General features: G+C 41.1%; 2 protein-coding genes across 2 annotated transcripts in view; one reads left to right on the forward strand and one right to left on the reverse strand.

The window, feature by feature from the left end:
• pomgnt2 (protein O-linked mannose N-acetylglucosaminyltransferase 2 (beta 1,4-)) overlaps positions 1 to 1680 on the reverse strand; it is a 3484-nt gene extending 1804 nt beyond the window's left edge. The window contains exon 1 of the mRNA XM_061049579.1: positions 1 to 1680. This exon is cut by the window's left edge and continues 1804 nt beyond it. Coding sequence (XP_060905562.1) covers positions 1 to 875 — 875 coding nt within the window. The 5' untranslated portion in view covers positions 876 to 1680.
• A 15680-nt stretch (positions 1681 to 17360) lies between these two features.
• Positions 17361 to 60661, forward strand: snrka (SNF related kinase a). The gene is made up of 9 exons (XM_061049588.1): positions 17361 to 17601; positions 18846 to 19559; positions 38794 to 38935; positions 47506 to 47718; positions 49902 to 50036; positions 55181 to 55379; positions 55764 to 55867; positions 56054 to 57238; positions 57284 to 60661. Exons 2-8 carry the CDS (start codon positions 18971 to 18973, stop codon positions 57234 to 57236), a joined length of 2565 nt encoding a protein of 854 aa, XP_060905571.1. The 5' UTR covers positions 17361 to 17601; positions 18846 to 18970; the 3' UTR covers positions 57237 to 57238; positions 57284 to 60661.
• The last annotated feature ends 287 nt before the right edge of the window (positions 60662 to 60948 follow it).

The raw sequence follows: 60948 nt of genomic DNA on the forward strand, positions 1-60948 counted from the left end.
TCAACGTCCTCCGCCCTCGTGATGTTCATTTTCTCCATGAGAGCCACGGCAAACTGACGGATCTCATTTCCCGACACCAGCATGTTGGCTTTGGGCCCCTGTGGCTGGACGAAACCATACTGGTACCAGGTGGTCATCTTGGACAGACCGATGTAAGACTTAGTGAAACACATGAGTTTGCCAAAGTTCCTCAGCTGTTCTTTGAGGAGAGGCTGCTTGCTGCTGAGAAGTCGGTACAGGTCGAAGTGTGGACCTTCACCCCAGCCCTCCATGAAAACCAAACGCGCCTCATCATCCAAGTCTGAATACTGTTTCATCGTATAGAAAGCTGGGATCAGGTCGTCATGGAACACGTGCATTAGGTTGTCGGGATTAAACCGGTTAAGAATCAGTGTTACATCTGGTACGAACACAGGCTTAGGCATATACTTTAAAGTAGCAGCTGGGAGTTCTAAGAAGTTGAAGTATTGGGTGTTGTGGTCCTCTACTGAAGACAAGTCCAGCAGAGCGGGTTGGAAGCGCCTCGACCCCAAGTTAGGCAGCATGACAGAGGAGTTGGAGTGGAAGAACACAAATTCCTCGGCCTCTGAGCTGTAGCAGAGGTAGTCAAAACGGCAGATGCGGTCGGTGTGCATCTTCCCAGTGCAGACCATGTTGGTGCCGTGTTTCTGAAGAGCCTGCAGGGCCACATGGTAGTCAATGCGGGCCTGGGAGACTTCCTGAGACTGCCGCGTCATGTGAAGCTCTTCCTCCAGCAGGGCAGCGTGCTCGCTCAGCTTGGAGTACTTCCACAGGAGCGCCGCCACCACGGAGACCAGCAGCCCGTTGAGGAGCGCGCCCACGCTCATCCTGCAGCCTGCCACCGAAGCGCGCATCACTGCTGAAGCCCAGGGGCCGCCTCCCGACTCCGACTGGCCTCCGACCTCAGGCGGAGGCGACGAGACATCCACCACCGGGGCGACAACTTTGGAGAGGGAGAAGGGGAAGCGAAAGAGGGAGGAGTGTGTGGGTTGATCATGAAGGGAATGGGGAAGGACAGGAAAGACAAGAAAATACAAAATGACATGAGTAGAAGAAAATAAGCAATCATTAAGTTGACCTCCAAACAAAACAAATATCTAAAGATATCATATTACAAGCACAAGAAAAAAATAGCACTGATATACTTAACAAATCAATAGTGAAGCCTATGATACTGCAGTCCTCTTTAAGCAAGCAACACAATGCAGCGATACCTCAGAGCAGGTTTCAGCTCTCACCTTTGGGAATAGTGACTGTTTGCCTCAGCAAGCAAAAGAGACATTTTCCTAACCTTACATCTCCCATCACCCTCCCTGGATATGCCGAGACAAATTGCACTGAGAGGAGGCGCACAGACAGGAGCAACAGTATTGCTCTCAAACTCATCTGCATACCGAGAGAACAAGTGAGTCATTGAGGGACTCTAAATCAACCAACTGTTAACGGCCAGCAGCTGCCTGCAAACACAGGACAACTAGCATGCTAAATACCCACCAGGGGGCTAGCTCGCTCTCTCTCTCTCTCTCTCACCTTGCAGCTGAAGTTTCATGTAAATTAATTACTTGACAACTACATGAGGTGTGTTCACATTCCTACATGAAACTACACGCTGAGTGGAGGGAGAGGGGATTATCTGTCCGTGTTTGTGACGAAATGGGATTTAGGAAGCCGGTCTTTGTAACTGGCCTTCTGGCAAAAAAATAAATAAAATCGAAACCAACACATACACTACGCTGCACATATTCACACAAGAGACACTGCAACACCACACACAAAGTCGCACCCGGCTGTAAATCATCAATGAACTTTCTTTATTTCTGAGTCATTAGTGGATCAGTAATGGGGGTGTGCAGTAAACTGGTTTCAGTACGGTCACCAGTATTACGTTCTGCCACGACACTGTCATCACCGTTTGGTCACAGAGCACACAGGAGGCAACACTCATTGCTCAGCCTACCAGAACACGTTGGAGGATGAATAAAAGTAACATTAAACAATGATTTGTGACGGTTCACAAATCAGCTCCGATGAGTCCGCCGGTCTCCTGCATGTTTCACTCCTGCACTCTGAACAGAGCCATGTGGTGTCACATGACGGCTCCACCTGCTCCTAGAGTCAGTGCTCCAGAGTGTCGGTGTTTACAATGAGAGCCAATTACGGAACAACAATCAGGCTGACTTGCATTCGCCCCTCTACGCGTTTCAGCACATAATGTGAAGGCGGTTGTGCTCGTCTGCAGAGCGTCTCTTTCTTTTTTTTTCCGTCTGGGGCTTTGACACAGGCTATGTGCTGGAATGGATTTCCATCTCCATTGCAACAGGTCTACCTGCTTAAATGTTTGTATTTATTCCGAGATTATTAAAAGAAGTGGACTGTGGCTCTGACTCGTAGTAAAAGGAGCGCTGTAAAGACTAAAACTGCTCATTACAGCCAAACCTTTCACAACAAAAGTCCCCCACTTTTCAAGCAGTTGAGAAGCTTTTATTAAGATGGGAAAGTTTCTTTTGCAGCAGATTAACAACTCTGCAGGATAGAAACAACATTTAAAAACCACACAGATTCAGTCAGAAGCTACTGAGAACTAAACACTTCAGTGACTTAAATGAAATGAGTTAGATATTCCAACCGATTGATTGGCCGGCCGATAATATCGCCCACCTCTTCAGTAATATTCCACATTCTACTAATCAAACTTTTCTCTAACATACTCTTTACTTTAATTTTAACTTGTTATATGTTCCATTTTAATCGAAATAGCCATCATAAATGATTAACTCTTCTGTTATTTTGCTACATAGTTGTTGTGCCTGTACTATCCAATGGCGACATGGTCACTCTCTGTGATCAAACCAAGTGGCAACGTCCAGTGTTGAAAAAAATGAAGCCAATGTGGAAGTGCAAAAAAAAATTCCAGATCTGCGTGGTTTCACTTGAGGCTGCCTCCAAAAGTGCCAGAAGTCCTTTCAACACCCAAATCCATTTTTACAGCAAAATAATCCTGTTTACAGATATAATTCTTGCTATTGTCACACTACAAAAAAAACATACTTTTCTTGGTAAGATGTTTGCAAAATCGAGCTCAAGAGAAAGAAGTGACTCTTGATAAACAGCTAAAACAAACAGCAAGGGAAACATGTATTGTACATGCAAATAAATGCACTTTACTCAGAGAAAAAGTACATTTGGGTGAGGAAGATAAGAGAGAAAACATTTGTCCTCGATTCCTCAAAAATCAGTTGCTGCATTTCAAGCAAATTTACAAGCTGATATTATTTTCCATGACAAAATGTCCCAGACAGCGGATGTGAATCAAAGCAACACAGACACCATGTACTGGAGTATCGCCTTGATGCTGACGCAGCACGCGGAGTAAAGTGAAATGAAGTGTGAGGAAGAGGAAACTGCCACTGAGACTAACATTAGGTCTGCATCCTGCATGCTCCTTCAGTCCACAAGGACAAGGGCGGCGCGAGGTCAACACTGCCAGCAGCACTGCTCAAATCCTCTCACTGCACACACTGGATCCCACGGGGGACATATGTGAATGCCCTCTGCAATTTGCCTGAGCCGAGCAAGCGAAAGATTCGAAATGTCAAAGCCGTCGCGTGACACCGCGGTACGCACAAAACACCCTCATTAGCATCCACCTCATTTAACGCGTTCCAAACAGAGACCTGGACACACGGAGCGGTTTTCTGGTACTGGCCAGATTGTTTAAATAAGCAGGTTAAAATGGAGCTGAAGGAGCGAACACAGTGTCTTATTTCCTGTGTGTGTGTGTGTGTGTGTGTGTGTGTGTGTGTGTGTGTGTGTGTGTGTGTGTGTGTGTGTGTGTGTGTGTGTGTGCACTCGTTTAAGCTGACCTTGAAGACAAGTGGCTTTTGTATCTCGTCAGCAGTGTGAAGAAGCGAGCCAAGATACTCACTGGGAATAAAAATGTTCAAATTAAGAAAAGGTCACAGCAGTTCCAAAAATAATCAAATGTGAGATGAGATCCATCTACTGAGCTATGCTAACACTGGGGAATGGTCTCACATCCATATCCAATTTCCAAGTGTGTATCCAGTCAAGTAACTAGCTGCTACTGTGACCAGATCTCCCGATCCTGATGCCTCTCCAATCCTGAGCTTCCACATCAGGTCTGATACCCGTCTGCTGAACCTGGGTGTGACACAAAGGAGTGGAAGAAGTCTCTTTGTTTCATACGTGGCAGTGCAATTTGTCACACGTTGTAAACCCACTGACCGAGGGGAAAAAATGGCACTGCAGCCGAGTGCTAAAATGACAACAAATGACTATGGCTAGTCAAAAAACAAAAGATTTTAGCCTGTCAAAGGATCATGTTAGCGATCTATGGGGCTAAAGAAAATATGCTTTGCGATGCTTCTGGGGGATATCATTTTATAAAACGTCATACACTGCACCTGGTCAGGATCACAATTTATTGATCATTTTAATATTTATATCCCTGTGGACCTTCGTAATTAGTGTCAATAACTTTGAATGCTGTATGAATGGTTATTTTATCTTTTTAAACAAAAGATGAGGAAGAGAACCCCCTCAGGGTTTTTCCTGCATTCAAAAACTGGATACTGCCGCTTCTGCCACCGCCTGATTTAGTACCGCCACCGGCCCACTGTCAAAGACCGATTGGTGTTTTCATAGATAACACAGTGGTCCAAGTACAGCACCTGGTGAATTTGTCATTTCTAACTGCACAGTCGTAATTTTACTTTACTCTGGAACAGTGGTTGCTGGTGCATGTCCTTTGTCACTGCCATTACAAGTAATCAGGTTAGCGCTCAAGTAATCAGGTTAACTGATGAAAATAGATTAAGACTGGAAATGAGAGAACATGTTTGTCCAGTAATGTAGAACTCACATTTACATGCAGCAGTAAATCGGATTACTCCAGTATCAAAGCAATAAAGCATAACTCAGCAAGGCAGCGTATTTCAAGAGAACTTTTAAATGACTGGCTGTGTGGGCTCTATAATGAGAGACAACTCACTTTTGTGGCAGAATTTTACAAAAGGCTCTGACACCAGAGACATAGAGGTCACATATTATACCCTTTTCAGCTAATTTAAATAAATCTCAGAGGTCCCCAAAACCTGTCTGTGAAGTTTCTAGTTAAAAATCCACTGTGATCCTGTATCGTATCATGCCTATAAACCCCTCTATTTCAGCCCTGCTCAGAACAGGCTGTTTCTGTGTCTGTAGCTTTAAATATGTAAATGAGCTGTGTCAGACATCGACCCTCTGGAAGGGGATTGTTTACGGTGAGAAGGCAGACTCAGAGGGCAGAACAAACACCTAGCTGTGGGAGTGTCACCCACTTGGGGGGAGGGGTTACTGCCCTTTGTGATGTCATGAAGGGAAAATCTCCAAACGGCCTGTTTGAGCTCAATTTTATTTATTTTAAGAAGAGCGGAGAGGACAGACTGTTATCATAATTGGACGGTTTGTAGAAAGACTAGAGTTAGAAAAATATAGCTTAGAGTATTTTGCATAATACGTGACCTTTTATGTATTAAAGTTTGATTCAAACTCATTATTTAGTGAGGAGTAAGGTCCGAACTATAGGAGTCAGTACTTCTATATACAGAGTTTGGTCTGAGATTAATTTTGCATTTTCAGCACTAAAAGAACTTCTCGTTTTCTGGGATTACTTTTCAACAAAGACACGCTCAGTCAGTTATGTCCTGCAGATGATGAATGCCTCTCACTGTTTTAGAGTTTGGATAAATGAGCTCTTCAAACAATAAACTAATGGCAGTCAACGAAAAAGGGTTTAGTCATTTTACCAACTTACTCAAACAGTCCAACAAAATTGCTTAATTTGTATGGCTGTCAGGGCCGCTTATGTGCTCCTCATTTGATTTCTAAGGCTCTACAGCAGACTAACCTGCAGCTTATTTCCTCAATCTCTAAAGGGAGCCATCATCTACAAGGAAAAAAAACGTCTTGGTGCTGCTGAACTGCAAATTATTCTCTGTGTTCGTTACTTTAAGAAGGCCCTTTCACATTGCTTGTGGTTGTATGATGTAAAACTGATTATTAGAGCTTTAAAATGCTTAATTTAATAATACACTTACAGCTTGTTTAATGATGAACATTTCTGTTCTAAAATGAATTATCTTAGATCAGGATCCAGATGTATTAGGCTCAGCAGTGGAACAGCCGTGTGATCCAGTAACAACAGCATGCTCAGCCCTTTGTTAGCCTAGTTACATCAACTTTTGACTTTGTACTGACTATCATTCGTTACAGGCTAATAATTACAAGAGATTTAATACATGCAAGGGCTCTGGGGTCTTGAAGGTTGATTTCAGTATGATGAAATTTATGCACCAGCTTTGAAACAAAATTCCTCAACATTTAAATAAAAAATTCAAAACCAGAGCTGAGCACAGTCCCAGTGCACAACGCTGTGCGGCACACAGAGCAGATCAGAGCACCGCCAAAGGCCAATAGGCAAGTTGGAAAGGAAGCAACCCAACAGACCATCAGCACCTCTGCAGAAGGATAGCACTTACCAACAAAACCCTTGAGGCAGAACGCCTACCTGTATGATGTTTACCCTTCACATGGCTGAAAGCATGCAAAAAAAAAAACAGCACCGGAAATAGTTCCAAAGCCGCCATGTTAAGGAGCATCCCAAAGCCCCTACTGCTCGGAGGAGAGAGGATACACGGGAGCAGACTCCACGATAGTCTTTTTGCCAGCCCTTTTATCGGATTTCACTCAATATCGAGTGTCCGCTCGAGGCTGGCTCCAGGAACACCGGAAGTCACATACACACCACAGGCAAAAAAAGCCATTTTTTACAGCATTCAAAGCATGTTTACAGCTCAGCTCCAGCTCCCAGCCTGTCGTTAGGCTGACTGAAAGTTAGGCTGAGACAGGATTTCCAGCATGGCGGCTGCTGCAGATGAGCCTCCAGAAACCCCCTGCCGTAACAGACGGCTGACGTCCATCAGGCTTCGTCCATTACAGTCTATGGAAACAACTGCATGAATTGACTTCAACCTCACTTCTACACAAAATAATTGTGAGAAAATCGTTTTGTTAATCAAATATACTTACTGTTTGGAAGTCAAGTGTGTTATTTACGCACTTAGGGTTAGGATTTAGTAAACATCTCTCGAGTGGTAGCTCTACTTTAAGTCCACTGACCTGTAACTGTCGTGTTCCTTCACCCATTTAATTCCTCATCATCTTGAATAAAAATCTGTTTAAGACCACCGCAGCCACCTGGTATACTGTCTGTCAGTCACTGCTCTCTCAGCGCTGCTTCACATTGAAGCTCCAGCTTTCCAGCTTCCCCTGTGTTACTGGTTTAGCATATCTGTTTGCTCTGGAGATGATAAGCACCCCAATGATGTGGTGGAAGGCGGCGCAGGGCAGCCCAGAGAGTCTAATGCATTTTAATGAGAATCCTGGAAAGCCGAACGCTGAGGGAGGGGAGTGGTGGCGTTTGTGCTGTGGCGGTGGCAACTCATTCAGACCCCCAGTGTTCATCATTCTCTGTCCTCCACTCTTCGGGGTTGATCTCCCTTCTTTCTCTTTCGAATCACCTTGCAGAGCCCCGACATGCCTGGTCAATAGAAAGAACCAAGCAAGAAAATAAAGACGTCATCGGTCCCTTTTTCTTCCTTCCCACTTCCTGCTTTTATTTTCTTTCAGCCTAGCCACTTGATTGCTGCTCTCCTCTGGCTGTTACGACGTGTCCTTATTCTTTGTCATCTTTATTCCTGGACCAAATGTGGCCTGTCAGTTTGGATCAAGCTGCCTGGAGCTCAGTGTGGCACTTTGGAGAATTAATGGCCCAGCAGCCATTATCGTGCAATACAAAGACAAGTCTCATGCCCTCTCTCTGACTTAGCATCTCTTTCTCAAACATGTTTGGACAGACAGTTACACACACATGCAAAGTTCTGTTAGCAGTGCAATGCCATCCAGTCTTGCAGAGGGAAACAAGGCTGTCTGCTCTGTAATGAGTGGCAGTGAGTGTGAGAAAATGCCCCTGGTCCGTGTTAAACATACCGCATGTCGGACTACTCGCCTGTTCCAAAGTGAGACTGATTACTCGCCTGATTGATAGCCCGCTGCTTAATAACTTTTCGCCCTCCTCTATATCATTCACGGACAGCGGCCTACTATGCCTCCTGAAACACGGCAGAAATAAGACCCAGATTGTTCCCTTACACCGACTGCCGTCTCTTCTCCCAAGGGACTCAGGAGAAACAGAGGCTGATGTGGACAACACAGACTGTGTGTGTGTCTGTGTGTGTGTGTGTGTGTGTGTGTGTGTGTGTGTGTGTGTGTGTGTGTGGAAGTGACAGAAAGACAAAGAAGAACAAAGTGAGAAGGACGTCCTTTAAAAACACCACAGCCCCGCACTTCAGCACTCCTCGTGACAACAGGCAATATTCCAGAGAGGGACGGAAATAGAATACCAAAGGTTGGATGTTCATACTAAAGCTCTTCACAGCTGCTGCATCCCATCCAGTTTTGGAAACGTTGGGAACCTGGGAAATTGCTGAGCACGCTCTGGTGAATAACTAGGAATGTAACAATCCCTGCGATACAATCACAAACATGGACAATTTAAATCAATTTGACAAAAATTTAAACATTACAATATTTGTTCTTGTTCATCAAAATCTGAAGCAGTAGCATTTATCAATGTCATTGTTTTATGACACCTTACATCAGCTGTACAATGTTAGCTTCAGCTAGCAGCAGCTTCACAGACTGACGGGATTTTTTTTTATGTGCAGTGCAATGACAAATAGAGTCTTTAGATAATTCCTTCTTCAGAGTCTCGACTGTGTGAACCTTTTTCTGAGCTAGTGAGGAATTCAATCTGGAATATGGAATTTTACAGTTTCCAGGTTAAGAATCAAATATGAAATCACCCATCTTTCTTTACTACATCTTTACACCATGTGCATTAAGGTTGTTTTTTTTTTGCACTGGCACTACAATCTCATTTTCAAAGCGCTTCTCACTGGTGCTAACTGTTGCTAGGAAACGAAAGTACTTTTGTTTCTCTCTGTAGTGTCCTTTAGCTCTGTTTTGAGCTATGTCTGCTTTTTATTTCCTTTATACAAATACATGTTATGCAGTAAACATGACTAATGTAAAAGGGTCCATGTCCTGGTATAAGCAGTAGCTCTAGATCTGGAAATGGTACCCTTGAAAATACGAGTCAGACTAGTTTTACTGTTTCATTGTTGTTGACAAAGTTGATACCTTCTTGGTGGCGATCGGTCAGTGACATTGACAAGCGGAGCAGTGTTCCAAAAGTTGAACTACTTTCAAATGTGATGCAGCGACAAAAAAAAAAACCCCAAGCTGGAGCCAAGGGAGATTTAGTGCTTAGAGCGCTGAAACACTGGTGTGCAGGCCCTTAGCCTTACCAGGAAATAAACGTTCATGAAATGACTTTTAGAGTTCAAAATGGAAAATGATCATTGCTTACCAGCTGAAAATCACACAACTCCAGCATCCCTTATACAAAGAGGCACGATACAGACATCTATCAGCACAAGGCATGTGTGTGAGTGCCAGAGGGGTCAAATATGGACATCTAATTAAAAGATTAAACTACAACCACTTGTTGCAGTCATGAAGGAATACACAAGGCCCAGACTGACAACAGCATGTTATTAGACGGACCTCTTTTAGTTCCCCTTTGAGGTCATTGTTCCAGATATCCTGCTTTGCATTTTTCCAACACTGGCAGAAGATTTACTGTACGTGTACATCAGCTCCTTCAAGAGCCGCTGCCTTCAGAACATTGTATTATTGTCTGTAGAGACATGTGCACCTTTGTATAGGTTGATACTTATGTAATGGAGTGAGTGAATTCATCCACAGTGACACTGTTGAAAAGCCAAGTCGGTTCTGCTCAGCAGTCAGTGAATGTGGGAATAAATGAAAATCAGTTATTTTAGACGACTGCGAGTGTATTCTCCTCTCTAAAAATGCGAGGGTATTCACAGAGGGTTTATCCAGACTCTTCTTTTTCCTGCATAAGTCAGCATTTCAGTTTTGTGAAAAGTTGCAAAAAGAATGGCTTTGAATTGTTCCCAAAGAAAAGAGCGGAGATGCAGATTAAAGTGAGAGCATAATGGGGGAGAGCAACACGAGACCCTGCTGCACTTCTACGCACATCGCAGACATGAGAGAGGGCGGGGGGGGGGGGACAACAGACATCAACACGTGTCGAATCACACGTGGTGATAAAAACAAGACGTGATAAAATCTCACATCAACATCAACTTACAGCGACGACTTCCTTTATCTCAGAACGGATCAGAATGGTCTGAAGACCAGTACAGATGGCTGCCAACATTTCGTACATTCAGAGTGGTCAGAAGATACTCGGGGCAAGCGTCCCCTCCCATCCTCTGCTCATTGTTTACAGTCAGACTGCAGACACAGGGATGGAGTTGAGAGAATTAGGGATGGGGAGTGTTAACTTGTATTGGTATTGATACCATTATCCTTAATGATCAGAGTCTTTATCGATACCATTATTGACAATTTTCTATAACTTGGCGGTAAGACGAGAATAGCTACTGATTAGAAAATAATTTATTTGCTTTTCAAAATCTTGGCATCACTCGTTTTAACGACACGGTTATTGGAGCTCCTGTTTGGAAGTTATTGCAGGTCGTACCTCTTTTATATCGCTAAGAAAACTAAATAAAAGTCTCCTCCAAGATGTATTCTTTCAAGTTTCTCGCTACATCGCAATCATAATTTTCTCGACGTTACATTTGAACCATACACTGTAAATATTAACGGACGAAGTCTGCGTGACGTCAGTCATCCGTTACTGCAGGGGGCTCGTCTGCAGCAGCCGCCATGCTGGAAATGCTGTCTCAGTCTAACTTTCAGTCAACCTAACGACAGGCTGAGAGCTGCAGCTGAGGCGGGTTTTAAGCCTCTTGACAAACTTTACATCGCGCCCACCTGTCAATCATGTCAGCTACTCGCCTGACTATGGATAACACATATAGTTCATAAAATCTAAACTGAGCCGTTGTAAACGTGTTTATTTATGCTTTACAACAGGCTTTTTGCCAGTCATGTGTATGTGGCTTCTGGTGTTCCTGGAGCCAGCTTCAAAGACACTCTAGGAATTGCAGGATTTTTGGCACTTCTGCATTGGCTTCAATGTTCAAGACCGGAGGTTGCCGCTTGATTTGAACACATCGAACTAGCTTTTTTTTCCGGCTGATTGCGTCACAGATTTCAACATCGGATTTCTATTTTCTAACTAACAGAACTTGCAACAAAGTTTGCATCAGCTCCCCACGGCTGCTTTGGGTGGACGAGGAGGATGACTGTCCCGCAGCAGTATCAGCTGAATTTGATCAGGGGGTTTTTTTCAACCCATGAAGACAGCCAATTGCATTTTGGTGTCATTTGATGCATAATGTTGACGTGCTTGGCTATGGCTTGCAAGAACTTATTTGGTTGATTACATTTCCTTTTCTCCTTTACTTTATTAGACAACCAATGCATGTTTGTACACCGGTGAGTTAATTTAATGAAGTGACTTGGCTAGATTTACACTTTATCTTACAGGACTCATCGCGACTTATTTAGTCCCTCAAATAAAAAAACATGGCTGAATGAATGAAAGGCGCTTGCTCTGAATGATCGATGACTTGAGGTCAGCTTTAACATGTCAAATTGTTAAGCACTTCATCACCACACCTGCAGTACAAAACACATCAATATCAATGGTAGTTTTTTCTAAATGTATTCTATCATATAACTAAATGAAGGAACACACGAGGCACATGTGGTCTGCAGGATCTGAGAATTAAAAATGCAATGCGTGATAACATTGTGCAATAACACTACAGAGATTGGAGCTTTCACTTTCTGTGTCATTCTGCTGTTCTGTATGTTTTACAGAATCTCTTCTGAACCCAATTAAATGAATACATTTTCCACACTCTTATTTAGTGATTCAGGATGTCTCCTGTGACGTGTTTAATTTTGGTCAGTGTGTATTTTAGTGTGCAACTACAACCAGGTTCATCATGAAGGTTAGACTGTGCTCAGTCAGACGATGTTTTCTGCACATGTTACATCTGCTCCATTAGTTTATAGTCACGTCTCACCTCTTTTAAACTCTTTTAAAAATGTATGATTGTGATGTATTTTCTGTTTTCTGAAGTTTACCTTTATTGTTGTTCTCTTTATGATTTGTGTGTAATGTTGCAATATCTGTTGGTCTGTCCGTACTGTGCCGCTCTTTCTGTTTTTACCTATTGTACAGTGTCTTTGAGTTTTTGAAAAGCGCTTATAATTAAAATGTATTATTATTATTATTGTCAAGTCAAATCTATTCAATCACAGGGTTGTAATGATACTTGCATTTTAAACTTCATGATACCAGTAAAAAGCTCAGATATTGAAATCTGTTTTCGACAAAAAAAGAAGAACCTGGCACCCAATGCTGGGTCATTTTTCATTTTTTCACTCCTGCACACTATTTAAATTGGCACATGTTGTTTGTGCAATTTTAAACAGGGATCGCTCTCTATCGGTTAAACATAAGCCTGATGATCTAGTGTTCCTAAAGCTTTGGTACTTTGGTACTTTGGTAAGCTTTGGTGTAGGGCACTGGGTTATTTCAGCTGTCTATTCACTCTGTTGACAAATATCATTAATTCAGTCTTTAACTAAACTGTAGCCTTTATTTTATAGTGTGTGATGTTAACAGTAGCAGTCAGATGTCATTCTATGTTTTCTACACACAGAGATTGAGCTCAAAGTGTCAGTCAGCTGGACTCACTCATCTGTGAGATACACCGACGACTGCAAAGGCAAATCCCTGTGATAGTTAGACAGAATTACAACGATACAACCTACAAAAACAAACATAAAAAAACAGTATAATATTTCTTACCTCAGATCTCAGTGAAAATGTTGCTTTATGTCTCTGGAGACAGTAGAAAAGGTTAGCTCATTTAGGCAGCATCAGTGTGTCTCAGTTCTGTGTGCCAGCCTTTTTTTTTTTGCAGAGACGGTCATGAACGGGAAGACAAGACATGTAGTGGGAATGAAAAAGCAGAACCCTGTGACGGATACCGAGACTATTTCACAAAAACAACGGCGTGTTCAGTCATTACATTCTCCAACACTACGCCGGGGCTTTTTTTTTTTTTTGTTGGTGTTGTTTACCAGCTAGCCTAGCTCCTTAGAAAGGCAGAGACAGAGAGCAGCTGCCTGGATACCGACTCGACTCCGCTGTGTCGAGTCTCCGCCTACCTCCGAGGGAAATCCCGCGCTCAGATCTCGCGATGACACTCGACCTCTCTCATTGTAACATTTGCCTTTGATTATTATTACATCTTGAGCCTATTCACTTATTCAGACTTTTTTTTTTTTTTTTTTTTTTTTTTTAATTAAAGTAATCTTGATAAGTCCATTTCACATAGGCCAGTGGGTCTTCAACCTTTTCTGCTGGGCATTTGAAATATTTGTAAGATATTTGCAAAAAGTGGAGAATAGCAACTTCAGTGTGATAATAAACTGAAAAAACTAACAAGCCACTTTTAAAGAAGAAGCAATTTAAAGCGATACTGTAACATGAAACTTCCACATTTGTGACCTCAGGTGCAGATTAATTTTCCTGGATGTTCTCTTAACATTTTTAGCATGCTTTATCAGCAGTGAAAAACAATGTGCATTGTTTTAGGCCCCCCCAGTCATAACTCCGGAGCCCCCCTATGGGATCCACGGCCCCACTTCTGGATTCACCAAATAGGCTTTGGTGTCGATCTACCCATCTTATGCAGAAGAATAGTTACATATGATATTTACAGACATAGAGGACCTTTATTAGTGACTCACTAATGATAATAATAATAATAATAATAATAATAATAATAATATAATAATAATAATGATAATAATAATAATAATAATAATAATAATAATAATAATAATAATAAAGAGTGATGCTTTTTGGTCCAAAAATGTTTAAAGAGCGCACATTTTAATAAAATAAGAAAATAAAAGGGAATGCATAAGCTGCAATGTCAGAGTAATTATGACATTTTAACTATAGTTTTATTATAACTTTAGTTGAAAATGGAATCTGAAATATTACGATGCTGTATCACCTTCTCTCATTTTTTGGCTTTTATATAGTGTTTTATATCAATTAAAATCTTAACATTACTGTATTGTCTTTTTATCCTACTACAATTTTAAATATTTTCCTCTTATGTATTTATTTTAATATCTTGTTGCTTTTATGTGTCGTATTTTATTGTATTTTATTTTTATACATATATATTATTTTTAATTCTTATTGGTGTGCAGTCTCTCAATGATTTTATAAACTACTTTTCATCAGTAACTTTTCTACACTCTTGTTAAGCACTTTGAACTGCAATTTAATTTGTCTGAAAGGTGCTGTATAAATAAAGTTTGATTGATTGATTGATTGATTGATTTTACCAAATGTGTTACTGAGTAAACGTACATGTGCCTAAAAAAAATTGTTAACTTTATGTTAGTGATATGTTTTTGATTTATTCCATTTTTCCCCTTGTGATTACTTTTATTAAATGTTATATAATAATAATTATTATTTTTATTATTATTATTATTAATTGTCTATTTTATCTGCATAACCTTTTTCTTGCTTTTAAATGTGTTGTCCTTGCAACCAGAGAACTTTAACTTTTACTCCTTTGAGTTTGTTATAAAGACTTTTTTCTGAGGTTCTTTTTTGCCTCAGAGAAGGTAAACGGGGTAAAATAAAGATCCAAATCTAGAGTTTCTTTATCAAACTCCCCTGAATCTCTTGGAGAAGCAAACATAAATAAATTGTGTACTTTTTGAAGAACGGTTTGTACAGTGCAGTTTTGGTAACATTAAATACAAAGCAACACTCCCATCTTGAGTCCGAAAATAGAAAAGCAAAGAACACTGCCAGCATGTTGTATGAAGGGTGCACTGTTCCCCTGTGTACCACCCTCGGGTGAGTGCCGCACATACATGCTAACATTTGAGGACTAAGCTGCACGATGTTCCAACCAAAATAACTACTGACTGCAGAAGACTGATTATCTTAAATCCAGATCAAATAGACTTGTCTGCCATTTACAGTAGGCCTAATAAGATCTTAACTGTTTAGTGTCAGCCAGTAAGCACCTACATTGTGACTCTTTAGTCATTTACTGCATTTTTTTCTCTAAATGAACCTTATCATTACTTATGTCTGCATTTCAAAAAGTTGACCACTGCTATGTTGGCCTATGTATGCCTCCTTGGACACTGTAGCCACCATTAATGTTATAATAATGTTATAATAAGAGGTAACTATTGGTCACCTCTTAGAATAATTTACCTGTTATTAGTATCTGCATATTTTGGTATCTACAGGTCTTTTATAAAGTCAGGTATTTTTACTACTCTGCTCTTGTTATACCGTGCACAGTATAGGCCTGCCTAAAGGAAAATGCCATACAATTAAAATGTTTTATTCAGTTTAAACCCAGTACAAAACATCATGGGCCAAACAACAAGACACTCTTAATTTGATAATTCATCATGTCATGCAAATATGTATTGTGCGAAAATGTGAAGCAGCTTAATTACTGAGAAACAGTGAAACAAATCGTCCAAGGGTTCAATTTAGGGCCAAACAAATACTACTATTTTCTCCATCACTAGATGTCACTGCACGCCGTTTATTAAGAAGACCCAGCTGAACCTGACAGGCAATGTATTGATCGCACAATCGGCTGTGCAAATCTTGTAGTATGAAACACAAATATTAAAATGGTTATCACTCCGCCAACTGATGCCCGATGTTGTTGCTTTGTAATAAAATAAGGTGTACTTATGTACTGGAGCGATACATTGTACATCATGCTAAGCTTATGCAAATCTCAAAACTCGTAATTTTTTAAGGTAACTCGTCCACATCAATATCAGCTATATTTTCTGATATATTTCTAAGTGATGGATGGACAATTTTTCTGCAAGCATTCGTAATCAAAAGAATAGTTTGACGTCAGAGTCGAATGCAGTTGGTGATGCTCTTATGCTGCGTTCAAGAAGCCCCCGTAACTCCCAAAGAATGTTGAACAACTGCGTTCAAGAGACACTTTTTTGCCAAAGCACCAAAAGTAGACTACAAAATGATTGAAGGTTTGGGAAATGTACAGGAAAACAATATAAACGACAACGCAAAATTAAAAACTGAAAATAGCTACATGCATGAGTAAGAGAACGACATTATGTCAGGGTCCATGATTATGCTCTACATTGTAAGACGAATTAAAAAGGCAATTTACCCCTTATTTCTCGACATAGGCGGTTCTAGGCAGGGGCCAACAGGGGCCCCTGTAACACTGAGCTTGGTCCCCCCTGTGGCCACCCCTCCAAGAGGAAGAACCCCCCCTAGTATTTGACTCAACAACCGGACTCACAATCTAGTATTAAATACTGTTACTGAAACAAATATAAATCATGGTATGTTGTGGTATTTTATGATGTGCGCTATTATTTGGCATAATATATTTATATATATTTTTTAAATCTTTGTCTATTTTTCACCTTGGTTTAATGTTCCCCTCTGACAAAACAACTGGTCCCAGTTTGGCCCCCTCAGTAAAAGTGGTCTAGAACCGCCACTGTTTCTCGAGTTGAGATAAAACCTTGTCCTTTAGAAAATAAATTAGGATTTTTCTTTCTCTTACTTTCAAAGACTAGCAGTTTTTCCTGGAACAGTCAGAAAAAAATACATATTTTCTTAATTAAAAAAAAAATCGAAAGCTCGTTGTAGATTAAAAATAATGTTGTTGCACACATTTTGATTTTCGTAATCTTTTAAACATGAAAATTTTATATCTGAATCTGAATCTCTAGGTGCAATTCATTTCTACATGATGTACGTTGTTCCAAGTCAAGTCAAGTTAACTTTATTTATATAGCACATTTATAACAGCCGAGGCGGACCAAAGTGCTGTACAGTAAATCAGGCAAAAATACATTACATCCAAAACATCATAAAGACACGTAAAAGCAAAAATTAAAAGTACATTTAAACACAAAACAATAGTAAAAGTTCTGGTAGACACTGCTGCTGGGATAAAACACTCAACTAGAGATAAAAGCCAAGGACAAGAAATGGGTTTTTAAAAATGACTTGGCAGCAGATCTTATATTAAATGTATTAATAGGAAATTAATTGAGGAATAGTAATGTATAAGTACGGAAAGTGTGATTGTCTTAGAAATTTCGATACTCTTTCGCAGCACTTGAACGCAGCATTTACAGCCCCACACCGCCTCGGCTGGGAGGATAGAGCGACTCCGATTAGGGGCTGCCGCTGCCAACGATGCAATGCCTCGTTTTTACAAATGAACTCTGAGCACAGGCGCCGTGTGAGTGCCGCTGTCACCACGACCATCGTTTACTTCAATAAAAGCAACAGGCTTCAGTAGAGATCACCCAAAAGGACCCAAGGTAATCGGAAAAGGAGCGGACTCGAGGCTTTATGTTTACCGAGGAGAAGCTGGAGAGGTGAGCCGTAGTAACTTTAGCTTGCTACATGCTAACTAAGGCTAGTTGTTGGACAGCTTCTGTGTTACTAACCCTCTTATTACACGACGAGCTCACCGTGTTAGAGTAGCAAGTTTATCGTGGAAACACGGTGTAAAACGACGGTACTTGACGTTTGTCAGCCATAAAAGCCAACACTGATCAATCAATGAACAAACGAACTAGCCTCTGCTAACGTAAAGCTAACATTAGTTGCTGGGCCCGTTATGCAGCTGACTTCTCGACTAGTCTAAAACTTAAGTGTGATAGATGCACAAACACACTCAAATGGAAAAAATACTACACATGTATGTAAGTTATAGCTGTGCTGGTTTTATTGTAGCAACACGAGGAAGAAAGTAGTTCACATGAGAGTAGTAGGCTTCCTGTCAAAACAAGCACAACGCCTCTGCAAGCCGGATAATTATGCATTTTTTTTAGTGCTTATGTAAATATGCATGCTGCTTTTCTTTTTTAGTACTGCATTACAAACTTTTTGATATATTAAAGTATTACTCTGCTCAATGCCTCAGTCTGTGTAAAAGGAGGGGGCAGGCACAGATCTTACACTGAGGTGAACATGGGAAATGTTTCACTTTTCATTTTGATTCATTTCTATATTATTTAAGATAAGATATACTTTATTCATCCCAGCAGGGAAGTTTAGGTGTCCCAGCAGCCAGCAAACACACAACACAACACAACACATATACACATACATATCCCACCCATACAAAAAAACCATGAGCCCACAATACATAGCCAGGATAAAAAAAAAGTGGTATGGATGGTCCATGTGCAAGTAGCTGTTACTCATTAGATAACAGTACAAAATACTAACTCTGCCAGTGCATAGTATGATAGAGAAACAAAGAATTATGATGAAAAAGCAGTCAAGTGTGCAAATATACAGTTTGATATATGCAGCTCAGGCTAAAGTTTAAAAGTTTAAATGTCTTCTGTCCTTACTTCAAGGGGAGTCGTTATAAAGTGCAAAAGTATTTTTAAATCTGTCCTTTTTGCAGCTTTTGTTCACACACAAGATTGTCTAAGGGATGCATGTTATTGTCCATAATGTTCAACAGTTTCTGTATCATCCTTCTCCCCTGGAGGTGGTGATGGAGAGATAGGAGATATATTTCGGTTAATAGTCATCCTTGCCCCTTGAACGTGATCATTGTTGAGTGAAACTGTAGTAACTCTGTGTGTGTCTTTGTCTCCTTTAGGAAGCCGGAGCCATGGGTTTCTCCCTCAGCCTTCGATGATTTAAGTTAAGCTGGACCCACGCAACTCAGCCAACCGGCCCCTGCCCACAGGGGGGTCTCTCCTGTCCCCGTCGCCTTCTCCAGCAATGGCGGGCTTCAAGCGGGGCTATGATGGCAAGATCGCTGGCCTCTACGATCTGGACAAGACGCTGGGACGCGGCCACTTTGCCGTCGTCAAGCTGGCGCGCCACGTCTTCACTGGGGAGAAAGTGGCAGTGAAGGTGATCGACAAGACCAAGCTGGACACTGTGGCCACTGGCCACCTTTTCCAGGAAGTCCGCTGTATGAAGCTGGTCCAGCACCCCAATATTGTGCGCCTGTATGAAGTTATTGATACTCAGACGAAGCTCTACCTCATCTTGGAGCTTGGCGATGGAGGGGACATGTTTGACTACATCATGAAACACGAGGAGGGCCTGAACGAAGAGCTGGCTAAGAAATATTTTGCCCAGATTGTCCACGCTATTTCCTACTGCCATCGACTGCATGTTGTGCACCGGGACCTTAAGCCTGAGAATGTGGTTTTCTTTGAGAAACAAGGACTCGTCAAGCTCACCGACTTCGGATTCAGTAACAAGTTTCAGCCAGGGAAAAAGCTGACAACCAGTTGTGGATCTCTGGCGTACTCGGCACCGGAAATACTGCTGGGTGATGAGTATGATGCTCCAGCTGTAGGTATGCAAAGAATTCAAGCCAAGTAATGAAATGAGTCACGCTGTTAATTAGAAAATGCCAGATATTTACAGTGAAGAACTAGCAGACAGGATGTGGGCTAGATGTATCAGAGTCTGCTGCTTGCACACAGGCATGGTTTTGCCTGATTTTGTATTTGATCCATTGATTATCTAATCACTGTTTGTTATTCATCTCCACCTTAAAAGCCCCTCACTGTGTCATGAAACAAGACATCTCTTTTTTTAGTCACATTACAACCTGGCTACAGCACAGTGGTGTAATGAGGTCGGCAAAGTGGCTAGCACCTGTTTCACACATTTTTGTGTCAAACCCGCTGTAACACCTTGCCTGTTAGTGTCCTTGTGGGGCCTGAACACATGTTCAACATTGCCTCTTTTTTTGTATTTAGAAAGCCTCAAAGCAGAGCAGTCATCAATCACATGCCAGAGCCCTTTGTAGCACAGTGTGCATGGTAGGACTTGTTCTAAGTATCAAACTGTGTATTCCAGTTGCAGTATCCTGTGAAAAGCACTTGAGACTGATCATTTTGTAGGCTGCCATAGGCCATGTGCTACAAGGTCAGCACTACTAGTACTGATGTCTGTGGGTGTCCCATTGCACTAAATTAACTGGCTCATTGATTTTCTATGAGGGATGACAGAGTGCAGTCAGAAAGATTGTGTGTCCGCCCATGACTGATATCTTTCATATCAGGTAGCTTTAATGGTGGCAAAAAACATTGGACTAAGTCCAGATGGATGATCACAAGTGCCCAATTAAGCTAAACTTTCCCGCTGTTGGGGTCGTTTGGAACGGATTGGCTGAATATTAGTGAAGGAAATACTTTCAGAGAGAGTAAACTGTTTGTTTTCTGCTTCCTCTTTTTTTTTTAAACCATGGTTCTCACAAACTTTAGAGGTGAGGCAGATGCATAGAGGAAACTGCGGTCACTTTCTATATGTAATTATACGCACACATGCACACAAACCCGCACATAATCGCAAATCATAAAGTGAGGGAGATAGATAACTCTGCACAACATCTCTGAGGGGAAAATTAACCATTAACCAACAGTCTTATAAAGTACCTTTGGAATCAAATGATGTCTGCGACCCCTCCATGGAAAAAAAAAAGCTTTTTTTAAATAAATACGCCAAACTCAGAACATTTTGAGAAATGTTTGGGTTGAGCTTGGGGTGAACGTGAAAGGCTGTTTTTTTTTTTTTGTTCATCCCAGCTTAACCCAGAATTTTTCCTGCCTGCCAACCAGTAACATTTCCGTGTGAAATTGAGTTGAGCCTGCAGCCTGAGAGCCCCCCCCCTCCCTCCTTGGGGGGTGTCTTTTTAAATGTACAATAGAAGCAACAAACAAATGAACATGAAGTTGTACCTATCATTTTTAGCCTACCCTGCTACACTGTGAGCTTAAATAGACATTTGGCTTTGGTAGATGGAAAAAAAACACCGGCCAAGCATATTTTTAACCGATAAATTGTGTTCTTGTTTCGCATGCACATTTGTTACTGTACATTTAATTATGTACAGTTTAATTGAATCACAGATTGAAGTCCTGGGTTCATACTCAGCATAGTTTTCATACATGACTGTTGGGGTTAACATTTACCCGCCATGTGGTGGATAGCCCTGTGAAATGAAAATCTACCCACATTTGGCGCCTGCTAGTTTCAGACCCTTGCCTTCAACTGATGCCCTGTTTTTAGTATTATACATTTGTTTACATCCCTGAACTCCTATACAGCTCTCAGATCTTATGTCTACTTGGTATGTAAGACAAACAAAGTCCTCTGCAGTTGTTGTGTTAGCTGTACTCTTGGCCATTGATGGGATTGCCTCTGGGGCTGTAATATTAGTCTGCCCTGATCTGTGTGCTATGATGCAGTTCAGTGAAGTTTTGCAGATGTGCATTGCTTGTTTTGGTACTTACGCTCCTCTGGTCAATGCCATTAGCCTTGTTTGTTTGTTACTACGATAATGAGTGTAATGAGGTGACCGTGCTTATTGTTTGCACGTCCACATCCCTGGCCTCAGAAAGAGATGCTCCTGTTCCTGAATCGGGAGGAGCTGCATTTGTCCTCTAGACTTGTCTGAAGTTAAAACAGGTATGCATCATAAGGTAGAACTTGTGTTTTTGTTGTGTAACTCAATTGCATTTCTTGACATTGCAATTTGTCTTCTTAATGGCAGTGGAGTCAGGATAAAATGCAATTCAATCAACGCGTGTTAATAAGGAGGGTGACATCTAATCATGATGTACCAACTGATAGTGGAGAGGTCAAAGCATGGATTTAGAGGTTCAGCATGTGTGCTTGCTCTTGGCATACTTAAGAAGATGATGGTGATGATAGAAAGCCCTTGAATTACAAAATATTTTCCTTTTGTACAAGTAGCCATGCAGAGCTGTTTGCCAGGCTATGGTGTCTGCAACAGGAGTGCATCAAAGCTGTGTCTCTAGAGAGCATTCAGATGGGGCTCTTAATTGCAGCCGTGGTTACTGTTGCCTGCTGCCAGTGGATGAGAAGAACAGTTAATCCATGCTGTTGTTTGGACAAGGCCAGAGGGATGTACTGCTAAGCTAGATAAATGAGTTAGCAAGGTATGTTGAGCTGAAAGCCAAAGTTTCAGTGCCAGAAGGATGGCTGTCTTTCAAGAGGTTCTGCTAATAGAACTGGGTTTTAATTTCTAAAGATGTAAAAGCATGTATCATCAATAAAGTTATTATTGTCCTTCCAATAATCTCTATGACAAATATAGATCAATCACTGAAGAAATAAATGATAAGCTTGCTCAACAACACGCTAGTATTGCCCCCTAAGATGTGCAGTTATAGCACATTTTCATACAGTTAGAGGTTATTCAGTGGAAACAAAAGAGATGGAGCTACAACCACGTGTAGCTTCAATATTTACAATTCTAAATCTGACCATGATGGTTTCTTAAGCAGCACTGTGTTGAAAGTAGACCCCTGGTGTAATCCAGAGCTGACAGTTCATTAGTACAACAAACTGTTGATGGAGATTATGTGATGTAATATGACCTCAAATTCATATTTCAGTACGTTATTATTTTTAGCTTTTCCCTTTAACGTTAATATCACGTCATTACAGTATTACAGTGGATTGGCAAACACATTTTCTCACTCAGTCCCCGTTGTCCCCCTCAAAGTAACCTGTTTATTGTGATATCTAACTCACTTCTGTGCATGAGACCAGAGAAAGATGATTTTAAAAGTGGTTCACATCTCTGGATCTTCTGACTGAATGTGTGTTCAAATTTAAAATCTCTCTGTCTGAGTTGGTGTTAATATGTCCTAATATGACTATCGTTATAAAGCGTCTCAGCTACTTGAAAAGCACAGACTTTTATCGTGAAAGATTTGTTGGAAATGGAATATATTAATCATATTAGTTTTACCGGAGATACAATAAACGATAATAATTGTAGTCTTTACAGCATTCCTTTCACCACGAGTCAGAACCACACTCCGCTTCTTATAATCATCTTGGACTTAATACAAGGGAGACATCAGTTTAAACACACCTTTGAGCAGGTACACCCATTGTAATGGAAATATAAATCTGTTCCAGCGCATAGCCTGTGTCGGAGCCCTAGACAGAGTGAAAGAGACGTGCTACAGGCGAGCATGTAAACGTAATGTTTCTGTTATTTGCTGAAACTTGGAAAGGGGAGAATAGAAGTTTAACTGATTGCTGTGCAGTTCTCTTTCATTGTAAACACAGACACCCGCTCTGACACCGGGAGGAGGCGGAGCCCTTTTATCAGTGTTTGGAGCGTAACATTCTGAAGACCGGGGGATACATCTGAGCTAACCCTAACCCTACGTTACACTACTTTTGATTATCTGTCATTGTGGCTAACATGTGGAGCAATCTGTGTTTTCTCTTGTATTCTTGTAAGTGTGTATTTAAACCGGTGATGACAGTACGGCAAAAATCCACGTCTTGGCAGATTTTTATGCCGGTGGCGGTATTGATACCGGTTTACCGCACACCCCTATTGACCTGTTTTTGTGAATGAAAGGTAATGCTGACACATTGGAGTTTGAATATGCAAAGAAACATGTATTCAAATTCCCATGGTGGGTCAGTTTTGTGAATGTAACACATTCCATTTACACTCTAAACCTCTGCTCTTCTTGTTGAACTCGGGGCTTTGCTCTGTGCCTAAAGCATTTTTTAATGACAGACCATGATGGAAAGGTGTGCATGCACAGGCACACACACAAATACACAGTTTAGAACAGCCCTTTTCTAGTTATTCACTGTTGCTTAACACAGACAGATCACAGACTGACGATCTTTAACATGGTAAATGGAGGAACAGGTTCATCAGGAAGGCTGACATTAGGCAGCTGGATGAAATAACAATGTGCAGATCTGTTCACAATCTTAAAATCCTCTTCTAAGGAACAAAGATAAAGTCCTACCTGTAAAAATATATATTTATATCACTTAAAACACTTTACTCATATATCGTTTTATTTTTTTACCACTTCAACTGGCTGTCATACAGCCCTTTTATTTGGCACTGTGTTTTTTTAAACCATACAACAGTTTCCGTAAGAGAAACAATAAGAGTTATAGTGGAAAAGACAAAGTGGCAATCAGCAAGGGATTTTTTTTTTGTTGGGTCAGATCCACTTTTGCAGAAGGAGACCGGCTGAAAAAAGCGGATACTTGTTTTGTGAGATGTTGCATGTGTTTTTTTAGCGTTGTCTTTCCACATAGTTGGGTACAACATTGCTTTTCAGCAAATGTCAATTTTGCTTTGAGACAGCTGGAAACGAAGTCTCAGTGTTCAACATGGATTGTCGATGATTTGATTGAGTGTAGCTAGCCCAAAGCTTACTAAGGCCACTGTGACTCAAAAGAGAGCACAGTCAAATATCATGTCAAGGACTATTTCTCAGTACTTCTTATCTGCTTAATATTTTGTGCACATCCGGTAGAGGTGGTTGATATGTTATCATGATTCAAATCACTGTATTCTTTTTGCTTTTTCCTGTAACAGTATATAAATATCGCGGTAAAGGCATTGAGCATATGAATACATATTCACACACTCGGAGCCCTTTCTCCCGCTCAAAGAAGCCTGCTGATGGGACGTCTAACTCATTTCTGTGCATGAGACCAGAGAAATATGTTTTTTTAAAGTCACAGTGTGTATATCTTGGTAGCTTCTAACTGAATCTGTGTGGTTTTAAGTTTTGTTTCTCCCCTGCAGAGGTTTGTTAAGCTGCTGCCGTAAACACCACATTTCCTGATAGGACTCTATCGTGATTAAGAGTCTCACCAGCTTGGAAAGGGTGGACTTTTATTGTGAAAGATTTGGCGGAAATAAAATGAACCGACACTTTAACGGGGCTACAATTAGCTGGAGTTTTGAACAACACTGTCGGCAGTTTTAGTCTTTACAGCGCTCCATTTATGATGACTGCTGTGCTATACTTCACTCTTATTGTAAACTCTGACACTCTGTCTGAGCACAACTACACAACACCAGGACACTCAGTCTGAGCTGATGTCTGTCGCAAATCTCTATTTTACGATACTTTACCCATCACTGCGGCTGGTAGGTTAAGCGATCAGTGTTGCCTCGTGTTTGAGTGTGCACTACAACCAAACGTGTGTTTAAACCGCTGATGATGATATGACTAAAATCCACGGCCAGGCAAAATGTGACCGGACTAATACTGGTTTACCACACACTCGTAGTGCACGTTTGTGATCATTGCAAATAATTAAGTTGCGCTTGAAAGATATTTGGTCACACACTGGAGCCCTGCTGAGTAAGAAATCTCTAGTTGTCTCACTCCTTTTTGACAGTGTACAGTGTGAAAATCTGAAAATAGATGTCATCCATTAGTTGAACCTCTTTGAACCCAAAACCTTCGGCTGGACTTTGATCTTTAATGAAGTTGGTCAGTTCTCAGTTTCCTTTTTGCTGTCTTACTCTTTCCTCTGACTTGTCTCTCTTCCTTCCCGTTTTTGCATCTGAAGCCCTTTAAAGATTACAAATTTAGAACAGAGAAGGAAGTTCCACCTTTATTACACCCTTGCACTTACACATTGTGTCAGCAGTGGCTTAATACTGGTGTCCCAGTTTGTGGTTTTGCATTGCATTGTCACATTGCAGAAGTGTGAGAGGCCCGTCGTGTTGACACACAGCGAGAGCTTCACACACTCACTCAGACATGCTCACAACAAGAAGAAACGGGCAAACTCAAACTACGCCTTTCATTTAATTTTTCTAAATGTAAACCTTTTTAGTTTGAAAAGGCTTTTTCAAAAGCTGTATGTATTTTGTTTTTAAATACAAATGTTATTTTACTAGAAGCAAGAGAGTATCCTCCACTTTATATTAAATCTAATACCATTGAATTAAACTACTAGGCTCCTTGAAAACATACAGCACTGAATCATAGCACAAGTTAGATATTATGATGCTCTGGACCTTCACTTGAGGACAGTTTCTAGAACCGGACCTTGTTGAAATGTCCCTGCTCTACACTGTATCTGTTTTCAGCCTAAGTGTGAGATGTCTTCTTCTGGCACACCCTGTCCCACTGTCATCTTCTCTGTTCCTTTCCACTTCCCCAACAGCAGTCCAGGTTGAGCTGGCAGGTGTGAGGTCTGTTCTGGATCTGACACATCTGCTATTAATACTCGCGCTGAGCCACTCTCTGGCTGACTTTTCCAAAAGTTCACATCTCAGAAGAAACAGCCAACACTGTGCTGTATCTGACCGGCACATAGTGAGCCTGCTAAACAGTGAGTCAGTCAGAGCAGATGTGTTCTCATTTGTGGTCTGTGTCTCTTTCCACTGACAGTTCTCATGAAAGTGTTGAGGATTGAGTTCAAAATTAAGTCTTGATTTTAGGTGCCAATATCTGATGAACTGAAAGAAACCTACATTTAATTAAGAGATATTTGTATTGAATGAATCTAACTTAATTATTCATATTTTATGTTATGGTGACGCCTATTTTTATTGAAAACAACCGTAATTGTCACAGCACTGTCATGACAGACAAAGCATGTTTTTCTGTTGCCATGGAAACACCGGGTGTTCCGTATAAAGACCGCTGCATAAGGAAGGGGAAACTGCTACTGAAAGCTGTATGTGCTGCTGTGATAAAAAAAAAACTTAAATGATACTTGGATACATTAGCTCGTCGGTAAACATATTCTCTTCTTCAGGTCAGTTTCGCCCCTTTTGTCTTCACTACGGTCAACTCAGAGTTCAATTTCAATGGGGGTGGAGTAGCAGAGAGCACTTATGACGTTTTCTCTGAAGATTTAGCCACACAGAAGTTTTTGAATATCTTAAAATAAGCTCACCTTTACTCGCTTCGACATCGGAGTAAAGCAACATCTCTATATACCCTATATCCACAATGCTCTCCCTTTTTCATGTTTCTAGCTGAGATTCAGCGGTTTGGGGCGCCAGATAGCCTAGTGGTTATGTCGTGTGCCCCACGTACGGAGGCTCTAGTCTTCATCGCAGTGGGTTAAAATCCAACCTCGGCCCATGTCGTCGTCCCCTCTCTTATACCAGCGTTTCCTGTCTCTCTTCAGCTCTCTAATCTAACAAAGGCAAAGCAAAGATTCTCTGGGTGAAGTTTTGAACTTTTATTTTCCTTCTTTTCTTAATCATAGGCTAAATATGACATAAGAGAAACAGAAAGAGCATGATGAAAGGTGTGTTGTTGGCCTTACAAAAGACGGAGCTGCAGGATTTACTAATATCATAGTATGACTCCAGTGTAGAGTAAAACATGGCTGATGATGAGGTGTAATTACTTCATTCAGTGATCCAAATGAGACGTAGTGCTGCTGTGTGCAATAAGGCTCATCATTCTGTATCATCACAGGCCACTGGGCAGGCCTCGCTGCCTGTTTGGCATGCTAATAGACTGATGAGCAGGCTTATGTTTGATAACTTAAATTAGTTTTCTAATGGCAAAAGGTAGATAGTAAGTAACCACACACTTTGTATTGGTATTTACTTTTTCTGGCTGCTTCTTTAGCACGTGTTAGTCAGACAAAACATAAGATACTACACTTAAGTTTCTAATATCTTAAGTCTTTAGGGCCTAATACAGTGCTGTTAAAGAGTTTGTTTGGATGAGTTTACAGCTACAGCAGGCTGCTTGATATTGTTAAAATTGCTTGTCAAACGCAACCGAGAGAAGACATGGTGAGAGGGAAAATAGAAAAATCTAAGTACAGCTTGATACAAAGTAGCCATACACAATGAAATGTCAACACTTTATGACCCGTTTCTGTGTGAAAGTCTGAGAAAAAACATGAGAGTGAATGTCTTCCTTTTGGACTGCAGATCTTCATTCCTTCACTCACTACCTAAATGTTGCCCTCTCTTCAGTGAGACTGAAGCTGTAGTTCCAGGTCAAATTAGCAAATTATTTCAATGTGTATTGTGATAGAGTAAATCATAGGGAAGTTTAATGATTTTAAATATTCAAATATAGTCATTCATTGATAAGAAATGGAAGTGTTCATGTGACTTTTATCTCATCTTGAAAAATATTGCTTATGCTAAAACTGTTTAATGTCAATTTCCATTATGTGTTTACCTTAAGCTAACAAACTATGTTGTACATCCAGATCCATTTGTTAGAAAATCAGTCACTGGCAATAATTACAATTCTATTCAAATTATTGCCAGTGACTTTAAAATAATACCTGTAATTGTACATTGCTAGTAAATAGGTTTCAAGACAATAGAGAAACTTGAAAGTGAAGAAAATGTAGAAGTTGCACCACATCAAAAGGCTTGGACCAGGCTGGTTTTTAGTGTTAAAACAAAGAAAACCTTCATTTGAAATCCTTAAAACTGTATGTAATGGAGTTATTTAGTACAGAAATGACCCAGTGTCTTCAACACAGTCCCCTGTTATTGGTACTTTGGTTTCTGTCAATTCAAGCTGCTTCCTTGCTTAATCAGAGCAAAACGCCTGAATGCAGAGTAGCAGAGGAGATGATGCCAAGTGACAAATCCCACAGTCGCTAATTAAAGCATTGCTGTGCTGCTGTAATGCAGAAAAGGAGGAGGGGGATGTTCAGGAGGTGCATGAAAAAGAGGAGGATAAGATGATTGGAACACGGTGGTCTTGAACAAATTTTTTGGAAAGATTACTGGAATTATAGATAGATAGATGATCGCAGGGAAAAAAAAGGGTAGTGGTGGTTGAGGTTGAGCTTTGTTACTCTGCTGATGAGAGTTTGACACTGAATCTGGAGAAATTAGAGGGATCTGCAAGGAGTGCTAAAGCTGGTGTGGAGGACAAGAAGGATGCTGATGCAGGATGCCAGGACAATAGTGACGACAACAAATAAAGAACACAAGTGGATAGAGGTGCATCAAATCCATTTTTGGCGTGGGGGGGGAATCCCATCCTTACAAAGAAATATTGCTAAATATACCTGGTAGCCGCCAAATTGTGTTCTATGTGTGTGAAACTTGTTGTCAGACAGTCACCTACGTTATTGACTGCACACCTGCCCAAATGTATTTGTGTATTTATGTTTGTTGGAAGACAGCGAGCTGATGTGCAAGTGATACTGACTTAGGTTACTCATTCTGTTTCTGTGTTTTTGACCAGTCTATCCTGTACTCAGCCATTACCCAGCGATTTTTCCTCATTGTTAGAGCCAGACTTGTGGGACTTTAATCTTTTGTGTTTGATCCCTGCAATTCTGCCCCAAAGTTCAGGCCCTGGTGTATACTTGTAGGTTTAAAAGAAAATGAACTACACAGTAGAGTTGTGTAGAGGAAGGGAATTAGACAATTAAGGGGTGTAGTTCCTGTTTCTTCATACTGCATTGTTTGTTCTGATGGAGATGGGGATAAAGAAGGACGGTATTGTTTCTGAAGTGTCTTTAAGCACACTGGAGTTAAAGCAATTACTGTTATGATATTGAATTCAGACTCCTTTATCATGTAGATCTCTTGGGAACACTAAGAACTTGAATTTAAATGTGAGTCTGCCTGAAAAAGGCATGTTTCAGTCTCTTTTTTTGATACAGGTGTTGTTGCTGTGGCAACGCGTGCAGGTGAGCCAGGTGGGAGTTAGTACTCCTGTAGTCCCTGGGGGTCTCTGCCTCCACTCTCCTCACTCCTTCATCTCTGTAACAGGCCAAACTTGGGAAAATGTCTACAAATGCAGACTCACACTAGAGACAGTTTTGACCAAAAGCACAAATAGTTAAAAAACTAAGAAAAACAATAACTGATGAATGCAAAGTGTGTAGCAATAAAAGTTGTTAAACTTTCCCCTGAGGCTATGGGGTAAAGATGGAAACTATTAAATGGCTTGTCAGCATGTGAAGGAGTGTATTTGTTACAAGTCATGCCTGGGTCAAGCTCCTTGACCTACGTATTGCTAGGAATGGGATTGAATCCCGGTTCCATAAGGACCTGGTTCTGCATTTTTCAGTTATACAGTTACTTTATCGAGTTGGTGCGCGTCATTAAAATCAAGTCACTGCTGGATAAACATACATCTGTCTAATTGCATTTTGAATGTATGAATCAAATGTAGTTGAAAGAAATCAAGCACATCAGCATTGTAAAAAAAACTCAGCTCCAGCTGCTGCTTCAGGACAGTCATCCTCCTCCACTCAAAGCAGCCGTGGTAATCCAAACTAATTAAAACAATTAATGAATTAATCCAATGTTGAAACCAGTGTTGGAATTGTCAGGATGAATCAGATCAGTCAGTAAAATATTTAGCAAAGGTAAAGTAAACATCATCATGATGTTTGAATGTAAGGTCAAAAAAAAGAGAAAGTTTAAGGGCACCGGTAGCACAGTAGTGCACGCGTACAGAGTCTGTGGTCAGGCAGCCCGGGTTCAAATCCAACCTGTGGCACCATCACGCATGTCATTCCCAACTCTCTCCCTCTCTCTCCCTGATTTCTGACAATATCCACTGTCCTATCTTGGAAAAAGTCATAAAAGCCCAAAAAATAAGAAAGAAATCAAAAGATAGAACCTTTCGGTTTTTGGCAATATTTTTTTTTTTTTGCTGTTGTTAGCAATATATAATAGATATACCAGTTCTGTAAAAAACATTTTTTATTTTGTGTCTTTAAACCAAATGTTAGAAAAAATATCAACAGTGGTAGTGATGATTCTCAGTTGGTATCAATATTAATATACATTCACTGTCCCCATCCGAATTATCCGACACATGCTTTTATTGTTGTAAATGCCAGTTAATGTGCATCACATACCAGATCACACGTTCTCATTATAGTCCACCATCCGTCCAGTGTGGCTAACGGTTTACTGTTGTAAGATAGGACACAAAGATGACCATGAGTAATGATATGTTGTTTGGTTAATTAGCTGCGCAGAGAAGAAATGATGGATGATCCCTCTGCCTGGAATCAGGTTTGCCCTAGTTTACTGTGAGTTACCAGTACAGAGAAAGGCTTATAGAAACACCATTGTGTTCACTCAGTCAGTGATAGATAGTGACTATCTACACAGGCATTTATTCACCTGAAAATCTTCTTGAATATTAAAACGTAGTGATACAACCCAATTAAAATACTCCATTAGAAGAACTAACCAATTTGAGAAATGCCCATTTAGTGAATCCCTAATTTAAAACTCTCTTTTAATCATAAACATACCTTTTTACCATGTCAAACATTGATTTCTCTAAATAGAATGAGAGCATGATTGAGTTATTTCTGTGTCAACACTTGTCCAACTTTAATTAAACAAATGTATGATTTAGAGTTTTTAAAAACCTTTTAAATGGCCTCAAGTTCACTAACTAGTAAGACTACAAAGACTGTAAGACTACAGAAGTGTCAGACAATGTTGGTATTTGAAGTACTGACTGAGTGTTCCCAAAACACTATTTGAAGGCAGGGATGTTTTTAATGACGCTTCAGACAAACCAACAGAGGAAGGCCAAGTGCTCTCCATCCTGAGTACAGTTAGTCACTAACAAAGGCTTTGGAACTACAGACCGTAAGAGATTCTGAGTTTCCAACAGTCAAAGAAAAAAAACTGTTTTTGATGTGGCCCTGCCTCACACTTTCCGGTGAATAGCTGGATATCGGCAAGGATCTCACACTACAATACATATGCCTATACGGTGCATGGGTCATCATGAAGGGGCAACCTCCAGTGTTGAAAAATCAGTCCAGTGAGGTAGTGCAAAAAAAACTACAGTTCGTCGAGTGTCCCCTTGACTTTTTGATTCTGATTCTGAAATCGAGGACCTTAGTGGGAGTGGCCTGCGGTGCTGTGCATTCTGGGATTTGGTGTCTTTCATCCACATGAGCCAAAAAGACACTTTCTGCCTTTTCTCGGGCCAAGAAGGCAACAACTTCAAAATTTATTTCACATTTCTACTACATATATGACCCAATGTCAATACAGATTCATGTTTCAACGGGTGAAGTATCCCTTTAATATTTACAGTCTATTGTTATCATATGTATTGCAATACTGTGCAATTCTCTGCATCATTGACTGACATTTTTGAAGTGTGTAGTTGAATCAGAATTATTACATTTAAAATGTCCATTCCAGTTTATTACTCATATACGTGTTTTCAGTATGAACAGTTTCTCTTGTGTGGTGGCAGTGTGAGAGCTGCATGTCTTATGGATGCTGCTGCAGAGAGACAGAGTATATGTGCAGATGGAACAGCAGCTGCATTAAAACAAAATCTAGATCCTTCTTGAAAGGTTCTGCCCGCTTCCTCTCTGCTGACAAAGTATTAACTGCTATTGGAAGAGGTGATGAAACAGTCCAGTGAAAGTGGTGTCTCAGTTTATTTTCTCTCACTCTCCCACTCATGTTCTTTCTGTCTGTCTCTTGCACTCTTTTTTTAAATAACTTGTAGGGTAGTAGGTTGCATAATACTTCCGAAGAAGTATTTTTAGAATAGTATTCTACTTGTTTTATTTTCCTCAATGAAGCAAGTGTATTAGTCATTCTGAGCAAAGTCTCATATTTAAAAGAACTTGATTCATGGGTAGTGATCTCATGGTTCTAAATAGCCACAGATACCATGGACGACAATCCAGGAACTAAATTATATTTCAAAGACAAAACTGAACATTTTTGATAGCTCAAAGGCATTGCGGCGGATTTTATTTTAAAAAAAGAGAGATGTCTTTAGCCTCAGCCATTGTATGGAACAGTATCTAGATGGGCTAACTGGCTTCTTGGCACTTCTTGTGAGAGAACTGCAGCCTGCTGCCAAAGTTACATAGTGCTGAAAACAGGCGACCAGGGTGCTCTGTGGAAATGGGATTGATGCCATTCTCCCTGGTGGAAGTTGTTGTACTGCCAGATCAATCTCTCAAACTACTATTTTAAGGTGGAAAAGTTACACGTTGCTATTTGAAGGACCTCTTTGATTAAAAAAAAAAAGCTGAACAGCAGGGGCGCAGTTGGCCAAGTGGTCAGTGCGGGAGCCCAATGTACAGGTTGAAAAGGCAGGTTGTAGTCCTCCAAGCAGGAGGACCGGGTTCAAATCTGACCTGTGGCTTCCTTCCCACATGTTATTCCCCACTCTCTCATGTCTCCGATTTCCATCTTATGTCCTATTTTTACCAAACAAAGCAGAACAGCAGTGTTAAGGGTGCAGCTGCTTCAGGTCTGTATGTGACAGAAAGAGAACTTAAGCATATCTAGTTGTCACCCACAGTGCTCTTTCCACTCGATCTGCCTGCAAATGACAGGACCATTTATGTTGAAGTGATGAAAACATGTGAGTGTGAGGGTCTGAAGGCTTGAAGAGCTCCTCTGGTTGACTGGTCTGGTTAATGTGACCATGGCGTTTCAGTGTGGTGTGTGTGTTAACATTAACATTAACGTTTAATATTAACTTTGAAAATTGCTGTTTGAAGTAAGGCTTGGTGATGGTCAAACTAGAGCCAATGGACTAATTTTTCATTATTCAACTGATAGTTTTATCTGTCTTCCCTCTGCACCCTCTCCGGGTTAAACTAATTAATAATATTTTTTATATTTTACCAGCTATGCCAGTCCACTGCTATGTTTAAACTGTAATGTGGTCAACTCAGTCAGAAGTGAAGCGTCAATTAACAAAGTCTTCTTAGCTTAGTAGTTTGTTTAGCAGACCACAAAGACGCCATCACAGCTGAGCAGAGGGGGGGCTGCACTAGAATTAGTTAACAATGAATAATTATTTGTACAAAAATCTGAGAGAAGTAATTTGCTTTAGAAAGCTTCAGTCTTGGTATCTTACCAGTGCAAATTGGAACAAAATCAAAGTAGAAAGGTTCATTCTTTGATATATTTGTCATAGAGAAATTCATATATTCTGGCCCATACAGGAAATCTGTAATATAAAACATTTGACAGTTGTATCTGTTAGAGATGCACCGATCCACTTCTGATCTGATTCTGATCTGATGTACTGAAAGTGATACTGATTCCGATTTTCTTCCCCATAATTAATAGTGTTGTTGTTGTAGTTAGTATTTTGAGTAAGGCTGTACTCTACATTGTGTTGGCTTCACCTACAAACAGGAAGCATCAACATCTGTTAGGTTTTCATAGTAAATATTTTAATCTCAAGTGTAAGAATTGTACTTTTGATCATATAGAAGGAGCTGTTCCATCTCGTCTGAATGTCGTCATGGAGACAATTTGTGGGCACTTCTCACAGTTCAGTCTGAATATCTTCAGAGTGAGATTGGGCGAGTTGAGTATGTGCCCAATGATCTTTCTTGATCAGTGACGTAGATCGGCTCTGTCCCATCTCTAGTATCGGTCTCCAAAGTGCTACATTGGCGGGGCACTACTTCCAATGAAATGTTTGTCAGTTAATCCTTCAGAGTCAGATTGCCAGATATTATTTTCCACTTCGATGGTGAGTTCACAGGTCATAAAACGTTCCAACCGCAGGTTCCTCTGCCGGCCTGCTTTGTTTTAAATTTAGTTTGTCTGATGCTGTTGAGTGTGTTCCACTGATATAAACTGAAGTTCTCATGACTCTATTTTAATCCTGCGTTGAGTTGCACATCTGTTTGATCAAATAAACAGTTTTGGGAGCTGCGTGGCATTTGATGCTGCTTTTTCCTGTTTATACTTGCTTTTTTTTTTTTGCCATCGTTATGTAACTCCTTTTTTTTCTAGTTGGGGGAATGTCCACACACAATAAAGAACCATTAAAAAGTAGATAATTATAGTAACAATAATAATAATAATCTTTATTTGTATTTAAAAAAATCTAAAAATCCTGCTGCTGACACTACCACTCACTTTCACTATAACAGTTTGGTCACGATATACAGACGTCAGGAGTCTATCCTAAGACGTGTCAAGGAGTTCAATATACAAAGCTAAGCAAGCTACTCTCTGAGAATTCAAGAGATAAAGCTCATATTTAAATCATGAGCAGAGTTCAAGTCAAAGTCAGGCCATAAGAAACGGTGTGCATGTGGCTGTCCACACAGAACATCAAGTCCATCATTTATGAGACTGCAAGCTTAATTGAATCAAATGTCCTTGCTGAAATACTCAGCTAAACACATGCTCAGCTGCAGCCTCCCTCAGTGTGAGACCAGGGCAGAGCCTGATCTGTGTTTGTCAACACATTGCAGGGCCCTAATTGGTACACTAAGCCGAGAGTTGTACACCGATGTCATGCTGAGTAACCTTTCTCTAAATCTATGTTTGTGTAAAGAGGAGGGAGACATCAGTACAGGCTGGAAGATATTTATTTAGAAGGTCCAAAATATAAAAGTGATGGGGATGGGTACAATAAGCACCTGAAGTATTTCAACTGATAACATGTTGTTTGTTTCATTACCTTTTATTCTGGCAGTGATTAGGTCTTGATTCATTTCACTGATAACCATTACACACTGAAGGGCATATTCAGACATCGACGGTTTCAAATGTGGTAAGCCACATGTATGTTTTAAAGCATTTTTTTAAATTTTAGACCATCAACGGCTTTTTCCTCGTAACACCCCATTTGCTAAGCTTTAGCAGTGGCTCTGTGTTACTAATGTCTTTCACTTTTTCCTCCTCTCAGAACACATGCCATCTGGGTGTCTGACAGAAGCCTGTGCTTTGCTTGTTGAAACTATGCTCTCATAAGATGAGCTAAAGCCTGCCTCAGCTACTATTTATGCATGCAGTGTCCAGCGTTTATATTGCCTCGTTATTTCAGTCCTGCTGAGTGAATGTAAGCAAATGGAACTGGTATAAAACATGCCTCAGGGACAGTCGCTTGCTTTTCCGTGTTAGGAGTGATGAAGCAGGGACCTTGACCCTGGATGCTGTGAGAGACGGGATAAGAGAGACTCTCAAAAGCTGGATCAGAGCCACGCATTGCTATAAAGCCAATGTGCTATAGCACTAGTATGTTGATGGAGTGCAGGTGTGTCTTACGATGAACTTCGATGGATTGTTTGGGGGGTGGAAGGAGGGGGACAACCTTACCATCAATTGGGGAAATAGTGAAAATTCCCAGATTTAACATTTATGTTGTCCTTGTGCTATTCTTAATTAAATATGGGGTTTCAATGTTTTGCCAGTCATCATATTTCTATGTACAGTAAGACAATATCACAGCTTTTATTGAACCAGCATTCTAAGAAACCTGTTCCACACTTTTTCATTTATTTATTCAGGAACATTAATCCATTTTGCTGATCCTTTCCCTCAAACAAGTGCTGTCAAAAACACTGAGCTCCACTTCAGCTCATCTGCTCGTTCTACTCTAATTAACCACAGCAGTGCTTAGCCTAAAGCTAAGTCCTTCAATGCTACTCACCCAGTAAAGTCGGGCCTATATATAGGAGTAGCTTAATTCGGGAATGCATCTGATGGCTAACTTGAGGCTGTGCCTGTGGCTAAAACCATGTGAAAGTCTTTATCTTGCTTTTCCAACTTAAAAAAAAAAAAAAAAACAGTTTTCAGAGATGGATTTTTTAACTTGTCTGCATTTTTTCACTTGCATCATCGTGGCTCCATTCTGTCGACCCACTAAGTATTGAGGGCATCTGAGCTTTAGAGCTTAATTAGAAAGTTACTTAAAAATCCTCATCATGGTAATTACTTCAGAGCTGCCAATATTTGACTGGAGCTGCTGTGATGTCTTTTTCCTCCCAGTCAGAATCAGTTGGCTCGGCTTCTCTACTCATCAGGGGATTGTAGATGGAGATATTCAAACCAATTCTCAAGTGTTTCAAAGCAATGATTTGAGTAGGTTTGGACATGAAATAGTGTTACTAAAAGAGAAGTGCTCTGTGTTTAATGAAGCTCCTCATTTTTCTGTCCTCGTGTGTTTAAGAGAGAAGGTAAAGGACACTGCAAACTATAGTGAAATGATCGGCATTCAGTGTTTCCCACAGGATATTTTGAGTGTGGTTTTAGTTGTATTTTACTTTAAAATAAATATTTTTAGAATTTATAGTCAAATGCATCTGATTTGTGCACCAAAATAAGATCTAAACTTGATGAATAAATACAAAGATGTGCATTGTGTGTTCACATTTTTGTACACTAAAAACGTGTTAACTATTTCATGAAAAACACATATCACATCGTACAAAAAGAAATGGTAATGACACAGCCAGGGTTGTCACTATATCAGTGCTGTGTGCATAATCACTCCCTAGTCAATATATGGTGCACGACAGAGTGAAAACGCTATTTTGTAATGGTGTGCGAATTCTGAGTGAGCATTATTATACCCTAAATAGTCCACTAACCCTGTATGGCAAAAGGACTTGAGAAACGTCTCTGAAAACTCTGCACATTTTCTGCTGTTTCTGTTTGAATATGGCTCTAGTAAAAATTCTAACCACTGACTGGTTGAATAAACCTGACTGACTGTTGTCATATTTAATGAAATTATGAGAAGTTACATTTTTGTTAAGGCTGAAAGTATACCATCCATTACAGCTTAGGTTATTAATGGTCAAGCTGCATGCTGGAGGCCGTTTCACACCCTCCTGCTGTTAGTCGTGTTGCCACTGTTCACACTGCTGAAGTGAGATGTGTGTGTATGCGGTTACAACATGCATGTGTTTTTGGTTGCATAAAGCCTGTATGGCCCAGTGCTTCTGCAACATACTGACAGGTTGCTTTCTCAGGGTGCAACCAGCAGATATGCACACTTGAATGAGCTGACTGTACATTCACACGGATGAACTGATTCGACATCCATTGCACAAACATAGTTTTCCATGATAACATTGTACAGCTTGTTTTAGATTTCTAAGAAAGGGACACACTTAGCACTCCGCCCCTTCTTTTGGTATACTGCCATTCCCTATTCCAGCTGTTATGAGAACCCTGCGAGCACAGGCTTGGTTTAAATACCATGGGAGAAGAGAGACGTAATTAAAGAGAGGACAAGAGAGAGCTGACATTTACTGTTGTACATTCCTCTTCTGTTTGGCCTCGTCCCTGTTTGTGAACCAACTCTCTGAGTACATCGCACTTCTCTTGCTTGTATTCTGGTTTCCATTCATGGCATTTCTGTCATCTGCGTCATCCTTTCTTAAGACCAACGGAAAACATTACAGGAAAGAAACAGTGAAGAAAATCATATTTGGAAATGAGATGTTGTTTCCACTTAAGAATGATCTGACATAACTTCAATTAGTGATGACGTCTACACAGCAGGATCAGCTGTCGGTGGGCTTTGACTTCTCAGTAGCAATGATCGCTGCCTTGGAGCTTGTATTTAAAAACATAACAAAATCTATTGACCAAAGAGTCAGTGTACAGTTAACAGTATTTACTGTACACTGTGTTATGTTTTCTAGATCCTGCAGGGTTATTCTGTCATATTAAGAAAACTAATGTGAGTGGGAGAGGAGGCTGATCTGAGCTGCCTGAATCTGCAGCACTGTCTTTTCTTTTTTTTATCAGAAAAATGTATCTAATGATGATACTCAATTCCATAGATTTATGATAACTCTCAAGTTGTGTAAAAATGACTCAGTCGTCTGTCCAACAGGATAAAAGAAAACTATCCCACATCACAGCTGCTTGCTTTATTCTTTATTCTGATTGTATAGAAATAATTGTAGTATCTGCATATCGTTTGAATATGTATTCTGTAATATGAAGTATTGATTTATTGATCAATTGAGAATATATATATATATATATAAATGTATTTAAAGTGCTTTTATTCCCCCCTCCTCAGATATCTGGAGTCTCGGTGTGATCTTGTTCATGTTGGTATGCGGCCAGCCCCCCTTCCAGGAGGCTAATGACAGTGAGACCCTCACCATGATCATGGACTGTAAATACACCGTACCGGCCCACGTCTCCGGCGCCTGCAAAGAGTGAGTGAAACATACACAGCATGAAGTGCTTTGTCTGCTCTATTGATGACTGATACTAGTGGGAATAAATCAGAAAGACTGAAGGGACTTTTTACTGGAACATCGAATATATTACAATAGTTTGCTTCTATCTTCTAATGGACAGCCTTTGAATTCAGAGTATTGCCGTTATGAGGTAGGACAAACAACATACACTTAGAATTGTAACTCTGATTTTGTGTAACAGGCATATATCTCACTTTTAGTTATAAAGCATCTTCCCACTGAGATGGGCATTACCCGTACTTTTTCTGAAAATGATTCTGTGTTCCATTTTCCTCGGATCTCGGAGCTGGGAGTAACATCACACCCGAGTTAACTGCGTTCCAGTTGCAAGTCGGAAAAGCAGCATGGACGCCTCCAGGAGTAACTTTTTTTGTTAGCTAATACCAGACGATAACAACACACTACGGGATAGTTTCTGACATCTGCCTCGATACATGTGTTTGCATGGCGCGCATGACGATATAATGCCTTATACATTTTTTGAACACAGCTCTATATTAGGACAGCAACAGCAACTTAAACAAATAATTTATATGAATTGAGTTTGTTTAACGGCTGTGATGGATTGAGAAATTGATATACTCCTTTATAAATGGTTTGAATAAATTCAGTTTGAAACAGGCATAGTGAGGAGAACACAGACTTCAAGCAACAACCAGGAACATTATGAGTGTTACTCTATGAAAAACACCAAACAATAGACATATACTAAATATTTATAGCTTTGTATATCGGTTATAGCTAAACTCCTTTTCTAAATTATCTGCACCGTGCAGATAAAGGCACGCAGCAGCCACACTGATTTATTCCAGGCCCTGCAGACCAGGCTGCTCCTGTAGCTGGCACAGACCAAAACCCTTCAAGCCTTTTGAGCTGAGCAGTGAAGTCCAACTGAAGTCCAACACAAAAACACGGTCCACACTCAAAATAAGTAACAGTAAAGCACACAAACTGGCAGTTGTATAATTTTCTGTGTTAGTGAACCACACTCTTGATTTTATGCAAATGGGTTCTCTCAGGATACACGGCGTTCATTTTTGATTCACTGTAGTGTTTTCTGTGGCTATAATTATTCAGGACAATATTAATGATGCTGTTTATTTTTTTTAACTTGACCCAATCTTTTGCCCAGAGAGCTTTTCTTTTTCATGTTAATTAAAGAGACTCTTTGGTACCTACTATTAACCTTTTGATTCCAATCTTCTTGAGCATCAGCAGTTCATGTGTTGTTTTGACAACATCCTTAGCTCAGAAGATATTTAGAATTTTTTTTGCACTCATTTTGGACTGATATCATTTTGAAACTTAAACAGAAAGTCATTGTTGATTAATTCTACTACTGACCCATGTGTGCTCAGCTGTGATGCTATACAACTTTGCCGTAGACAGAGCTGAAAGCATTGTGTTCAGAGGAGTTTGAGTGATGTCTCTTGGACAAAATATGTGGCTTCACCATTTTTAATCCAGCTGAGCATTGTTCTATATGTCTGAAATTAGCACCCACCAATCTTCAAATGCGGGAAAAACTGCTTTGGTGAATAAAATAAACAAGATCAGGCTTCAGTGGCGGTTGATCCCATCAGTACAACACATACTCTAATTTGATGACCAGTTTTTGATTTCAATGCGTGTTGCTGCCGTGTGACTGTTAATAGTTGTATTGCACTCCTTTATAGATCCTTGTAGTCCACCATCAGCTTTACCTTGCCTCCTTTTTTTTTAGCAATCCAGTTTCTTCAAAACTATCTGTTTAATGCCAGTTTACATTTCTACTGGTCGCATCGCTGCACCTATTATGATACAGGTTACAAACGGGAGCTAGTAGTTGATATCTTTTAACGAATAAAAAGTTTGCTGTAATCCACAGAGGTCTTTTTTTGTAACGCTTTGCAACCTGTTTCTGTCTGAAAAATATAGGAACATATATTTTAAAAGACTGTAATAACAGGGGTCTACAGTACACTGCCGTCTTTGACGGGGGCTTTGCAAAGGGATTTAGCGCTAGCATTTATTAGGCCTATAGGCTACACCATGTTTATACATTTTCCATCGATCCACGGATCAAGCTTTATCCATTTCACCACTGCATTAAGTCTTGTGACCGATTTTAAAATCCTTTTTGCCCTAAAAAAAATTTTTTGCCAAAAGTTAGCTTCAGACCCGGGTCTTCCCTTAATCTTGGCAACCTGATACAAAGGTGGGGCTACAGCTGTGACTTATCACCTACATCATTTTTATAGATTTAACCAATAAACAACGAGTGTGTTCCATGGGCAAAAGCAATCAGACCCATACGCTCAACATGCTGTGAAGGCCAATTCTTTGTTTCCATTCTGACTGCGCATCTGAGTATTTTTAGACACAGGAAATAAACGCTTATCTCCTCTGAGTCGAAGGAAAGATCTGACTAGATTGAAGTGTTAAGCTGAAGCAGCTGCAAGCAATCTGATGGGCTTTGACTTCAGAGCAGAAGAGCTATTTGTAACATGCTGTGTCCCAAGCTTATATTTTCACCATGTCAGTAACTCCATCCAACCATATCCCAATTTTACAACTGGCATCTGCAGTGACTTTACTTTCAGAATTGATTTGTCTTGCTCCACCCAACTCTCTTTACATCACCAATTAAATAAATACTTGTACAAGACTCAGGCAGAATCGACCACATGAAAGTGCATCATGCATTTTCATGTGGTCGATTCATGGATAACAGGGGAGGTAGGAAGATGAATAGAGGCTGGATGTCACATGAACAGCTTACGATTTAAACTTTCTGTATGTTAAAGCTACTTTTCATGTCAGTTGCCCAGAGAAAAGACAGTTGAATAGAACTTTTTCTAGTCTTTCAACCACTTTAACTCCCATATTTATAGACCATGGAAGGGCTATGCAAGGCCGCTAAACAGCTAATCATTCATGCACATTCATGGACTGTAGGCTTTGCTTGAGAGAGCAATCAGGGTTCAGTATCTTGCCCGGGGACACTTTGACATGTAGACCTTTGATTGGAGGGTGACCTGCTCTACTTCAGAGCCCAAGCTGCCATATAACAACTATCAGTGCTTATCTGTGACGAAATAACAGGACAAAAATAAGATTTCGTCTCTATGGCATTCTCTTATTGAATAACTTCATAGTCACAATACTTTGACGACACTCACGCTAGTCTGCAAATATAATTAGTCGTTGGTTAAACTAAGTATTCATTTTTTATGTGTTGCCCCACGTAACTGTTCAAAAGATGTGCACAAACTTTAAGGCAGCCATCCACTCCTTGCCGTAGCGGTAGACTGGATGTATCCCCAGCTAATGGTCTTTCTTCTCTAGTCCTACTACCAGGATGGAAACAAGCAAAGTGAACAAATAACATCTAGCAGGAGTAGCAGATCTGGAAGTATTTTGATCTAGAAAATGTAGATGAAAATGTTTTAACATGTGTCAGGTTAAACTGGCATATCGTCCGGAGTAACACATAACCACATTTAGCGAAGGCATGTGGATGATGATGACCTGCAAGGAGGACCGAAGGCTGGTGTTGCTCGCACTGCTGACCAAACTCACTTGCCACACTCACTTGCAAACCAATGTGTTCACTTGCACACAATTTTAGATGTATTCTACTCTATTTTGACACTGCTGAGGTGCCCGGCAGTGCTCAGGAAGTTACCCCTCCAGCTATCAGACTAATTTCCTGACTTGGTCTGCACCGGGACTTGGAACAAATGAGAAGTTCATGGATCGTCATTATAAAATCCTGCTGTGACCAGGAACAATAATTGGCACATTAAAAACGTAGATCAATATAAACGTTTTCAGCTCCTGCGATGACATATCCCACGAGTTCCATAGCCATGTTCCCAGGCTGGAACAACACAACTCTTTCTCTTCATGTATGGGTGACTTGTCTTTGTGTTTGAAGATGTATCCGGTCTATCTGTATCTGCACACTTTTTCCTGTTGACTCACCAAAATACATTCACACAATTCATTTAAGTAATTATTTTGCAATTCTTTTTGCAAACTCATCTTCCTCATCTTTTGGACTTTTGTTTGTTTTTGTCCTCGATTTTAACTTCTAGGGATCAGACAGGATTTAAAATGTTTGTATTACATCCACCAGTCCTCCCTGTCAGCAACACCATTTACTCCATACACAAGATGGGAACACACAAATATACTGTAGGTCTTTTTGAACCATTCAGAACACTATGTTCTTTCATTTCCTGTTATTACTGTAATCACACAGATACACTTACATAACAGTGAACTGTTCTGTATTTGCATCAAACACATTACTGACACTGGATGTTTCAGAGCTGAGAGTTAGCCAGTTCTTCACCCACTGATTGACCTAATGTGAAAATATCCTTGTCTTGTTTGGCACTGACTTGTAGGTTGGTTGTTTCCATCACACATGAGGGTACACGAGTGGTTCTTAGAATGCATAGACAATAATATATTGGGAAATTGGTGATACCGTTACATCCCTAAATAGACAAACTGTGTGTACTGTTCAGACTCTCTCTGAATTGTTCCACATGGAGGGAGTTACAGAGGGACCACACAGGAGACAGACAACCTTGTGAGTTAATGCTGTACCACCAGGGAATAATTGTATGTTTGTGACTTTACAGAGGCGCACTTCATTTTCTAGGAGTGTCACCAACTAATGTTGGATTTCCAGTCCAGATTTCATGATGGTTTCTAAAGATTATATTGCCAGGTTTTTCTGCTGTGTTTGGTTTGTTAGGAGAAATCTGAAGAATGTTGGGCGGTACGGATTTCAATCTGTAAATATTAAACAATTTGTAAATAAATTGTGTTAATGCCGAACATGCAATCTCACGTGGAACGAAACCAAAGCGGATTGGGAAGCGAGCTGCCTGAAGAAGGAAGCACAACAACCAAACAAAAGTGTGGTAGCCTCTGAGAACCAATCGTCAATAGGCTCATGACAACCCAGCCTTTGGGGGCAACAATCATATTTTTAGCCATACCTTTTCACACGATGCTGATTAACAATTGGTATCCGTCTCTATTGAACCAACAAAGCTGTGCCGTTTTCTGCGTCCCAACACTGTGCAGATTGTCAAACCTTTCCTGCTTCCTCTGTCTCCCCTCCACTGCTCCTACTGTATATGCAGTTTCTGCTTGTGGTCCTCAGGGAGCCAGACTAGCTCTGACTAATCCCCGGCATGACTGTCAGTCAGCGGAGCACTGTTCTGCCCAGCCTGTTAGTCTGTGGCATTCATTCCATAGTCTGCTCACACTTACGCACAAACACACTTGGGGATTGGATAGAGTTGGAAAAAAATGGTCTGAGTAGAGCAAACATGGACATGCACAGGCTCAGTTTCACAGGCTTTATATTGGATGTGTTTGGATGGTAGATGGATGTGATTGTATGTCGCTCTCATAATACCTATGCCAGTAAAGGCTGCCTGTTAGTATTGTGGATCATTGATTTCAACAAAGACAGCACCATGAGTATAAGGCTTTGATTATGTAACATGTCATACATTTTTGTGTCCTCCTGTCATGTAGCCTGTACATGTTATATATCAAATAATCCATATCTGTCTGCCTTTTTATGCAGATGACAAAGATGCTTATCGCTGGATTCATGATGTTTTTATACTGTGTTAAAGTCAGCCTTTTGCTATATTTTATATCCTGCCTAATCCCACGAAATTGCAAGCTCAGCTTTCAACAGTGTCATTTGTGTGGAATTTAAGCTGCAAGATGACCAGCTGTAATTTCTGCCCTCTGCCCTGTCAAAGCAGATGTATGACACAGCCTGTGATTGTGCATTATACACAATATTTTCAATGCATCAATGCCTCCCTCTCACTCTTCCAATAAGGTAGATTGCTCTCTAACAACAAGTCCCTGCTCAGCAGACAGCCGAAACACAACAAAAGGATGGATCCACCAAGGGAGATTTAAGATGGATTTAGTGAGCCTCTTGCAAATGACTATTTGAGCTTTTCAATTTAAGCAAGGGTATTAGGAATAGATACCCCAAAGTGATCCTAGAGAGCAGTATGGTGGCCAATAGAGGCATATTTGGCGCATCAACAGAATCTGATCCTTTGATTACTTTATTTTTTTTGTTTTAAATTCTTCAAGGATTTATACGTGCAACAAGATTAGGCACAGGCAATGAGCAAAACAGGTGTAAGGTATGTATGAGTATCATACTGTATGAGGACTATGATCAATACCAAAACTGCCTATGGATACTGAAACATGATGCTGTTACATACTCCATACTACAATAATCATGACATCAAACGATATGAAGAGATTAAACCTTGTTTGGTTTTTTTTCATTACATTTTTGGCTTCCACTTGACTGACGTTGGCCATCATATTTTAAAATGAGTTCTTACTCTGTCCTGAATTGATGAATTGGTCATTGCTGCGCGGTAATGAATGAAGAAAATGTTTTGCGTCTGTGGGGGTCGAATGGGTTCAAACAATTACATGCCATATTCTAAATTAATTGGAGGCTGTTTTATTGCAATGAAGGAAAAGTTGGCGAAGTAACAGAATGATTCATCTATCTAGAAGCCATTTTCAGAAGTCACATTCTCCAACAAACTCTCATATACATAAAGCTGATTGACTTAAAAGTTTTTCCAACACATCTGTATTTGAATCAGCTCAAGGTCGAAACTTGAAAGTCTTTGTCTGTTACTTTAATGTATTGATTGATCACATTGTAGGTAAATATAAGTACTGCATTGGACTCAGTATTGTCAGATACTTAGTAAGTAATGACTCACATAAAGAACAAGGCTTAATAGCTTTTGGCTAGGCTGTCTTTGATGTTTACTGAAGTAATTTCTGTCCTCTTCACATATGAAGGAAACCTTTATGAGATGCAATTGTAGTAAATCAGGCAAAGCAACAAGCAACCTTCAGCATCTGCCTAAAAAACTGCAATCATCAAATTCAGAAAGGTTTGTGCAATCGGCTGATACTGCAGACAAAAGTTGTAGGCTAATTCCTTCTGAGTAAAAGCATACTTCGAACAGCTGCATTTCAGTATTTTATTTTTACAACCTAAAGATAGGAGTATTTTGCATGGCTGGTTTTATTCATTAAAATTGCAGGAATATGTGTTAATCTATTTTGCACATCTGAAGGCAAACAGTCAGATACGACCATTGTGATCAGACTCCAGCATGAAAAACAAGCTGAAGGAACATTTCAACACGGATAGGGCAAGAGGCACACCGGTCACTCGTCAATCGTTCTGACAACATGGTCCTGACAGGTCTGTTCCTCCAGGCTGAAGGGGTCAGGTGGTGGAGCAGGTTGAGACCTTCTAGCACCTGAGAAGCAATCAGACAGATTCTCTCCTTCCCATGCTTGAAGACATCCAGCTGCTAACTACACTAACTACCTGTCACTCATCTAATATTTTGTTAATGGGATTTAATTTAGTTTTAATCAATTGATTCACGTTTGTGTTTTAGGACATCACTATACAGAGCTGTCAGTGTTTCCCTGAGCTCCCACAGCTCATTGTAACACAACAGTATGTTTCAGATACAGCTAAAATGTCAGCAGCATGCGTTAGCTTTTTATAAAAGTGAGGTGTTTGTTCAAAAACCATGCTTATTGGTCGACCCTCTGTAAATTCTGGTGATTTAAAGCTTGTCTAAAGTCCATGGAAACTAAAGCAGCAGCTTTCAAACGGAGGCATGCAGCCTAGTGGGAGAAGTGTTGTTGCACAACACACCTGCTGTAAATCAACTGACTTGAGGTGCTTGGTGTGAGGGTTTTTTTTTTTCACTCTTACTTTTACCCTGAATTCTTCACGCCAAGTTGGAGTGAGCTGATGTGAAAACACAGCAGGAAATATGCAAGAACATGCACTGCAAGCAAGCAAGCAAGCAAGCAGGAGTGGGTGGTGACGTTAATATCCTGTGACCGGCACAGGACCGTAGACTGTATCCACGATACTGGTTGATCTTAGTGTACATAATGAAACTGCTTCTCTGTGTTTTCTGTTTGACAGTCTGTTATTCTCTGCACTGTTTCAAGAATATGTCTGAATACATATAGCATTTATATAAAGGCAAAAATTGGCATTATAGCATTGAACACTGATCCTTTCTCCCCTTTTTTTATTGTAATGTCTTGTCTCCTGAGACCCCACCTGCTGACAGGGTTGGTCTCCCACTCTAAAATATGGAAAAGCAACTCAGGAACATTTGAGTGGCATGTCTAAGACAAATTTCCTCAAGGGGACAATAAAGTGTATCGTATCAATCGCTAATTTAACTAAATCAGAGATTTGTATTTAGTACACTTCATCACCGAACCAGGATGCAGCTCTGTCATGCTCAAAAGTTTGGACAAATGCTCAAAGATCATTAATCAAGCAGCCATTCAAATGTCCATTCACACTCGTATCAAGAAAACAATGTTGGAGGAGTGATCCGAGTATAACATTTGTAAAAGTTTGTGTAGTTTTTTTTTTCTAATTCCTCGTCCTCTGCCCGTGTCCTCAGTCTGATAGATCGAATGCTTCAGAGGGATCCAAAGCGACGGGCCTCCCTCGAGGAGATCGAGACCCACGCCTGGCTTCAAGGGGTCGACCCGTCCCCAGCCACCAAGTACAACACTCCCCTGGTCTCCCACAAGAATCTGTCAGATGAGGAGCACAACAGCATCATCCAGCGCATGGTGCTCGGAGACATCGCCGACCGAGAGTCCATAGTCGAGTAAGTGTTACTTTTGTCTTTCCCCTTGGAGTTCAAACTGGAATATAGAGCTCAAAGACATGCTTCAGGTATGTTAGATATGTTGGTATTCGTAGTTGGAAATATGCTGTGGCATTTCTTACAGCTTTAGTGACACGCCCCCCCCCCCCTTCAATGAGCACTTTCATTGCTTATCAACACATCTGTGTATTATAATAGTCACGTCCGGCACCAATGCAAGTATTTTCAAATCCTCAATACAAATTCACTAAAGAGAGATAATCTATTCATCCAGCTGACAAAATAAATGCAGCCACATGCATTTATCAATGACAGCTATACCCTCAGCCTGCACGCAGATGCATGCAATTACTGTGATGGCAGTCGCACTGTTTCAGTCTGTGCCTCCACAAAATGTGAATCAACCTGTTTCTCTTCTGCTGCTCTGACGTGTGAGGAGACATTTACATTTACACAACGGCTGAAGAGCGTGCAGACAAACGTTGACTTGAAGGACCGTCTCATCTTTCCCCTGCAGCTACTGGAGAAACACGCTGCGCTGCTACACGCTGAGAAAGAGCGAATAAAGGGAATAAGCGCTTTTTAATTCAGTCATGGCTTCTAGTTCACACTTGTTCCTCTTAACCTTGTTTCACATTTCACCTTACTTTACACGCAAACACCCACGCACACACACACACACTTCACTAACAGGGGACTATTGTTCTACACTATACAAGTGTGGACTTCTCTTTCTGTGCCACATTTACTTGTGATGTCTTCAACCATAATATTACTTCAAATGTGTGTGTTTTTTTTAAAGAAGTTGCCAAGAGGGGACTTGCAGGCACACACACACACACACACACACAGTATACATAACACTTAAAGTGCTGACATCCCTCCTTGGCACCAAAGACAAATTCCTCGTACATATAAATGTACTTGGCAATTAATATAGATTCTGATTCTGACATTCTCCATTTGCTCCTTTCACACCTCCCTTTCTTTCAGAGTTACAACACCACAACACATCCACCATCATACTTCTGTGTGCACATAAATGGGGGACTGTTGTGTTTGCCTGTATGCCGACAGATGGGCATCCTCGTGTGCCTCTTTTATAGATACTCTGATCCAGTGTGTGTAATTGATACGATGACATTAGTGTCTTTTTCTGCCACCATATGGATATCCCAATACCTTCATTACATTGATAAAGACGCGAACACACATACATTCACACAGAACAACAACACAAGTTATTCTCTTCTAATGTATAGACATTATCTACTTCAACTTTATTGATACCTGTAATTAGACTGACTGGTCGCAGAGGGTCTTTCAATGTTAGTGGGGATTTTCTATTCCAGCCTAAACTAACTTCACTGTCCGGATCTTATACACTTAAGTCATTGAGACTCATCTCTCTGTTGTATGTTAAGTTTAGCTTGAGTTTAGATGATCAGATGTTATCACGTTAAATAATCATTTTTTGAACACTTGAACCATTCAATTCTGCCCAGATTCAAACCAATGTGTACATTTCAAAGAAAGGTGACGGCAGTTTTCCGTGGTGCCTCAACATTTCCCTTGTGTGTTATTGAGGTCTGCTCACCCACTGCGTTACACAACTCTGTGTTCTCCCTAATCTAAATATTGTGGTTAGATAACAGCTGCCCAGACTGTCAACCCCATGTGTCGCCTTGTTACAATAACCTGCCAGACAAGTCTGACTTTTGACTGGTAGGCAGAACAGTTTTGTGTCTTCTTGTGTGGGGTGTTTTTCTTTTGGAGGATTCTCAGCAGCAGCAGCGCTTGTCCATCACTTGTTGAGTCTCCAGTCTGCTGGTTGAGTTAAAGTAAAAACTGAGCCCACATAAAGTATGTACAATAAAGACATAATTAGTTTTTTACCCCGCTGTAAACATTTTAATTTCTGCAGTAAAACGGGAACTTTGAATAAAAGCTTGTGCAACCTGCCTCAAGTGGACAGTGGAGGTACTGCAGTTTTCTGTGCTTGGTGTCTACAACTTCCACATTGATTTCATTTTTCAACACAGGAGTTGTCCGGCCTGGTTGCCACAGAGTAACCCTTACTTGTTTTTGTCCTTAGCCTTTTTCATCTATTTCCACATGTCGTGTTGTCTGTACAATCTGATTTCCCTCCCTATATGTTCCTAATTTGACTTGTGGTTTTTCAGAGCCCTGGAGACAAACAAATACAACCACATCACAGCCACTTACTATCTGCTGGCTGAGAGGATCCTCAGGGAGAAGCAGGAGAAGGAGGTCCAGACCCGCTCGTCCAGCCCCAGCAACATTAAGGCACAATTCAGGTAAAACCCCACCCTGCAGAAAACACAGTCAGAGCAATAACAAGACGCAGTGACAGCATGAAATTATAATGGTGATGTGCTTGCCGCCTGTGCAGAAATATTTTCGTGAGTAAGAAAAATCCCTGCTCATCATCATAATGACTATCTGAGTCATAATGTAGGCAGAGGAGAGGGTAATTGACCTATCTCGCTCCACTGGCTCACACTGCTGCCTGTCTTGCTCCACTTTGCACAGCTCGCCCCATAGTTACCTAAGACTGTGTTACATCTCTAAAGGTTTCGTTTCCATTTCTGGGTTCACTGGGCCTCAAACCTGCTGGGCTCAGGGGCGATGGAGCAGATGAAAGAGGAGAGGAAATAGTTTGAACAATCAAGACATTCACAATGTTTTTATTTATCTGAGCTGTGTGCACACTCAAAGAACGTTTTTTTTTGCTCTGCTTCGCTTATGCACGTTAGAATCAGGGCTTTCAACATTAATGCATTAACACATGTAATTAGTATAGAGATTGAGTTGATCGTTTTTGAAATGCAAATTAATATCATGACTTTCCAGCTTCAAATGCCAGATACCACAGTCCTTTACCCCTGAAATATCTTTTAAAATAGATTACATGATGATTCGAAACCGTGATGCAGAACTCTGGGGTTTTAATCATCACATTGATTTTTGCACAAGTGTGAAAAATTGATTTCACTTGTGTAAGATGCACTTTCGAAACCTATAATTTCATCTAGAAAGTTGGTTGCGTTCGGTATTCCGGTACTGGCGCACCATATACCAGTGTAAAATACTGAGGCACACATGGTCATTACCATGAGTGCAGCCCTCACCATCACACACTGCATGCGACAAGAAGCGATTGAAAATACACTCCCATTCGTTGTGTATTGCACAGTGTAATAAACGGGGGTATACGCTAAGCATGTGGGATGCTGTGTGGGAAAGACTCATCAATTAAAGTCAACGAGTGACCAGCAGAGGTTGGCAGCACGACTCGAGGGACGAGGGTCTGTAACTCACAACTTTCCCCGTAAACTGAGAGCTCAACCTACAGTGTGTGAACAGGTCTGAATGTGAAGGTGAGACCTGCAGTGTAAAAGTGCAAGTCGGGAGGTTAGAAAAGCGCTATACAAGCTCAAGTCCATTCAACTACCGTACTGTAGCTAGTAGGAGTGCAAACTCCACAAAGCAAAAACAGATGGTATTAAAAGAGCTGTACAGAAACTGCACATTGTAGATGTCACTGAATGCACATAATACAGTTGTCCTGCAGGAAGACAGTTTGAAGTCAAATTCTTCGGATAAATCTGGTTCTGATACTCATATACCGGTGTGACTTATAGTCCGGACTTTACGCTAAGTGACAAAGGTTTGACTCTAGTCAACAGTCAAAACGTTAAAAATCATACTTTATTCCTTTAGCTGTTAAAAGTATTTTGTCTTCGCTTCCTTGCCAACATGTTCTTTCTAAAAGGAAAGCAGAGCTGAACAGTGCACAGACATAAAAGGAGCGACAGAGGAGAGGAACAAATAAGGAAGAGAGGAGTGAGGAGGCTTCAGCAGGACAGCTGGCACGACTCCCTCCACAGTCCTCTCTCTGCTCCTCAGAGGATGTGTTTTAGAAAATCTTTAAATTAGCCAAAATAAAGCACGATGGCAAACAATTTTTTATAGCCAAGGTTTATTTCTGTTCTTGAAAAGCAAGAACAGAAGGGCTTTAGCGTTAGATTAATCTGATATCAAAGGAAGTACTTAGTGAAGGCAACACAAGTGCTGCTCGTCTGAGATAGAAGACAAAACATAAGAGGAAACACGGGTCATTACAAAGACGGCTTTTACATAACAACAGTGGCCTGCAGAAACACTGTGATTGGGCTTTAATACTGGAAGAAAACCGAAAAACTCCAGATTTTTCCTGGAGCTGTATGTGTTAACGCAGACTTCTCTCGGGAGTTTCTCCTGCCAGACCCTTAGTAAATCCAGAGTGAGCTGATGTTAGAACGCAGCAGAATATTCTCTGGAGCCTCGAGCCAATATGATTGTGACTGACGTTTCTATACTGTGACTGCTTCACGGTGCAAAGACTGAATGCATGCCGAGTCTTGTTCTCCGCTTTTTTGTTGATATTGCGATTGCTCTGAACTACACGTAGCGTTGATAAAAAAGGCAAATACTCTCATGATAACATTGTATGGTGGATTCTGTTGTTTCAGCTGCTACTTCTGCATCGTTTCTTTTGTGTCACGTCTTACCTCACTAGACACCGCCCCCGTCCCCCCTCCTGTCTGACGGGGATATTCTCCCGCTGAGAGGAGCATATGTGAACAGCCAGGTCAGGAGAATCTATGTAGATATTCTCAGGAGTATGTGAAAACTGCTCAAGTGTGCTGATGTTAAGGTCTCTGTGGTACCTGCATCGGTTCAGTCATGATAGATTTAACAGTTTTGTTCCTGTTGAGAGCAACAATATGATCAACACAGCACAGGTTAACGGATTGAAATCAGAGTCCTGACTCTAAAATACGAAACAAAGAAGAAGGACAAATCTGTTGATTAAATGGTGGAGAGTGCATGAACATGCAGGTGTAATCATCATGTGTACCTGGTCTGAAGACGATGCAACAGATTGATGAAGACATGGTGGTGAAGGTTACATTTAGTGGAGTGTAACTGGCATTTCAGTGGAGAAACATGACAAACACGTGTAAATGTAAGTTTATTTTACCAAGAAGCTTTTCACTTATCTGTCTCTGGTTGTGGATTTAGTCTTAGCCATGTGCCTCTGTGTGTATGCGTAACACATGCTCTCTATGCAGATGTTAGTTCAAGTCAGTGAGGCAGTCATGCATGTGTTAAGCTAACAGCAGTGCCTCTCATGTGATTAATTGTTTTCCGATTCTCGTGTGCTGCCAGTTAGACGTTCTGTTTCAGCTCAACATGAACTCTGCCAGTCCTGACCAGCATGTGTTGTTTCAGAAGGAGCTGAATCACCTAAACAGTGTGCAGTGTATGATCACCTTTAGGACACCTTTAGAACCAGGTAAAATAAACCGAACACAGAAGAACAAGAATGTAGATGACGCAAATTAACCAGAACAACAAAAGACAATCCAACAGCGAAATACCCAAACTAATACATTTAACCCACACATCATAAGAAACATCATAAGAACCCAACAACACGAGCTGAGATGCACCAAAGAAGACCGAAGTTTTAAGATGTAAGCAACTCAAAGAGCTGAAAGCAAATTAAAAACAGATAACATCAATAAAAAGTTTAAAGCAATGAAAGAGGTGAGAGCAATAGAAACCAGTAAATACATATTTATAGTAATTATAATAAAATGTAAATAGACAAAGTTATCAAGATTAAAAAATGACTCATTTAGAACATAAACATGAATAAGAGCCATAAGAGCAGTTAAGGGAAATAAAAGATAAATAAAATTAAGAGACAGTACATACATCAAAAGCAGTGGTATGAATGCGTTCAAATAAATGTCAGTCTCTTTTATAGGTTTTTTTTTTAATGAGTCCTAAATCTCATGGTATTTAAACTGTTCATATAATATCAATCATTTGGTTTCTCAACACATAGTCGTACAGAACTCAATCGTTTTGACATTTTCCTTCATGATGATGAGTCTTTGATGGTAACCCGCCTGGAGAACTACCTCTGATCATCAGCTGCTGGGCTTCAGTGACTGTCCTCAGAGTGACACAGTCTCCTCTGGTCCTCCAGGTCTCCACTGTCTGGATCTAATTAGTGCATCATTTACTGTCATTGAATGGAGCTTACATGCTGATGAACACATGCAATGAGAGTTTCTGCAGCTGTTCTTGCCTTATTTTTATTTTTTAGATATTTGGACCATATTTGTTTTTATTGAAAAGAACAGCTGAAGAGAGACAGGAAATGTTGAGAGGAGATAGGGGGGGATTTACATGGGACGCGCAACACAACCACTGGACCACAAGCGCCCCAGAAGCTGTCCTTTCCTGTTAACATAAATTAAAAATGTGCTCTCACTTGTGAGAAACTGCTCTGTGTGATCACATCACCAAAGTGGACACTGGCAGCAGCCAATGAAAAGCTCTGGCATTAGTATGACATACGTGTTTCTGTCATTGCTTATGTGCCTTCACAGTTTTTTCTCCGGAGTGAGATCCAGTTCAAGCAGAGCCGATGCCCCGCTGCGTGTCTATTCCTCTGTTATTATTCGCGGTCTAGTTTTGGGTATGCGCGCCCCCAAAGCGCTGTTTAAATTGACTCTGCTAACACTGCCTATGTTGTAAACAAACGCCGCTATCACTGCACGCCTCCAGATATGACTCCTCCGCTCGCCCCCTCGCTGTGCGCTAGAGTTTTCGTTCTCCTTCTCTCTTGCGTCTGTGACTTTGGATGCCTGTATTTTATTACATTTTTTTTTCTCAGCTTGGACCAACAATACTTTTTTCCCCCTGCTGCTCTACCTTATTAATCTGCAAGCTCAGCAGTACATGCGTCTCCCTACTTTCAGACATCCACATCTCTGAAGCGAGGGGTCAGAATGATTAGGCAGTACAAATAACCAAGAAGAACGGATCCGACCAGCCTCTTCTGATTGATGTCGTTTACATGAAGCCATTTCATTCTGATCAGGCTGTTGTTCTGAATATTAGACGTCCAAGTAAACATAACAATCAAGCCGTGGACGTCATGAATGACCCGTAAACTGAATCATAGACGTTTGCAGCAAAGGTCGTCCACTATTTTTTTTAATGAGAACCAGAATTCTTAACCTCATCAACCAAAGAAGGTTGATGTATTCATGCCTCATGGGTCACACATCACAGAGACGTTAACATATTTCAGAGGACCAAATTATAAACAGCGTCTTTGAAGTCGTGTGTGATCTCCCTCCTCTCTCTCCTCCCTGCTCCAGTCTACATCGGTCTGTATAATTTACCATGTGTTTATCAGGGAGGAGGTTTTTAGAAGCTTCGCAAGTCACTATTTAAAGAGCGGACGACAGTCACTGAGTCTTGTGTGAGCTGTGCAAATTTCTTCCAAGGACACAACAAACTTTTAATATTCAAGGTTGTGAGAAACTTTCAAATTTAAACTGTGAATCCCCTGTGTCTCCCCCCCCCCACGCAGGCAGTCGTGGCCGACCAGAATGGACATGCACCAGGACATAGAAGACAGTTTGGCGGCCTCGTCTATCTCCCACGCCGGAGGCCCGCAGTCTCCCGCCCGCAGCGCAGAGAACCTGCTCAATGGACATCGCTCCAAAGGCCTGATGGAGCTGGGCCGACGAGAGGAAACGGTGACCGACTCCCCAGGGCCGCCTGCACAGGTAGACTCATCCTCATCACAAGGGGATGATTGACATCATGTTTCATTTACCTGGAGTTCATACAGACGGTTTATTTCTGCCTCCACGCAGGCCACAGCCTTAGTTTTGTCCACTTTAGTGTGACCCGAGTTTTAATTAGAAGATGCATCAAACATCAAGGAGCCCCCTCAAGTCCTGGTTTGTTCTGCTCTCCTGAAAGAGGAGAGACAGAGATAGATGTTTTCTGGTATAATGTACCTGCTGTAACTCTTCTTTTGTTGTTGTTTTTGTTTGGGTAATCCATCATTTATATATTTTTGATACATAGATTTCCCCCGTCCTGCGCACAGTTAACTCTACCAACTGCAACACAGTAATTTAAGGTTTCCTTTTTGTTTCCTCCAGGGAGCCTGTGCTGCAGCCTCGGGTTCTGCGACCGGTTCTGGGTCCATCAGGGCCGCACCACCACCCACCTCAGCAGCAGCCAAGCAGCGAACCTGCCTTTTCAGGTCTGTACATTCACATTCAGTCTGTATTCAGAAGTTTCAATCAGAGTGTGATTCATAACGACGTCTGTTTTTAAGGAAAGATACATCATTTCATTTTATATATGGAAAGATATTTGATGGTGACAGTAAAGGTTTGTTGAGGCCTTATGAGAAATGCATGATAAATAAAGTATTTTGTGTTCTCAGGGTGGAGGAGGATGAGGAGGAGGAGGACGAGCAGGACCCGTCCCCCCTCTCCAGCCAGGTGATCCTGCGCCGCAAGCCTCCATCCATCACCAACCGCCTCACCTCCAGGAAGAGCGCCCCCGTGCTCAACCAGATCTTCGAGGAGGAGGGCGAGTCGGACGACGACTTTGACATGGACGAGGGTCTGCCGCCCAAACTCTCCCGTCTCAAGATGAACATGGCCGGGAACGCCGGCAACCTCAGCTCCGCGGCCGGCTCCTCCTCGTCCCCGGGGTCCACGCAGAAGCGCTATCACCGCCGCAAGAGCCAGGGGAGGGGGTCGTCCTGCTCCAGTTCGGAGACGAGCGACGACGACTCGGAGAGCCACCGGAGGCGCCTGGATAAAGACTCTGGCTTCGGGTACGGCTGGAACCGAAGGGACAGCAGCGAGGGGCCGCCAGGTAGCTCGGGGGGCAACGGAGGAGGCAGCAGCTCAGGCCAGGGTAAACCTCCGGGAGAGGGTGGGGGGACTTCTGGTCCAGACAGGAGTCCTCCTGGAGGGGGGGAGAATGGAGGAGGGGGAGGTGGAGGTGGAGGGGGGAGTGGTGGAGGAGGAGGAGGAGGAGGGGGGAAAGGACAAGACAGCCCCTCCAGTTGTTGTAACAACAGTAGCACGACTAACCCCTCCCTCAATTCGACGTCCCGCTCGTCCCGCACCTCCAGCCGCAGCACCGAGTTGGTGGAGAGCCTGAAACTCATGAGTCTGTGCCTCAGCTCCCAGCTGCAGCACCACCGCGGGGGGCGGGGCGGTCGAGGGGGAGGGGGAGGAGGAGGAGGAGGAGGGGGGGGTAAGTTCATCATTGACCCTAACAATCTCTCAGGAGGGAGCGTTAAAATCCATGAGAAATCAGCTTGGAGAATGTGCATCGGCTCCACGGGCAGCCTGGACACCATCACCCTACCCACCACCACCCTCCCTAGAACCCACTCGGCCCCGCACCATCACCGCAAAACGGCGGGGCACGGCCCCCCCGGCCCGCCGGGCGGCAGGGACACTCACAGCAACCTGAGTGCTTTGAAAAACAGCGTGCTTCAACTACCTCTGTGTGAGAAGACCATCTCTGTCAACATCCAGCGGGGCGGGGGCCCCAGGGACGGCCTGCTCTGTACCTCAGCTCCTGCCAACTGCTGCCAGGTCATCTGATTCCTCCCCCCCCTCCCCCTCCCCCTCCCCCTCCCCCTCCCCCTCCCCCTCCCCCAACCAGCTGAACACAAACCTCCTCCCTCCATGTTCTCCTCTCAGACCCTCCTCATGTTCAGATCATCAGTCTGAACACTCTGCTCCTCTCTCCTTCTTCTTCTTCTTCTTGTGTTTATTTGCAGCAGGGGTGTGACCTCGTGTCACGTCTCTATCAGCACATCTGCCTCCAGCTGTTCCCTTCGCTCTCAGCTCTGCACGGCTCCACTTCACCTCACTGTCACTTTGTCCGATGTGTTCTGTGCTTCTCTTACTTTTCACAACAAGCACTACTTCATCCTTTTTTTTTTTTTTTTTTAAAGTAGTGAAACTAATACATATAATTTGACTATAATGAAACGCTCTGCTGGTTTGAAGGGAGATAGATAACAGCAGTAAACTTTGATGAGAAAAAACGATCCAAATATTACTCAAAAAATGTGAAACTTGATCCAAATGCAACTGGATCAACCATATCTTCTACCAGTCCAGTTGCCTTTGGATCAAGCTTCCAATTTACCACGACCTGAATGACTGAGAACCTACACAGACATATAACAAGAAAAATATGATCGAATATTAACTTTTATAAACATTAATTTTAGAAGAAATTGGTAAATTTTCAAAGTAAAAAAAAAAAAAAAATGGTATAATTAAAAAAATAAAGGTTGGGTCATATTTTTTTTGCAAAGTTGTAGTTTTAATTTAAACACAAGATTACAAATTCTTGTTATTAATTTTAAATGTATTTCTGGTTGAGTACGATTCAAGTCAGAATTTTTAATAAAGCTCCAAATTTTAAAAACATTACAACAAAGTGATCTTGAGCTCATCAAAAGACGTCAGTGTCTGCGCAGGTGTTTCAGAGTAAAATCAGTTGTATTGCTGCATGTCTGCTTAGGGCTTCTGTAGTTTTCTGAGATAGGAGGATATCAAAATTCATTATCAGAAACTGTCACACAGACAACAACACTCAGGCTGTTTTCACCAGGTAGTCCACTCAGACTCCATCACTGACACTTCTTCTGAATGAGTTGATCACGTCTTTAAAGATTCATTTAGAACTTATCAGTCATAAAAACACAGCCCGATGAGAAGATGAGAAGACGTCATATTGGTACACGTTTCACATGAAAATGCTTTTTTTTAAATTTAAATCTCTCCATTGACAGCCACAATGTTATCTATGTGTTTCTCCTTTCAAATCAACACAGGCATCAGTCACATTCAAATAAATCCAGTATTGATTTGAATGGCTTCACACTGCGCACACACAGGAGCTGTGGACTGTCATCCATAAAGATTCCATCGTTTTTAAAGTGATTGCTTTTTCCACTTTTATGACTCCGTCTTTGAATATTAAAATTTGAATCTATGTTTTCTTATTTCCTTGGAAGAATGACGACTTCAAGCTCCTGTGAGGAGTTTTTGGCTTTCAATGTTGATGACTCTTTCTGATCTGAAAGAGCAAACGAGTCCATGAAGACCGATTATTTCTGTAGGAGTCATTTTAAATACCCAAAAGGTTTTTGAGAGTTCCCACGGCAATGATAAGCTGTTAAAGAAAGCAGAATTTGGTCAAACAGCACAAGATCAGCAAATGCTACTCTGTCCTCTAGGGGGCACCAAAACCCACAAACCAAAAGTTCCTAACAGGAGCTTTAACTCTTTTTTCTTTCAAACTACTCAAACATGTTTTTATATCTTAATGTTTTTCCTAATGGTTTTTAATCTATTTGTATTCTGGATAAGAACATTTCCTATGTTTTTTTTTTTTTTTTGTCCTTACACTGTGTTGTGCTCGGCAGTAGCTGGTTGTCGAGCAGAGAGGTTGAAGGTGGAGCGCTCTTAAAGAACGATGAGGAGGAACAGTTGGAGTGCTGTGCTGAAGCAGGCAGCTGACAGGAGGAGGAGGAGGAGGAGGAAAGAGAAGCATCTCCATGTTGATACAGACAACTCCCACTCCCCGCCATCCTCCACCTCTTACCTCTGAATAACTCATCCGTCAGATGGATTAGAACCTGGATCACATGTATGTGAATCCATGCAGACAAGCTTTTACGTTAGACTCCAGTCTGAACTCCATGTTGCACTCAGACAATCTGTTTTATGTTTTTGTGTTTGTAAAAAAAAAAATTCTACTGGTATGGATTCAACATTCAAAGTAACTGGCACACCTGTTATCAGTCAAAACCCTTTAAATTTGGAAAGTGTCTCCGTAATGAGGTAACCCAGTGTTGGCATTTTAAGCTGGACAGAAGCTAAAGTTTTATCAGCGTGTGTGTGCACTCCTTAGTGGCAGCAAAATCATATTTCTACTGTAGCGACTTAATGCTAATCACCAACAGGTCTGAAGATGTTCCTGCTGACCATGTATTTAAAATGTTATTTTTTTATTCATATTTCAATATGTTGCTGATAAGACAACATTAGTTGCGTCGCACCACCGATATCCGAGTGGTTCGTTTTCCGATTTGACCTCCGTTGGCTTCGTGGCGGTCCCACCTGCACCCACATGTCACCCAAAGCTCACTGCACATGCGGGTGCAGCGTGTCGACTCGGCGTGTATCAAGTGTGTATATACAGTACATGTAAAAGTAAAGTTTATTTTTTAAAACTTGTACATTTTGTTGGAGTGATCTGCTGTTTGGAGACGTCGGTGAAAAGTTTGGTTGAACTCACAATGAAGCTCCAGACTTTGAGCTTTTTAAAGGGGCCGGCCGAGAGAGAAACAACTGATCGATAGGAAAAGGGGGGGTCGAGAGGAAATTCTTCAAGGGCATTGGCAATAAGCTAAACGTGTGTTGCAGCTATCTGTACAGAAACTTTTTTTTTTTTTTTTTTTTTAATTCCTTTTAACGGCCATATTGGACTGTAAAGAAAAAAAAAAGGAAAGCCATGTTTTAAATATTCTGTTGGTCTTTGTTGTCTGACTTTTCTTTTGAAAGACGTGTAAATACAGATGTAAATATGGTGCTCTTTCTCTAGAACAGCCGAGTGAACCCTTTGGTGCATAGCTGTACAGTAATAGCCTTATTATAATAATAGTAATACTGTATGGGTGTCTCAGCTAAAAATCAAGCCGTGTGAGAAAAAAAAGCCGACACGGTTCTATTCATACTGTCGGGTCTCTTTTACTGTCGTCTTACTCAGCTGTATCCAGGTGAATGACGTGCATGTGTTTCAATGTTTGACATTCAGTGACACACAGGAGAGAGAGAGGCAGCCACCGAAATGTTACTGGACCAAAAAAAAAAAAATGAACAGATTAAAAAAAAAAAAAAAAGAGATGAAACTGAGAAATATTCAGTGTATTATTCTGTAGTTGATACCTGTTGTCAGAAGTTACATATAGCTATGGTAATATCCAAAAATAAAATGTGGAATACTGTCTCGTGTGTGTGTGGAGTCTTGGTTTTGTCAGTCAACTGGAAGGTGGAGCGTTCGATCCCCAGCTCCTGCAGCCACATGTCCGACGTGTCCTTTAGGCGAGACACTTAACCCCGAAGATCTCCCGCTGCTTCGCCTGCAGTGTGTGAGTGTGTATGAATGGGATTAGCTCCTTCTGATGGTCGCTTCACGCAGCAGACTCCACCATCAGTGTGTGAATGTGTAGGTGTGACCTGCGGTGTAGAAGCGCTTTGAGTAGTAGAACACAGTCGACCGACGCCTCATTAC

Source organism: Labrus mixtus, chromosome 11 (assembly GCF_963584025.1).
Source record: "Labrus mixtus chromosome 11, fLabMix1.1, whole genome shotgun sequence".
Taxonomy (NCBI): domain Eukaryota; kingdom Metazoa; phylum Chordata; class Actinopteri; order Labriformes; family Labridae; genus Labrus; species Labrus mixtus.

Excerpts from the sequence above, each read along its gene's own strand:
- snrka (XM_061049588.1), top strand. The coding sequence starts at position 18,971 with ATGGCGGGCTTCAAGCGGGGCTATGATGGCAAGATCGCTGGCCTCTAC. Across the intron at positions 38,936-47,505 it reads GTCTCCGGCGCCTGCAAAGA|TCTGATAGATCGAATGCTTC; the intron begins GTGAGTGAAACA and ends CCGTGTCCTCAG. Across the intron at positions 55,868-56,053 it reads CAGCGAACCTGCCTTTTCAG|GGTGGAGGAGGATGAGGAGG; the intron begins GTCTGTACATTC and ends TTGTGTTCTCAG.